At 39.8% G+C, this 72,089-nt stretch overlaps 2 protein-coding genes across 10 annotated transcripts; both read left to right on the forward strand.

Annotated features, from left to right (window-relative positions):
• Nucleotides 1-29,520: 29,520 nt before the first annotated feature.
• On the forward strand, nt 29,521-42,070 carry LOC104215099 (2-oxoglutarate-Fe(II) type oxidoreductase hxnY). 7 transcript variants are annotated; one of them, XM_070174447.1, is made up of 13 exons: nt 29,601-29,943; nt 31,368-31,563; nt 31,909-32,007; nt 32,119-32,170; nt 32,325-32,446; nt 32,529-32,629; nt 32,706-32,764; nt 33,026-33,082; nt 33,495-33,540; nt 34,174-34,253; nt 36,268-36,779; nt 36,867-37,282; nt 37,374-37,557. In XM_070174447.1, the coding sequence occupies exons 1-13, from the start codon at nt 29,836-29,838 to the stop codon at nt 37,443-37,445; spliced, it is 1,920 nt and encodes a 639-aa protein (XP_070030548.1). In that variant the 5' UTR covers nt 29,601-29,835; the 3' UTR covers nt 37,446-37,557. The 7 variants fall into 7 exon arrangements, with proteins under 7 accessions (XP_009763150.1, XP_070030544.1, XP_070030548.1 ...); XM_070174443.1 differs by having other exon boundaries at nt 29,553-29,943; nt 36,867-38,440; XM_070174448.1 differs by lacking the exons at nt 36,867-37,282; nt 37,374-37,557 and adding an exon at nt 41,801-42,070 and having other exon boundaries at nt 29,642-29,943.
• A 4,072-nt stretch (nt 42,071-46,142) lies between these two features.
• Nucleotides 46,143-60,626, forward strand: LOC104215117 (protein phosphatase 1 regulatory inhibitor subunit PPP1R7 homolog). 3 transcript variants are annotated; one of them, XM_070174450.1, is made up of 7 exons: nt 46,143-46,540; nt 53,139-53,369; nt 53,676-53,822; nt 53,907-54,049; nt 54,136-54,250; nt 60,080-60,150; nt 60,245-60,626. In XM_070174450.1, the coding sequence occupies exons 1-7, from the start codon at nt 46,298-46,300 to the stop codon at nt 60,252-60,254; spliced, it is 960 nt and encodes a 319-aa protein (XP_070030551.1). In that variant the 5' UTR covers nt 46,143-46,297; the 3' UTR covers nt 60,255-60,626. The 3 variants fall into 3 exon arrangements, with proteins under 3 accessions (XP_070030551.1, XP_070030550.1, XP_009763167.1); XM_070174449.1 differs by having other exon boundaries at nt 46,144-46,540; nt 60,080-60,160; XM_009764865.2 differs by having other exon boundaries at nt 46,144-46,540; nt 60,080-60,626.
• The last annotated feature ends 11,463 nt before the right edge of the window (nt 60,627-72,089 follow it).

The following is a 72,089-nucleotide window of genomic DNA, read 5'->3' on the forward strand; positions in this document are numbered from 1 at the left end:
CATCTCAAATAGATATTTTCCTGAAGTAGATTCTTGCAAATGAGTATCTTAGAGATCTCTGCCAATTACATTATTAATAGTTTGGTTTAAAACTGTTTCTGAAAAAAAATTGTTTTTCCTTTCTTGTCGTTTTGGTTGATAAGCAGTTCTTACTACACTCTAAAAGAAGTTTTGCAAAAGCTTTTTCAAAATTTTGAACCAAACACCACCTTTTACATTTTAATTACTACATACAAGATTATCTTACTTGTTTGAGAAACAAAAAAGTTACCACAACGCTCCATATTTTTCACATATAGATTCTCATATTAATATGCCAAGTCAAAATGGAGATTCAATAAGGAGCAAAGGAGTAATTAGTTTGTTCTTCTGCCGAGTGTTTCCTTTTACTTGATTGTCTCTATACTGTGTTTGTCCGTCTGTTGCTGTTCCCTTTTTATTCTGAAGTGGGCTGCTCGAAAAACGGAACTTGGTGCTTCCCCTAATGATGTGTCGCAACACTAATAGAAGTGCACTTTGTTACATCTTATTAAGCTTTCATGTTACCAATATATCTAGTTTGTATCCCTCGAAGTACCTTCGATAGGAGATGAGGACGACGGCAGAACACCTGTATCCCTCGAAGTACCTTCGACGAAAAAAGAAGACGGCATCAAAGGAGGAGCCATTCTTCCGAGGCTAGAAGCCCGGGTGCTGCAAGCTCGGCCGATACATCTCCTTTGAGCCTCCGAGCAGGGCTTGCCTCGCTATGAGCATCTTCGTCATTCGAAGATTCCTTCCATTCGTTATCATTCCTCGGCCCCGAGGTCGATGATCCTTCCTCCTCTCCGAGAGGGCACGGTCTCATCTCAGAAAATTTTCCAATACCTATGGTGACGGAGTTAATACACATAAAAGAAAGTACCTTTCGAAGAAAATGGTCCACACATCACGTACCGTGGTGTTTGGCCTCCCATCTACCTTTGGACAGATTTCGCCACTTACGCTCATCGTAAGTTGAGCAAGCTGCCAGTTTGCGAGTCCAATCCGCCAGGTCGGGGACCTCGTATGGCAACCATGGGATCGCTGCAGAGAAGGAAAGGAAGACATCTTTTATGGAGTCTGCCTCCACCATGAACAAAATAATAAAAACACAAGTGTACCACTTACGTGTGAAATTCCATTTCTCAGGAAATGGCAGGAACTCTGTGGGGATAATATCGACGGTCCGCACTCGGACAAATCGACTCATCCACCTTCGGTCCCCGTCTTCTTCATTACTGGAAATAAAGGGCCGGGTGGATCGACGTCGTAGAGTAATCAAGCCTCGGTAATGCAAGGGCCGATACAATCTAATAAGATAGTCGAGGGTGAACTCGAGCCCGACTTTGTCCGCAAAGTACCTTATCATCAACACCATCCTCCAAAATGACGGGTGAACCTGTGCCAGGGTAACCTGATATCTCCTATGAAATTCGAGCACGACCTTATCGAGAGGGCCCAATGTAAAGGGGTACGTGTATACATTCAAAAACCCCTCGACATGGGCCATGATGCTCTCTTCTAGGGAAGGCACCTACAGTACCGCCTTTTCTCCCCATCTGCAGTCTTTCCTGACTGCCTCGAGGTGGTCCTTCCCTATTGATGAGACGAACCTCGATGCATGCTCCCAATGGCCCTGAACATTGGGAGCCTCTCCAATGTAAAGTACTTCCTCGAGACAAAGCACCTCGAAGTTAACTTACCGAACATTGGCGGTGTACCACCGACGGAGCGCGAAGTAGAGGCGAAACTCTCCTCCCCTTAGTGAACAGATTTGGATGTAGCATCTATGGCTATGGTAAAATAAGAAAAGGAAGATGAAGACTTGGGCGAAAGATTTGAGTTGAAATGGTAAAAGAACTGGCGCAAGGAAGAAAGGCTCTATAAAAGGGATAGTTACTCAAAAGTAGCGGAATCCTCAGATAAGAAGAAAGAAAATACATATATAGAGCAAGCGACGACTGTTCGCCTATTCTGAAGGCCAATTAATTCTGACCATGTTAGTGCCACTTTTGGGGAAGTGTACCGGTGGGACCATCCCGGTCACTTCGCAACCGTGCCAGACAAATGACACCGTCATATGACGCTCAAGGGGTCAAGATTCCCGTATCAATCTAGCCTCGAGATGGTGCCCGATCTTGAGGATCTCTGTTGTTATAACTATTGGCTCTAAGGAGCCATCAATATCAACCTAAGCTTTGAGATGGTGCCCGATCTCGAGGATCTTTGTCAAAATGAAAATAAGCTCCAAGGGGCTATCAACATCGGTCTAGCCTCGAGATGGTGCCCGATCTCGAGGATCTCTACCACTACAAAATAGGCCCTGGAAGAGCTAACAGTCTAGCCTCGAGATGGTGCCTAATCTCGAGGATCTCGGTTACTCCGAGTATGGACTCTAAAATAGCCAACATCAAGATTCAACAGACTAGCTTTACATAGGCACTGAAAAATAAATTTGAAGACAGAATAAAAGGATCTCTTTGCATTCTCAAAAATTAATTTACAGAATATGTCTTTACAAAACTCCCTCGAGGAACCCATACACAAAAGGAAGAAAAGAAGAAGCAGAAAGGACGGTGTGAGACTATTCCTCACTCCCACTACCATTTGAATCACTTCCATAGTCCTCATCTGAAGTAGTTGAAGGCGCTGATCTCTCCTCCAAGATTCTGGCTTTCTCGATCTCAACAGAGAGATCGAAACCTTTGGATTTTGCTTCCTCGAGGGTCTGCCTCCGAGCTCGCAGACGAGCGTAAGAAATGGCTCGAGCCAACTACTGCTCGGCCTTCTCGGATATCTCTTTGGCTCGAGCGTTTGCAGTGGCGACATCTCTCTTGTATGAGCACGCATCTTCATCGGCTCCTGCATTGGCTGCAGATAGTGCAGTGACCTCCTTCTGAGCACTTCGAAGAAGACCCTAAGTCGAGGCCAACTCTCCCCGTAAAAGGTCTCTCTACGAGGTCACAATCTCATCCTGCCTCTTTAGCTCGAGGATCTCCGCATCTTTAGCTGCAACCTCTCCCTGAAGTTTCCCCACCAGGGCATCCTTTTGCCCAATCTGCAAAGGCAAGACAAGATCATAGGCATCAAGTTATAAGAATAAAAGGATGAGCGCATGAGTGTCGTGTTACCTGCTCAGCAAAACTAGTCATTTCCTTGTGCACCCCCTCCAGGCTTGCCCGAAGCTCACCCAACTCCTCTTTTTTTCGGGCGGAGGAAGCCTATGACTTGTTTAGCTTCGAGATGAGCTTCTCGAGTTCCTTCTCCCGACATGAAAGCTCATCTTGGATCTTAGATAAGGCATGGTCATACAACTTCTTGACCTACAACAAAGGCAGAAAAGTTGAGAAGACAAGGAAAAAACTTGAAGGGCAAATGATATGTCGAGAATATTACCTGCTGTTGAAGCTTCTCGTCCTCCTCAAGAGCGACGGGGGCGTCGAAGTCTGTGTCCACATCAATGCCGATGAAGTAGTCCTCGAGCATATCTTCTTCTCCATAAGAGGCCCTCACACCAACGGTACCCGTATCCTGGGCATCCCTAATTTCTCCCGATAAAAATGAAGGGCCCAATTTAAAGCCACCCAAGGCATCAATTTCTGTAAGGGTTTCGTCTCGACCCCGAGGAACTTCGGGTTCAAGCCCTCTAGAATCACCAGCCAAGGTTTCATCAGTACGAACTATACCATGTCCAACTTAAGGCTTGGGGACTACGCCCAAACCCTCCTCGAGGGTTTCTCCAATACAAGTTTGGTCTGCCTCGACCACTCCCAACCCAGCGACCTTCTGACCAACAAATTGCGGAGCATCAACACTCTGTCTTGTCCTTTGTACTAAAAGGCGATCATCATCATCATCACCTTCGTCTTCAATATGGGGACTTGCCATAGCAGCCAAAGTCGAGACTGTGGCGTCGGTCCGAGGCCTGCAAACTTTGGGTTTTTCTGATTTGGGAGACTCGACCGATGCCTCCTTCTTCCTTTTCTTACCGTTGCTGGGTTTCGAGGTTCCTTTTTCACTAGCGGGAGCCGGCCTCGTTGACACACCTTCCCCGAGGCCTACACGAGCATGACATATCAAACTCACCGCCACAAAGAATACTCATATAAAATTTGGCAATGACAGTAAGAAGTGCTTACCATGGTTCTTAGCCTGCCACCGCGTCTTGGACAAATCGCGCTAGGCACGTCCACTGTAAGGAAAGGCAAAGTCTAGCTGTCTGATCCACCCCGAAAGGTTCTGAACCGTGGCGGTGTACCAAACGGTGGTTGCATAGTCAAAAGAAGATCATTTCAGAAGGGGGAAAAGGGCAATAAAACGAACTCGAAGTAGGGACACTTATGTTGCATATTCCATTCCTCCGGGAATGGCATCCTATCAGCCGGGATAATATCTGATCTCCTCACTCTGACAAACCGGCTCATCCACCCCCAGTCTTTATCCTCATCGATGCTCCAAAAGAACGTCTTCGCAAATCAAGGATGAAGCTTGATCAAACCTCGGTAGAGACGAGGGTTGTACAACCTGACCAAGTGATCGAGGGTAAAGGTCATTCCCTCGACCTTATTGGAGAAAAATCAGAGCATGGAAATGATTCTCCAAAAATAAGGATAGATTTGACCGAGTGTCACTCGGTACTCACGGCAAAAATCAAGAATCACTGGATCTATCTTCGGGGAAGAATGATCTACGGGACCTAGAGTGAATGGATATGTATATACATTGAGGAAGCCAGCTTTGTAGTCTACTATACTTTCCTCAGGCTTGGGGATCTCTACTTGAACTGCGGCCCACCATTGGCAGTCTTTCTTTACTCTCTGCGTATCGGTTACCATGCTAATATACCAAGACACGGGCTCGCATCGGCCCGGGGTAGAAGGGGGATTTTCGATGGCAAAGTCAGAAACTGTATCGAAGTGGTCGGGGGTACATTGCTCAACGGTCAGAGGTATTTTTGGTTTGCCCTTGGACGGGCGTGATGAGGAAGCGGTGCCCTCTTTCTGAGGTACCGTTCTAGATGTTCTAGCCATAATTATAAAAAAGGTTTCTAAGGAAGAGGATGAAGAAGTAAGCACAGGAAGAAGATGGATGCAGGAAGCTGTGAGCTTAGCCCTAAAAACTTGATGTTGTAAAAGTGTAAATGGCAAAACAAATTGAAGTATTTACAAAAGCCATTTGGGTGATGTTTGAGGAGCGAAAAGGTCGAACCAATGACGGTTCGTGGGCTTCTCGATAATCATGTTGATAGCGACCTCTGCACAACCTTTGAGTCATGGCATTTAATGCTCTAATGAACTGACGTCATAATGGGAGTATCGAAAAAGCAAGAATTCAAGACCGTTTCTTATCATTTTACTCTATGAAATGTGGGGACTATCTGTATACGGCTAATATCGGAGAGCCCGACTTTATGATCATTATTACATCCCATAGCCCGTCTTCGGAAGGCCTGATGCCCAGTTTGAGGCCTGATGCCCAGTTCGAGACTCGACCCCGAGGGTTCCCTGTGCTCGACCTCGGGGCAGAGCAAATCGGCAGCTATGATGAACGAGTGGGAGTTTCCCAAGGCATGTGATTAAAGCTGACCAAGTCTATTGGGCTAGCACAAGCCCGTACCGTGGCATTAAATGGTTGTACCAGCCGCATACCTTTGTAATAAATGCATATGTACTATGTTGGGATTCCCCCTCCTATATAAAGGGGACCCTTGTCATTTTGTAATGGGGATGATATTGAATACAACACAATAACATTCTCTACTCTCTAACTCAAACATATTCTCCCTTGATTTTATTGCCTATATTTATTACATTGCTTATATTTATTGTGTTTCATTGATTGTTCTTCATTTATTACTCATCATTGATCATAAAGAGCCATCATTAAACTTTTAGAACTGTTAGTCCTTCATCGGCTATCCATAGCCTACGCTTAGCCCGACCCCGAGGACCCGTACAGTCTAGCTCGAGACCCCGACTCTCGGTTACTCGGTTTGCATAGCATACTATTTTTCAAGCTCTTATTTTATTTTCTAGTCTCACACTTAGCATCTACTGCCTAACAATTAGCATAAAAATAAATGACGTATTTTTAGAACCACAAAATTAAATTTATTTGTAATTACCATTTTCGAGGTAAACACACCCATACTCGCAAGTGTCAAATTATGATACGAATTTACGAGAAATCTCAAACAAGAAACCGGAGTGCTGAAACTCAAAAAGTTCTATTGGATCGCTATAAATGAAAAAGACATTTTAGCAAAAGTGAAGCGATAAGGAGGAATATGTTAGGTAGATCAAACTCAACTCAACAGTGTGATGGCGTTTTCTTTTAGCAATCACTAAGACAAGAGGAGTTGCTCTGATGGTAAGCAACCTTCACTTCCAATCAAGAGGTTGTGAGTTCGAGTCTCCCCAAGAGTAAGGTGGGAAATTCTTGGAGGGAAGGATGCCGGGGGTCTATTTGGAAACAGCCTCTCTACCCCAGGGTAGGGGTAAGGTCTGCGTACACACTACCCTCCCCAGATCCCACTAAGTGAGATTATACTGGGTTGTTGTTGTTGTACTTTCTTCATACATGTGGTCATTACAATTGATGCACAATGCCCACTTGTTCAAAGAAGATATCGTACATTCATCACTCTAACCTAATTGAACCAATTTATTTTTACATTCAAACAAAATTCTCAGCTTTTGAAATACACAAGAAAACAGTAAGCGCTTCACTGATAAGATATTTATGCTTCATGTAAAACATACTAGAAATAAATAAAGGGGAAGTTTAGAAACTACCAATCCCATGGAAAATAATTACCCGCCCCTACTCATGCCTTTTTCCCCCTACCAATTCTTTTTAACCCAGCCAAATAACTAAGCTACTAATTTATCGCTTCAAGCCAAGCCAAACCAAATGAAGCTAAGCTAAGCCAAATAGGTAAAAAAGTTGGGATGGGTGGGTAGGTAGGTTAGGTAATTAGTTTTCATTAGGTAGGTATATATTGTAAATAGCTTTCAAATGAATACAGAAGGGTAATTATTTTAAGCTTAATGGGTATTTTGCATAAATTACTCATAAATAAATAAACCCGCTGCCTAAGAATTGCATCCGCTACCGTTAATAAGATCATTTTCACTTGGAGGGGATAAATAAAGGCAAAGATTTTAGGCTATATAAAGGTGGGCTAAACACTATCTAGCTCTTTCATATGTCGTTTGACCATTTATTAAAAGTGCATACAATTTTTTCGTCTTGCATCAACTGTGAATTAGAACAAGGTTAAAAGCAAATTATATGACAGTTTGAGCAAATAAATGCAAAAATTTTAACGGGTTAAAGAGATATTTTCCTCAATAAATTATTTATAAACGATATCACTAGCGATTCTCCTTCGTGGTAGGGGTAAGACCGGCGTACACACTACTCTTCCCAGACCCCACTTGTAAAATTTTACTGCGTCGTTGTTGTTGTTGTTGTTGTTGTTGTTGTTGTTGTTGTTGATATCACTAGTAATTAGGGGCGGTAAACGGGCGGTCGGGTCGAATATGGGCGGGCTAAAAGCAGGGTTAGAGATAACGAAGCTTTGGTGAGATAATTCTGAGTTGCATAAATTGTTAGTTAGAGTAGTTCGAGAGAATATTTCTAGTAAATTATCGTAATTGATCGAGAGATAATTACGGTAACCCAGAAGTCATATTCTTATAGAGTGTTACAGTGAGATTATAGCTAACGTGTCAGGAATTAATCTGACAATTGGGAAAATCAATAACCCTAAACCATTTTACCATTGAATTCAACTCTATTCTAGATTATTGCTAGTTTTATTGCTATTTTTCCTTAGTTAACTAAATTCTACTCATTATCCATTAAAAATCTTGCATCCGGAAATTATTTGAGTTTATCATTAGCAGTAGTAAAAGTTGTAATAAATAGGTTAGTTCCCTATGAGATTTGACTCCGAACTAAACCGGATTATATATTTGCAGCGACCATTGAATCCTTTTTATAAGCCATAGTTGAGTGTGATCAATAACCAAAAGATATATTCGTCTTAACTTTTTGAAGGAACCAGCTAGTTAAATAATCACTTCATAAATATGGCATTACCTTCAAGAATCGTTCAGGAATCAGATTAGCTAATATTGGGCTTTTAAAAGGTTGATTCCCAACGGGATAAATTCAAAAATAGTCAGATTTACAACTGATCGTTCAAAAATAGTCCAGTTTCAAAAGTAATCGAAATTTAGTCATTTTTCATGTAAAGATAAATCTGAGCAAAAATACTGTTCAAAACCCGAAAAATACGCCAGTATATTATACTGGAGTTCCAGCATAAGTATGCTTGAACTCCAGCATAATATGATGGAGTTCCAACATAATATGATGGAGTTCCAGCATAATATACTGGAGTTCCAGCAAGTATAATTGTCCAGTATAATATACTGGAGTTTGGAGCACTTGTGCTCCAGTCTCCAGTATATTATACTGGAGTCAGTAAAGTATATCGGTCCAGCATAATATGCTAGAGTTCATACACAGGTGCACCGAACTCCAGTATATTATGTTGGACCGATCTTTGTTGCAGCAAAATAGTGGTTATTTTTCATTGATTTCGTAAACGCTGGTTATTTTTGAATGACCAGTCCGAAAACTGGCTATACCATGCTATTCTTACATTCCCAACTGATCTCAAAAGTCCAATATTGGGTGTTAAAATTGATTCGTTGCTGAAATGGTACTCGACATATCCACATACTCGTGATTAAAAATGAACTAAAACAACGATAGAGAAGCAAAAAAGGAATCCCCACGATATGATGTGTCAAATGAGTTTGGTAGTTATTAAGTCGATTGTTTGTCAAGATGTTGAACTTCAATATGACAAAAACTCTGCTTGGATAGTTTGCATGTGGAAATTACTTAGGGTATGCTTGGAAAGCAATGTGTAATTATTTGGTTATGTAAGTATTAGGGTAGTAATTACACACCTTGATAACTACATAGAATTATAATTATAATAGCATGTTTGTTTGTCATGATATAATTACAGTGTAATTATATGTATCACGTTTGATTGTACAAGTGTAATTATATCGATAGATAAATATTTTTTCAGATTAACATGTAAATAATTTTCACTGTAGGATAAATATTTATATATATATAATAGATATTAAATATTAAATATTATTATATATTAAATAAATACATATTTTTTTTATAAGAAAATATATTAAATAATTATAAAGTTGTATACGGATAAAATCGTCTCATAGTACTTTCCGGTCCACGATATGATAAGTCAAGCTCGAGATATGGTAACAGGGGGGCCCGGATCGGGGTAGAAATCTCACCAATACGGAGCACGGGCCATGATGCCCGCCCTCAAGGGTGTCGGGGCCGCGATTCGAGATCGTCCCTGGACTTGATTAACTTCGAGGAACGTTGTCAGGAGGTTCGAGCACGGCCAACAGAAGACCGTGATATCTGTGACCGGCCGAATATCACGGCAGAGATGTCGGCACGTACCGAGAAGAAATTGGCAATTAGTTAATTAGGAGGTTTTTACCTTTTATAGAATTGTACCTAATATAGGACTCCCCTAATATATAAAAATGGGTCTAATTACTTGTAAAATACATGGTAACACGCATTCCAAAGCAATACATTATTATTTTTCTCTTTAAGCTCTTATTCTTCTGTACCTTGATACCGATCGACGTGCATCCAGTTCGAGTGTAACTGACCTCCCAAGACGGTAACTGTTCAATTCCTGTGGTTTGAATTTACTTTATCATTATTTATTTTAATTGCAACTTAATTTATCGTTTTGTGTCAAGTTAATCTGCATATTCTTAAAACCACTTACAAATTTAATTGTTATCCGATTTTGAGGGTAAACAGTTTGGCGCCCACCGTGGGGCTAAGGATAAGAGTGGTTATTTGATACAAATTCCATAACACACACTACTTCACACTTGTTCTTTGAAGTACCTCTAATTTCAGGTTAAATCTCAAAATGTCAAACTCACAATCAACACCCCTACATGTTGACAACGAGTCCGGCCATCACGGTGAGAATAACAACATAGTGCCTAGTGATGGGGTACCACCGGTCAATCCCATCGGAATTCCGATCGCGGACCTGATTGACGCTAACTCGCATGTGGCTATCAACACAAATCTACCTGCCAACCCTGAGAATAGCATCTGTGGTGGAGCCCGATCGGCAGCTCAAAATACATAGAACAATGGAGGAGACGGGATAAATTTACGGATGATCTTCAAAATGTTGCAGGCTCAAATGCGGTGATAGCCCAGCTACAGAACCAAACCGCGCACCGACCAAAATTTAACCCGACCCATCCCAGGAAATCACCCGCAGGGATGAACCGGTCGTAGATAGGTCAAATGAAAATGAATCGGGGACTAAACCCGAAATCATAAAGATGCTTGAGGAACTGACTAAACGAGTAGAATCGGGGGAGAAGAAAATCGAAGCTAATGACAAAAAGGTGGAAACCTACAATTCCAGGGTCGACCGAATCCCAGGAGCGCCGCCGATATTGAAAGGCCTGGATTCCAAGAAGTTCGTGCAAAAATATTTTCCTCCGAGCGCAGCTCCAAAGCCGATCCCTAAGAAGTTCCGCATGCCCGAGATTCCTAAGTACAAATGGAACGACTAACCCAAACGAGCATGTTACCTCCTACACATGTGCCATCAAAGGGAATGACTTGGAGGATGATAAGATTGAGACTGTCTTGTTGAAGAAATTCGGAGAGTCCCTGCTAGAAGGAGCTATGATACGGTATCACAACTTACTTCCTAATTCTATTGACTCATTTGCTATGCTTGCAGATTCTTTTATGAAAGCACACGCTGGGGCTATCAAGGTTGAGACCAGGAAATCGGACCTTTTCAAAGTAAAATAGAAGGATAATGAGATGCTCAGAGAGTTCGTGTCCCGGTTTCAAATGGAACGGATTGATCTGCCACTGGTCGCTGATGATTGGCTTGTTCAGGCTTTCACCTAAGGACAAAAACATTTGGAGCTCGTTGGCTTCACAACAATTGAAACAAAACCTGGTAGAATATTCGGCTATCACTTTGGCCGATGTCTATAACCGATATCAATCAAAACTAAAGGTCGAATATGATCAGCTTAGGGCCCCTTCCAGATCCGTGTACCCCATCAGAACCATTGATAGAATCAAGAGAGACATCGATTGTGAACCAAAATCAAATATGGATCGGTATCAGTCGTACAATGGAGACCGCAGAAATAGTAGGTCCGGGCAAAACTCTATGCGAAATGAAAGGAGAAGTGATCGAGGTCAGAGCAACCGGGGACTCATGAGCAAAAACAGCTTCGACAGGCCCATCGGGCCTAAAGAAGCGCCACGATTATCGGAGTACAACTTCAACGTCGATGTCGCCACTATCGTATCTTCCATCAAACGCATCAAAGATACCAAATGGCCTAGATCTTTACAGTCCGATCTAGCCCAAAGGGATCCCAACCTAATGTGCAAATATAATGGCATTCATGGCCACAGAACAGAAGACTGCCAACAATTAAGAGAAGAGGTGGCCCGACTATTCAACAATGTATATCTCTGAGAAATCCTGAGTGATCGGGCCAAGATCCACTTCAGGAACAGGGACTCTAATAAGAAGACCGAGTAGGAAGAGCCTCAGCACGTCATCAACATGATCATTGGTGGAATCGATATTCCCTAGGATCCGATGTTGAAATGCACCGAAGTATCCATCACAAGGGAAAAATGGACTCGGGATTACGTACCAGAAAGAACCTTATCTTTCAAGACGAAGACAATGAGGGAATCATGCAACCCCACAATGATGCACTGGTAATATCGGTACTCGTAAATAAATCTTGAATTAAGCGTGTGTTAATTGATCTAGGTAGCTCAGCCAACATTATCAAATCAAGGGTCGTGGAACAACTCTGCCTACAAAATCAGATCATACCTGCGGTCCGAGTCCTAAATGGGTTCAACATGGCATGCGATACCACTAAAGGGGAGATAACATTATCGGTGAACGTTACTGGAACCGTACAAGAAGCCAGGTTCTACGTAACCGAAGGGGATATGAGATACAACGCTCTGTCCGAGAGGCCATGGATTCACAACATGAGAGCAATACCCTCGACGCTGCACCAGGTGCTGAAATTCCCAACACCCGGAGAAGTCAAAACAGTTTATGGGAAACAACCGACTGCCAAGGAGATATTTGCGGTCGATGAACTGATCCCAGCATACAAACTCTCAATAGCGGAGGATCCAAATTGGATGGTCAAAGATGTTACACAATCTTTTCGTACGTGGAAGTATGCCATAAGTAAATTGATAAAAGCTCGAAAATGATATGTAACATCCCGTATTTTTGTACATTAAAGTTTCGTCGTAAGCTAATCGATGTGAGATTGGGAATGAGGTTATTTTGAGATTATAAGCATTATGTTATTTCGAACACGTGATGAGTAAGTTCGTGAAGGAGAGAGGGTAAGCAAATCGAAGGAAATGAGTTTCATCGAAATTTGGCAATTTGAAATAAAATATGGTCCAAGCTATAATACCCCATATTTATGAACTAGTGTCATGCAAGGTACCACATGACCATGATTATAAAGTGTATAAAGTATTTTAAAAGTGAGTAGTATTTTAAGTAATTTGAGATAATTCTTAATTATGTGGATAATTGGGTTACTATTTTGGGAAATTAAAGTCTTTGGGACAAAAATTAAGGCATTAATGTGGCAACCTTACCTTATGGGAATGGTGACTCTTAAAGTTCATAAATAGGTGGCAAATTAAGATGAATATTGTTGGCTAAGTCATCCCAATAGTGGGGGCCCACAAATCTAAAAATATGAGAGATTGTTACATATCTTTAAAAGGAAAATCATGGGCTGCAACTAACGCATATCACTTTCAAAGAATTCTTATGAACTCTTATAAGAGAGCTAGGCTTGCTAACGGATGGCTTGCTACAATAGCTAAAATGCGATTCTAAGAGAGCATGGTGCAATCTTCCTCAAGAATATCATACGGATTTTTTCCTAATTTGATCCGCCGTTACATGTTTTGTCGCAATCAATGTATGTTAGAGGGATTTTCAAAAAAATCGGCTCAGGTATGTTAAAGCTATCCTTTCTTTCCTTTTGGGATGATCTATACGATACAAACAAAATGAGCAAATGCACAACTTCCATAAATGACTCTATTCATAGAAGTATTAGAGGTGCCTATGTTCTTGAATTTCCATGTGTCTTATTATTACATCTTTTGTTCATGGGTCTCAGAAAATACGTAAGTTGAAAAAGTTTACTTCATGATATTAATCAAAGGCATAATGCTCTTATGACATTCCGAAAGATTTTATTGACGTACTTCTCATGCATTGCATTCATTTATACATGTATATTGACCCATAATAACTTGGCGTTATATACACGTATATATGTATATTATGTGTATATGGGATATGGGAAAAGGTTACGATGTTATATATGCATCACCACCTGATCAGCTGATATACGTTGATAATTTTGCCCACAGCAGCCGAGATAATATAATGGGATGCCCTTAGAGGTTTGATGATGTTATGAACACATGTGCCTATGCACGACATAACATTCATACGCATATGCATGACACTATAAGTATTTCATGATTTACAGAGCTCTCCAAACTTACATCTTGAGTCTTCTACTCCATGTTTCTCTCATGTCTATTGTTTACTGATTTTGATTCCTTACATACTCTGTACATTATTTGTACTGATGCCCCTTTGCATGGGGACGCTGTGTTTCATTCCCGCAGGTTCCGATAGATAGGTTGAGAGTCCACTAAGTCGTCTATCAGCTTAGCGGAAGTAGTTGGTGGGATCCATTTGCTCCGGAGTTGCTTATTTGGTCAGTATAATTATGACATGTATTGATTGGTATGGTGGGGCCTAGTTCCGACCTTTGTGATACTTATATACTCTTAGAGGCTTGTATACAAATACTTGTATGGCCTTGTCAGCCTATGTTTTGAGTGTATAAATGATCATGTTGGCCTTATAGGCCCGTATGTCACGTATGTAAGTTTTTATATCAGGTTGGGTCGTACTATGTCAATTATTCTCTCATGTTTACTATACTTATCTCATGACAACCTCTCCGTCTCATTTACCTATAATAGAATGATATGAGAGATATGTTATGTTGGTACACGGTTGAGTAAGGTAGCGGGTGTCCGTCGCGATCCATCGGTTTGGGTCGTAACAGAAGTGGTATTAGAGCAGTTCTGTACTAGGGAGTCTACAAGTCATGTCTAGTAGAGTCTTGTTTATGGGTGTGTTGTGCACCACACTTATAAGCAGGAGGCTACAGGGTATTTAGGATTGTCACTCTTTCTTCTTACTCTAGATCGTGTGGTAGAGCTCAGTTGTATAATTCAAACTCCTAAATTATACTTTATTCCTAATACGACGATACCTACATCCAAAAAGACAATTTGTAAGAGGTTGCATGTGGTTGTGGAAGAGTTGAGTCAGAGGAACTGGATTTTCATGATGTTTATGATGAGTAAATGTAAGGTCTTCAGTAGACCATATGCGTACTAAGACATATAAGTCTTTTGATAAGGAGCCTTAAGGCAGGAATATCTATCAACCCCTATGGTGAAAGACAATGAAAGATTCAGAAAATAGATACAAGTTTCAATAAGTAAAAGAAGCAAGAAGAAGAAGAAGAAGGGTACGAGGCGCCCAGTTAATGAAGATTATCAGTATTTACAATTCAAGCAGAGGAATATAAGCCTTTTGAGTTACCTTCAACAACAATAGGGGTATGTACAATTGGCCGCACCCATCTCATTTATGCCCTATGGGGTCTAACAAAAGTAGTATAAGAGAAGTACAGATATCAGGATCCGACTAGGGTTAGAGTGACCCAAAATGGTGGATGGATTGTTTGCATTAGCTGACATTTCTGAAGGATATTGCAAATGTGCTAATAGATCTCCTTATGAGACACCCAAATGGTGCACTCTAAAATAGTACAACTAGCATGATTACTACAAAGATAGGCATTGGAAGCCTGGAAGGGATAAATATTACCTTAGTATGGCTCCCGTCCCTAGTAGGGAGAGAATGTTAGGCAACCCGAAGAGACAGTGTATGGAGCAAAGGGGAGCTAAAAGCAAAAGAATGTCTTGTTGAAGTTTTCAGAATAAGGTAATAGATAGAAATATTAGCAGGGAGATAAGAAGAGAGATAATGAAGCATTATGTGTAAGATATGATACATGGATGATAATGGTAGATCAAAAAAATGACAGTATTACAGAGTCTATAAGTCAAGTGAAGGAAAAGACGAGAGGTGACAAGATTTGAGACAATAAAAGAGTATAGGCCATAAAGTTATATCCTCATTTTGAGAAATAAGTTCGTAACTCCAATGCGACTACCAGAAGGAAAAGTTAAACCCCAAAGTAATAGAAACCAGTATGGGCTGGTGAACAAGATAAACTAAACATGAATTAGGGACTGTGTGATTTGATAATAGTCGGCATCATGAGAATTTTAGAGATTGCATTTCGGCGATAGTAGAATGGACGATAGAAGAATAACCTTTAAAGGTCATTCAGGAGGACGCTTTCCTAAAGCAATAAATGCTAACAAAGTTAAGCTTAAGGAACTATGTGTGCCAGTTGCACTAGGTGTCTCCCTCGTAAGCAAGGAATTTTGTTATCCTTGGTACAGAAGGATTACCGCAAGGCGAGTAAGGGTCATCGATGATGTGAAAATACGTCAAAAATGAAGAGGTAAAACTTCTATAGGTAGATCGTCGTAGCACTAAACCTTAGTACTCCCCTAAAGGGGGGAATATGGAATGATGTGGCATTAAGTTAGAATTAAGTGGTTCTAGTAATTATGCAATGGTAAAGGAAGAATGCGATAAAAAAATGAAAAAGGGATGAGATTGCACTTATTCAAAGCCTACAGATACGCTACAATTCCAGAACATTATGCAAACACGATGTCAAGGAAAGGAAGTAAGAGTCCCTGCATGAGATGTTATTGATAGATAAGGAGCCAGTGCGAGACGTAAGTTAAGACAAAGAAAATAATCCAAGAAAGATTATGTGAAATATTGATATGAGAATGGGCGAACGATTAGTTAGTAGTTGATTCAGGAAGAGCCTAGTTATGGCTAGAAAAGAGGATACAAATAAATCAATAGATCATGCAAGATAAACAGAGTGAACCCCAACATGGGGAATTTAGTAGTTAAAGATACCGCATGAGTGTTATGGGAAGACATTCAAAACTTTAGTTTAGGAGCGACCATACAAGCACATAAGTGTGGAGGTAAGTAACTAAGGAATTTATAGGTGAGTACGAACATCAAGAATTCCATAGAGTATACGATGTAATAAGATCGCAACTTTACTAGGGCCAGAAGGTATCCCTATGTACTACAACAAAAGATTTGCTAATAAAATAAGGAAGAAGGCTCCAACCTAAGCTCAATGAAGTAAAGATGGAATGGACTTATAACAACAGTCTCATAACGACATTGTATGTACTCCATAAGAAAGTGGCACCTACCGTGGCTAATAAATGGGAAGTAAAATCAGAAGTGATATTCAAGATCATATGAGTGGTATGGAATTCCAACATGCGTGGGAACTAAGATAAGCTAAGTATGCACACAACAAGGGGGCATAAAGACCAGGAAAAGTAATTGCTTACATAAAAAAAAGAAAAAGCTAAGAATGAATGAAAAGAATTATTCGATTGATGACCCAGAGTACGTTATGAATGCACTTAAGAGTTCGAAGTTTTATACATGCAGCATATATGTTGACAATCATACAGACATAGAACACTCCGGTAAAAGTTAAAAGAAAGAATTGAGCCCAGGGCATAGACAAAGGATTGAGTTATTAAAAGATTGTATCATGGATATTCCATAATGCCCATAAAAGGCTAAAGTAATAACTGATACCATGGGCTGCAGATCGGAAGATAGCTTAAGCCTACATAAAGGCTGATCAGAAGGAAGAGGAAACTAAGAGTTACATCAACTAAATAAATCGGGAGTCTGATTATTGGACACAGAAAATTATAGACATCGTGATTGAGAATATAGTAGAATAACTCTTAATATCAGAGGTACAAGAGGGATAGTACAATAGCCATATTCTATAACGGCTCTATGATAAAGCTAGTTAGAAGAGTACCAGCCTCATAATAAGTTAGTATGAAGCTCCCACCGGATTATATATGCACCGGAGATGCAAGGATTATAATAGAGCCTCAAGTAGTGGATGTGAATTATACCTATGTGGAAGGAAGGTCATAAAAGAGATAGAAGATGTGATGCGAGATTTTAAGGTAAGTAAGGTAAAGGTGAACAACATACGAGATACTTAGGTGCAGAAGATTGTGAATAATCCATACTTCAGATAGAAGGTTAGAAGCACTGGGATTCAGTATCCAGGAATGATAACGGCATTGTCAGTAGCATATCTTCCAACCTATGGTTTCTAAATATCGAGAGGTCTAGTTAAGAAAGTAAAGGAGAGTTAGAGACGATGTGATGTCTCGCTTGATGTTCCAAAATAACACAAGGAAATCTATGGTGCAAGCAAGTTGAAGAAAGGTTGCGAGTAATATAAATAGATATGTGTAGGTCACAAGCTAAAGTATGGTAAAGCGATAAGGTTTTAGGAAGACATGAGTAAGGATAAGAAAAGGCAAGTGAGAAGGTGATGAGAAGGGATAAGTCCTCGGGATTAAGCCCATGAGAACATGAATTATAGAAAGCTCAGTATAGCCTGAATATACTCAAAGGAGTCTAAGACTAGTAGAATTTAAAAGAGATGGAATGTTGCCCTGGTAACAGAATAAGGGTGTAATTGTGATAGATAAAGGATGACGTTTGGGCCTTCGATTGAGTAATGATTTGATGAATTGTACAGGATTAAATTACCCTCGTAAGGAGAATCACATTGGGATGCTATGAAATATGGTTATTGAAGTATAGTATCGCCCCTGATGAGACGTAAGCCCTAGTGACAATTTATTACATAAGAAGTTTCAAGTTACTAGTGGTGGATTGTAGATCAACATTGAGGTGAATCAACAATGGATAGATAAAAGTTACAAAGTATGAGATAAGATTGGGTCATTAGTCTTAAGATGAACAGTAATGAAGAAGCATTAAAGGACTTAGATTTATACATATAGGATAAGAAACGAGAATAACCTGGAGTTTGGTAGTAGGACTCAGTAACGATAAATAGAAGCAAGAGTTATGGAATAGTATGACCTACCTAGATACAGTAAAGTCAAGCGGATGGTTAACCGGGGCTATGAAACACGATATAACAATAGTCGTAAGTTTGACAAAGTACCGAGCAAAGAACTTCAGTATACCTATAAATTCCTAGAGGGACATCTTATCAAGCTCTTATATGTTTAAAAACTAAGGCCTAGAGATGGGCGAAAAGCTGGAGGAAAAAGGAGAGAAGAGTCGCATAGGCGCACTTACAAGGTCAGAGTCGTACATGCTGCATGATAGAAGGTAGCAACAGTTACGAGATTGGAAGGATTCCAACCATAAGTCGTGGGGTGAGAAAGAGGACTAAAGGGGGGAATCCCCTGGCCTTTGGAATTATTCACAGAAGAGTTGCCTAGATGGCAAGGAGAGTACTAAAGTATTCGGAAGACATAAGTCATGAAAATGATAAGTGCATCAGTCAACATTCGAGGACGAATGTTCCAAAGGGGGGAATGATGTTACACCCCATGTTTTCGTATGTGGAAGTACGCCATAAGTAAATTGATATAAGCTCGGAAATGAGATGTTACATCTCGCATTTTTGTACATTAAAGTTTCGTCGTAAGCTAATCGACGTGATATCTAGAATGAGGTTATTTTGAGATTATAAGCATTATATTATTTCAAACATGTGATGAGTAAGTTCGTGAAGGAGAGAGGGTAGGCAAATCGAAGGAAATGAGTTTCGTTGATGTTTGGCAATTTGGAATAAAATACGGTCCAAGCTATAATACCTCGTATTTATGGACTAGTGCCATACAAGGTACCACATAACCATGATTATAAGATGTATAAAGTATGTTAAAAGTGAGTAGTACTTTAAGTAATTTGAGATAATTCTTAATTATGTGGATAATTGGGTTACTTAACGATTTTGGTGGTAAGATTAACTAAGAAATTAAAGTCTTTGGGATAAAGATTAAGGCACTAATATGGCAGACTTACCTTATGGGAATGGTGACTCTTAAAGTTCATAAATAGGTGGCAAATTAAGATGAATATTGTTGGCTAAGTCATCCCAAAAGTGGGGGCCCACAAATCTAAAAATATGAGAGATTGTTACATATCTTTAAGAGGAAAATCATGGGCCGCAACTAACGGATATCACTTTCAAAGAATTCTTATGAACTCTTATAAGAGAGCTGGGCTTGCTAATGGATGGCTTGCAACAATAGCGTAAAATGCGATTCTAAGAGAGCACGGTGCAATCTTCCTCAAGAATATCATACGAATTTTTCCCTACTTCGATCCGCTGCTACATGTTTTGTTGCAATAAACGTGTGTAAGAGGGATTTTCAAGAGAATTGGCTTAGGTATGCTAAAGTTTTCCCTTCTTTCCTTTTGGCATGATCTATACGATACAAACGAAACGAGCAAATGCACAAATTTCATAAATGACTCTATTTATAGAAGTACTAGAGATGCCTATGTTCTTGAATTCCTATGTGTCTTATTATTACATCTTCTGTTCATGGGTCTCAGAAAATACGTAAGTTGAAAAAGTTTACTTCATTATATTAATCAAAGGCATAATGGTCTTATGACATTCCAAAAGATTTTATTGACGCACTTCTCATGCATTGCATTCATTTATACATGTACATTGACCCATGACCAGATGGCATTATATATGCGTATATATGTATATTATATGTATATGGGATATGAAAAAATTTTACGGCGTTATATACGCACCACCACCTGATCAGCTGGTATACGTTAATGATTTTGCCTAAAGTGGCCGAGATGATATGATGGGATGCCCTCAGAGGCTTGATGATATAATGAACATATGTACATATGCACGGCATGACATTCATACGCATATACATGACACTATAAGTACTGCATAATTTACAGAGTTATCCAGACTTACATGTTGAGTCTTTTACTCCATATTTCTCTCATGTCTATTGTTTACTGATTCTCATTCCTTACATACTCGGTACATTATTTGTACTGACGCCCCTTTTCATGGGGACATTGCGTTTCATGTATGCAGATTCCGATAGATAGGTTGAGTGCCTTCCAAGTAGCTATCAGCTCAGCAGAAGGTGTTGGTGCACTTCATTTGCTCCGGAGTTGCTTATTTAGTCAGTATAATTAGGACATGTATTTATTGGTATGGCGGGGCCAGGTCCCGACCTTTGTGATACTTATGTACTCTTAGAGGCTTGTAGACAAATGTCATGTATACGGATACTTGTATGGCCTTGTCGGCCTATGTTTTGAGTTTACAAATGACCATGTTGGCCTTATAGGCCCGTATGTCACGTATGTATGTTTTTATATCAGGTGTCGTTTTATGTCAAGTATTCTCTCAAGTTTATTATACTTATCTCACGACAACCTCTCCGACTCATTTACCTATAATAGTATGATACGAGAGATACATTATGTTGGTACTTGGTTGAGTAAGGTATCGGGTGCCCATCGCCGCCCATCGGTTTGGGTCATGACAAAATACGGGGCCAAATAGCAGGTACCGATACCAGCTCGACAGAGTCGGATGAACGAGTGGTAGAAAAGGACAACCACTACGGAGTCCCTAGATATTTTGTAGACCCCAACGATAATGATGCTACAAAATCAACGGTCGAGGAACTAGAACAAGTTGTACTAACCAAACACTTGCCCGATCGAAAGGTATACATGGGCATGAGGTTAAGCCCCGAGCTCAAGAAAAAACTCGATTCAATTTCTTATAGCTAACGAAGATTGCTTCTCATGGTCCCACCTTGATATGACAGAGATCCCACCGGAGATAACCACTCCCAAGCTAAGCCTAGACCCGGGGTTCCACCCGATCAAGCAGAAAAGAAGACCCCAGTCCGAGGTCAAACATGCTTTCATCAAGAATGAGGCATCTAAAATCCTTAAAATAGGATCCATTCGGGAGGTTAAATACCCGGATTTGTTAGCAAATGTAGTGGTAGTCTCTAAAAAAGGGAATAAATTAAGAATGTGTGTAGACTATAAGGATTTGAATAAGGCATGTCCCAAGGACTCCTTCCCTTTGCCCAACATCGATTGCATGATCGATGCCACGATCGGCCACGAGATCCTCTGTTTTCTCGACACCTGCTCCAGGTACAACCAAATACGGATGAACCCCGGTGATCAGGAAAAACCTTTTTCATCACTAAGTACAGCACATACTGCTATAACGTGATGCCATTCAGATTAAAAAACATTGGTGCCACTTATCAACGCCTAGTAAACCGAATGTTCGAGGGACAAATAGGAAAATCAATGAAGGTTTGATTGACGATATGTTGGTTAAGTCCCTGGGAACAGAGGACCATTTAAAACATTTGCAGGAAACTTTCAGCATATTAAAGAAGTACAATATGAAGCTGAACTAGGAAAAATGTGTGTTTGGAGTCCGATTAGGTAAATTACTCGGATTCATGGTATCCAACTGGGGAATCGAGATCAACCCCGACAAGATCAAAGCCATCGAAGATATCATGGTTGTGGACAACGTGAAGGTCGTGCAAAGATTAACCGGACGCATAGCCACCCTTGGATGATTCATCTCGAGGTCCTCTGCTAAGAGCCACCGATTCTACTCACTACTAAAGAAGAAGAATAACCTCTCATGGACCCCGGAGTGCCAACGGGCCTTGGAGGAACTCAAGCGGTATCTATCAAGCCCACCGCTACTTCCAGATTTTCTAAGCGCCTCTAGGAAGCTGAAACCATATTTTCAATGTCATCCTATATGTGATAATTGGCCAAATGGGTCGTGGAGATCAGCGGGTACGATATTAAATATCGTCACCGGACTGCAATTAAATCTCAAATTTTGGCAGCCTTCATGGCTGACTTTACACCGGCCCTAATACCTGAGGTCGAAAGAGAGTTGTTGGTGAACTCAAGGTCATCTTTGGGGATATGGACCCTCTTTACGTACGACACCTCGAACACAAAAGGGTCCGGACTTGGCATCGTATTGAAGCCACCAACAGGCAATATAGTTAGGCAATCTATTAGGACTATGAAATTGACTAACAACGAGGCTTAATATAAGGCCATGATTGCAGGTCGTGAACTAGCTAAAAGTTTAGGGGGCAGAGGTGATCGAAGCTAAGTGTGACTCCCACCTCGTGCTAAACCAAGTTAATGGGACGTTCGAGGCAAGAGAAGAACAAATGCGAAGGTACCTGGATAAGTTGCAGGTAACATTACATCGGTTCAAGGAGTAGACTTTGCAACACGTACCTTGAGATCAAAACAGTGAGGCCGATGCCCTTGCTATATTAGGATCGTTGGTCGAGGACGACATCAACTCAGGGCAGTTGTACAACTCATGAGATCGGTAGTATAAGAAGGCCATGCCGAGATAAACTCAACAAGCCTAACTTGGGACTGGATAACAATATATATATAATATCTGAAGACCAGAAAATGACCCTATGATCCAAAAGGATCAAGGTCCATGCGTATGAAGGCAACTCGATTTAGTTTGTACGAAGACGGAACCCTGTTCGGAAGAACATTCGGTGGCCGGCTTGCGATATGTCTAGGGCCAGGAGATACTGAGTACGTTCTTAGGGAAATCCACAAAGGCACCTGCGAAAATCATTCCGATGTCGAATCATTGGTTTGAAAAGTAATCAAGGTCGGCTACTACTAGATCGATATGGAAAAGGACACAAAGGAGTTCATACAATAATGTGATGAATGTCAAAGACATGCTCTGATTATTCATCAACTGGGGGAGCTGTTGCATTCGGTTTTGTCACCATGGCCGTTCATGAAGTAGGGAATAGACATCGTTGGCCCTTTTCCGTGGGCACCCGATAAGGCTCAATTTATATTATTTAATACTGACTATTTCTCTAAGTAGGTGGAAGCCCAGGCATATGAGAAGGTCAGAGAAAAAGAAGTCATCGATTTCATTTCAGACCACATCATATGTCGGTTCAGAATACCGGCCGAGATCGTGTGCGACAACGGGAAGCAGTTCATCGGCAGCAAAGTAAGCAACTTTCTCGAAGACCATAAAATCAAAAGGATCCTATCAACACCCTACCACCCTAGTGGGAATTGACAAGCAGAATCGAAAATCATACTCCAAAACCTCAAAAAGAGGTTAACTGACGCCAAAGGAAAATGGAAGGATATCCTGCCCGAAGTCCTATGGGCATATCGTATGACCTTGAAGTTCAGTACCAGGGCCACCCTGTTCTCACTGATTTACGGCGTTGAAGCTCTAACACCGATCGAAGTTGGAGAACCAAGTCTCAAGTTCCAATATGCAACCAAGGAACCGAACGACGAGGCCATGAATACAAGCCTGAAGCTAATAGAGAAAGGCGCGAACCCGCCCTTATCTGATTGGCCGCCCAAAAGCAGCGAATCGAGAGGTATTACAATTGAAGAGCCAACCTTCGACATTTCAATGTCAGGGACTTAGTTTTAAGGAAGGTCACGCTAAGTACCCAAAACCTAAACGAAGAGAAGTTGGGACCAAACTAGGAAGGTCATTATCAAATTATTGAAATCACTGGTAAGGGATCGTACAAAGACAGAACAATGAACGACGAGCAACTACCGAACAACTGGAACATAATTCACTTGAAGCGATATTACTGCTAAGGTATGACCCCATTAATTCCTTTTACTTATTTGCATTTTGAACTAAAACTTGCAGGAGATCGTCAAAGAACGACATAACTTTTAGGCCTGAAAGCACGCGTTGCACTCTTTTTTCTTTAAACCGATTTTGTCCCAAATAGGGTTTTCGGCAAGGTTTTTAATGAGGCAACAGTAAATCATGCTAACTTAGAATTAAAGGTCGGTTACGAACCAGCATCGAAGATCACGATAGCATTATATTTGAGGCCTCTCTACAATTAGCTCCGAACACTAGGGGCATTACCTTCAGATAATGACTTTAGCAAGGAAAGAAACTTTATGATTGAAAGGTCTCGGTTTGATCGATAGGATTTACTGTAAGGGCCAAACGGTCAAATGAACCGTGCCCGCATATATTGCTCGAGCCCTGGCACGAAGCTTGTACACATGTGTAACTATTACGCACAAGAATAAAAAGAAGTGTCGACCTTGCGGATATATATCTTGTCCCTTAAAAAACTTTCATTTTTCTTAAGGAATTTCCTACATCTGATCCCCTAAAGGTGTCAAGCCTAAGGACTGCCTTAATCCAAGTTCAAACGATCACTCCCAGTCGGGGACTGCCATCCAAAGACAAACTCGAACGGCCCGGGCTATCAGAGATCGGGGGCACAAGACCTATTAGGCAGTGCCCCAACCTTAAAGGCTACGGACATCCCCATTCGAGGGCTATTATCTTAGGCAAACCCAGATAACTCGGGGTAACAAGCCCACTGGGCAACATCCGAACTAAAAGGCTACGGCCATATTAAAACGGATCAGAGACGTCTGAGACCCGTAACAAAAAATAAGGCATTCAAAATTTCTTAACCGATTCTAAAAGCTACCCTCAGCAAACTATAATCTAAAAAATTATAAATACTTTGGGGAAAAGTTTCTGGTTATACCGAGCCCACACGATGCCTTTGAAGGCAAGGCCTATTCGAAACTCCGAGCATGACCTAACTATTTCATGCTAAGGCATTTCGATCTTTGCAAATATAAATAATAAAGCAAAGGAAAACAAAACTCAGAGATTGTCGAAGGGAAAAAGAAGCCTTGTATTATATATACATATAATCTTTACAAAGGCCAAACGGCCTTGACAAAAAGTACACAAGTACAAAAATACAAAAAAATGTACAAGGCACTTAAACGGCCTTGTCTTCACCGGAGCCCGCCTCATCACCGGGACCATCACCCTCGGAGTCTTCTTCTTCGTCCTCGGGGTAAGCCAACTTCTTGGCCTTGGCCTCGAGCCTCTTGGCGTTTTTGATCTCGGACGACAAATTAAAGCCCCGAGCATGAACTTCCTCGAGGGCCTCCCTTCGGGACTACCGCTTCTCATACTCAACAATGTCTTTCAAGCAAACCTGGGCTGCCTCGGCATCAGCTCTGTACTGGGCCCCAATCTCGTTGGCATCGGCCTTGGTTATTTTAGCTATCAACTTGGCCACTGTAAGCTCTTTTGAGAAGGCCTCTCGATCGGCAATAACCAAGCTCAGTTGAGATTGAAGCTCCTCGACTTTCTGAGATTGTGCCTCAGCTTTCTCTCTCATCATTCGGGGTTGAGCCTCCGCCGAGGCCAATTGTGCCCGGATAGTTTCTTTTTTCGAGGCCAAGCAGTCCGTTTTGCTTTTCCATTCTTTGGCCTCAACCTTTATAACATCCATCTTTGCCCAGTGCTGGTCGATCCGATCAAGCTTCTGTTGGACCTGCGGGTTCGGACCGTTAGTCATCGTATCTAACTTATCGTCACTTACTTCAAAAACTTTTACCTACTCAACCTAGACGGCATGTTTTTTCTCGACCGCGTCCAACTTGGATCGAAGGCTCTTAGCCTTTTATTCACGTTGCTCACTAAGAAGTTTGTACATGTCTTTCTTCTCGGTAAGCTCTCTGGCTTCGGCCTCGAGTTGGCTCAGCTCTTCTCTATACCAGAGGAAGGTCTTATGGTGAAGCACTGAAGCCTGCAAATATGGGAAGGAATGTTAAGATCACCAATAACCAGAATTGAAAAATGAAAAGGTTCGATGACACCTTACCCGATTTAGTGCCTGTTGTGATTCGTTGAACAGGCATAGAGAATCCACCTTGTTCATTTTTTCTTGGTCGTCTTCGGTCACTAGGTATCGAAGGTAACTAGCTACCCCAACCGGTACGGAGAGAACCCGGGCATCCTCCGAAATGGAGATAACAATCGACCACTTCCGACCAGGATCAACACTTGGGGCAGGGAATCGTTTGACTAGTCTCGGGCTCGAATTAGGGTCATCTGCTCTCGAGGACAGGCTTTTCCCCGGTACTTCCAAGTCACCCAATTCGGTGACATCCTCCGTGGCAGTGGAGTCCATGCCATTAAAAAAGCTTTGGATGGGATCGTTCGCTCCCTGGACCCCCTCATTTGACCGCTCCTTCGCCGTTTTGAGCTTTGCCGAACATCAAGTCCGTGAACAAAGGTGATCCCGTTATGTCAATGACACCAGGTGGAGCAGATCCAACATCTTGATGGTTCTTGACCCTCACTGTTGCATCGACCTCTTGAGTTTGAGAGGGGGTGGATTCTATTGTTCCCCCCTCGGCTGATGCTCGTTCTTCAGGGACCGATGGCTCTCGGGCCAATAAAATTTCATCCTCTTCGGACTCGTCCCTGAGCCGGTGAAGGGAGTCTAAGTCAAGTATTCGGGAGCTGGAGGTTTCTTTTGGCTTGCGGACCAGCCTCCTCCTCAGTTTCTTTTTCTCCGAACTCGGGGAGCTCGGAGCCCTCCTCCTTTTCTTCTCTATGGCCTGCCCCGGAGCAGGAGACTCGACGGGCAAGTCCTCGTCACCAACCGAAGGCCTAAGCTCGACATCCTTAGGCAATAAGAACTTGATAGTAAAAGGAGAGGCCTAACGCAACCTGATCGAAAAAGTGATCTTACCATGGTAAGGGGCCTCCCAACGGCCCTTTGAGAGTTTGCGCCACGAACGCTCGGAGTAGGGCATCTGAGAAACGATACCCTCGACCCACTCCTTGAGTCGTGGGACAACATTTGTAACCGAGCAATGGTTGCACCACCACAAACATCAATAAGAAAAAGAAAAGTAAACGTAAAATCAACATTCAAAGGAGAGTTCCACTTACATTTTGTATTCCACTTCTTGGGGAATGGCATGCATTTCGCCGGAATCAGGTCCGAAGTCCTCACTCGGACAAAACAGCCTTACTAGCCTCGATCTCAGTCCTCATCGATGCTCGAGAACGGGGCTTTACTGGGCCGATGCACAAGCTTTATCAGCCCCGCTTGAAATAGTCGGGGAATGTACACCCGAAGTAGGTGATCCATGGTGAACCGGCATCCATCAATTTTGCTCACGAAGAACCGGAGGAGGATCATGGTCCTCCACATTGAAAGATGGATCTGACCGAGGAAGACTTCATACCTCTTGCAGAAATCTATGATGACCGGGTCCATCATCCCAATGTGAAGGAATAAGTGTAAACACTCAGGTATCCCTCGACATGGGTTGTAATGGCCTCCTCGGGGTTGGGGACCACTACAGTTTCATTGGCCCAGTTGCAATCTATCCGAACCATAGGGAGGATCTCCTCAGTGATCGAACAGATGTATCAAGAGAAGTCTTCGCACCGACCTGGTACGGATGAAGTTTTTCCAACTTTGAAGTCATTATTTACCGAGCAACCCCCGGGGACGAACATTTTCAAGGGAGGTTCGACCACTGGGTTGTAAACTGTTGCGTTCGAAACAGTCGCCTCGGCCCCAAAAACCGGACGTGAAGTAGAGGGATTCTCTTTCTGGGGGACGGTCTTGGAAGTCTTTGCCATTTCTTTGGAAAGCTAAAGTGGAGGAAAAACTGAGAAAGATGAAGAGAGAAGGGAAGTTGAAGAATTAGACTTGTTGGCTTGGGAAGAAGATGGGTGAATTTTTTTGCAAAGGACCCTGAATAACGGAGGTAAAAATGCTAGAGTAATGCAAAAAATCTTGAAAACTCTAAGGCAGAAGGTTTGATGTAAAGTAAAAATGAACAAAGGAGGTGGTATTTATAGGAACTCGGCGACGCTTTGCATTCAGGGGTAGCCGACCGACGGTTGACAAGAATTTAATGCCATTATGACACGACGTACCGAAGAAGGAACGGAGAATCTCATGTCGTTTCTCATCAACTCATTCTCCGAGAAATGAGGGGACTATCTGTATACGGATAAAATCGTTCTCGTAGTACTTCCCGGTCCATGACATGATAAGCCAAGCTTTAGATATAGTAATAGGAGGGCCCAAACCGAGGTAGAGATCTCACCAATACGGAGCCCGGGCTGTGACGCCCGCCCTCGAGGGTGTCAGGGTCGCGATTCGGGATCGTCCCTAGACTTGATTAACTTCGAGGAACGTTGTTAGGAGGTCGAGCACGGCCAACAGAAGACCGTGATATCGACCGACCGAATATCACGGTGGAGATGTCGGCACGTACCAAGAAGAAATTGGCAATTAGTTAATTAGGAGAGTTTTACCTTTTATAGAGTTGTACCTAATACATGACTCCCCTACTATATAAATATGGTCTAATTACTTATAAAAGACATGGTAACATGCATTCCAAAGCAATACATTATTATTTCTCTCTTTAAGCTCTTATTCTTCTGTACCTTGATACCGATCGAAGTGCATCCAGTTCGAGTGTGACTGGCCTCCCAAGACTGTAACTGTTCAATTCGTGTGGTTTGAATTTATTTTATCGTTGTTTATTTCAATTACAACTTAATTTATCGCTTTGTGTCAAGTTAATCTCATATCCTTAAAATCACTTACAAATTCAATTATTATCCGATTTTAAGGGTAAACAAAAGTAATACATAATATCATAAAAAGTACGACTTTTTTTTATTAATTAGATACATTTTTTCACTTTCCAATATAATAAACTATCACAATATGAAAACTGAATATGACAAGAAAAGGTATTTGTATGCATTATTAGTTATGAAGTAGAAATGATGTGCCCAAATTTATTCTTCTACCCAAATTTCACCCTTCTAAAATTGAATGGTCAAAAATTTCAATACTATAGCTCAAGGCAAGGTGAAGTTAAGGAAATAAAATAGTTCAATAAGGAATCAACTATCAAGAAAATACGAAAGAGAAAAAAATTTACCTAGAGTGAATTTGCCGAGACGATGCTGGGAAGAAGTAAAGTAAGAAATGATCTGCCTTTTTTTTTTATCTTTTTTTGTTTCCTATGAATAATATAATATTGAAAGAAGAAGAAGAATAAATTGAAAAGGTCGATTTATAATTATATGATGTAATTACATCCAATTCTTTATCTTCTGTTGGGAGTTGGAGAGTGTAATTACTCCCTTCCAATTACACTCAATTCCTCACCAACCAAGTAATTGCTTGGTCAAACAAATATACCAAAGCGTGTAATTATACTCAATTACAATTAATTTCAATTCCCATGTGACTTTACAAACAGGCTCATAGTAAATATAGTAGAATGATTCGGGTATTTCCTCTGATTAGAGGCCTCGAATTTAAAATTTTGAATCATGTTAGTGAAGAACTATTCGATCTATTTGAGAATAATAGAGCTTTCGGGAGTGTCATATAATTTGTACGCATATATAAATCAGTGGGCGAAGTGGGTTTGAAATATCAAATGGTTAAAACCAAAAAAAAATAAAAAAAAAAATGACACAAATGAAATTCCCTATACGTCGGTGTGACGTTGTTTCACTGCTTGCACTAGAACTGTCTCTCCACGCACTCTCTCGAGGAAACAAGAGAGGAACGTCAATTTCATCGAGTAACGAATAACGCAGGAACGAATATATGGCGAATTCGAACAAGAATGGAATTGCTTCCACCAACATTTCTGCTTTACACTGCATCGATCTCTCCAGTCCTGACATCCATACCTCTGTTTCTCTCCTCAAAAAGGTACCCCTCTCTCTCTCTCATATGTGCATCTTATGTGTTCGTATATATGTTAGTGAGAAGGAAATTCGTGAGATGTGTCATGCGTATGTGTGTGTGTAGGAAGAAAAGTTGTGATCTTTATCAGCAAGTTATCTGTCTATTGATAATTGTCTATTTATTGAGGCTGATGATAGCAGCTGTAAAGGAATAACATGAGATATAGGTTTGTTGCAAAATTCACCTGAATTAAATACATAGAGTTTACGTTTGCTTCTTTTTTATCTAAACAGGAAATATTACCGAGGGTTCGGAAAGCTGCTTTGTTTCTAAATCCTTTTTGGTTATTTAAGCTTTTGCCATTCACAAGAATTATTATCGCATGTTTACTTTCTGGAGAGTAATGCCAACGCAGCTAATTATAAGGCAAATTCATATACTAGTTATTGTTGTTACCTTTACTTTATGCCCCCTGTTTACTAGAGGCAGAGGCGGATCCAGGATTTAAAGTTAATGGGTTCCTATAACGACCTTAAGTAAATATACAATAAATAACTGGGTTCACAATCAAATATTTATGGATATTTAGTGGATTTTTTAATACATATACACGGTATATGCAAAAGCTACTGGGTTCACGAGAACCCACATTCAATAGGCTGGATCCGCCCCTGACTAGACGTCCTTTTCAGTCTGGTTAGAGACTTGTATGTTGGTGAAATGATAACTTTGAGGATTAGCGAATATATAGTTTTTTAGAACCCCTAATATGCCTTAAAACAGAGCTAAATAAAAACGAATGGATTAGAGGATTCATATATAACCCAGACTCAAGCTGGTTGGCAATGAGGCATCGCTGATTGAGTTGATGGAAAGGGTATCTGCATGGATCCTTCAAATATTCATCAAGTATCATGTCTATGGACTATACTTTGGAGGAGATTCATAGATCCCATCTGTTAGAAGAATTTATATTTCTATTAAAAGATAAAACCAACGTTTAGTATGCATAAAGCCACCGTCCCAAAGCTACTTTTTTTGTCCTTTAGTTCTTTAAACTAAGATTATCCACTGATCTTCACTATGTAAGTTCTCTAATCATCTCACTGCTCTCCGATCGAACAGTCAAAGGTTTCAATAGGTACATTATTTTCTTTCCACCTACCAGAAAATATGTATTACCTAACTTTATATGATCAAAACTGTCTCTCTAGTTCTATCAGACAATTTTTTAACAAGTTCCCTTTCCCCACAAGTACTGGTACCTCTATTAGGAGTACATATTATGTGGTAATGTTCATTTTTGATAAATCCAACAATCTGCTCTAGAGAAACCACTATATCTGCTTTCTTTTGTTACTTTTCCTTTCTTTCCTCTTCAATGTTTGTATTCCATTGGAAGATCTTATTGCTCCATTAGCTCATATATATTCGTTCTTGGTCACTAGGCTTGCTTAGATTCAGGATTTTTCTATGTTGTCAATCATAAAATCAGCCAGGAGTTTACGGATGAAGTTTTCGCTCAAAGCAAAAAGCTTTTTGACCTTCCTTTGGAAGAGAAAATGAAGCTTCTTAGGAATGAGAAACATCGGGGTTACACTCCTGTTCTAGATGAGCATTTGGATGCTGTCAATCAAATAAACGGTATGTATCTAGCATATCTCTTATTGCTATTATTATTAGATTAGAGTTAGAGGGGATATTTGCCTTGTTCCTACTCAATGTTGTTCACTCACTCCAGTACCAGTAAGATTCAATTAATTAAGTTGAACCACAACAATACCATAATGAGTATACTTTACAAAGAAGAGATGGCAAGTATCACCTACCCAAGAGAGAATTCTCGTAGATGTAGAATGGTTAGACTAAGATATAGCTTTACTCTCACAGTATCAAGAAATCTAGATATTTTATCAGAAAACAATTAGAAAAGCTACTTCAGCTGAGGCTACTTTCCTTTTAGTTGGCTGCTTTTGTGATGCGCCTTAGGTGACTATAAGGAGGGATATTACATTGGTGTTGAAGCACTTGAAGATGATCCTGATGCTCAGAGACCATTTTATGGGTCAAATGTGTGGCCTACTGCAGGTAACTCTCAGTGGGGTTCTAGTCATTTATCTGAGGAATACACAATGATCTTACCAAATATCATTATTTTGTTAATCACTTAAAAGGTTAAATTGGTTAGTATTCTTCAAGGTATCTTGCCTGGATGGAGGGAAACTATGGAGAAGTATCATCAAGAGGCACTGTGGGTCACTATCTTCCTATCATATTCTTACATTCTTAAGCTTTAATTCTTGTTGGTCAATGACAATATTGCTGTATATCTCCAAGATTGTTTTTTACCTGCATTTATCTCTTCTTTTTTTGTGTATCATTTGCTGCCTGTCTACTTGCATCAGTGAGGTGACAAAAGCAGTATCGAGGCTCATAGCCCTTGCACTTGACCTTGATGCTGACTTTTTTGGTCAGCCAGAGTTTCTCGGCAAACCAATTGGTACTTTGCGTCTGCTGCATTATGAAGGTGAAGATAGTTAAACTTCAATAGAGAGTCATCATGCTTCTCTATTTGATGTAACTGATATTCTGATTTCATGTCAAACTAGGCAAACTTTCTGATCCATCAACTGGAATTTTTGGAGCTGGTGCACATACTGACTATGGTCTGATTACTCTTTTGGCCACAGATGATGTCTGTGGCCTTCAGGTAAATTATCAGAAAACTTGGAATTTTCTAGATAGATATTAATCATGTTTAAGTCAAACTTTTAAATCTAATCCAGATATGCAAGGATAAGGATGCTAAGCCTCAGATTTGGGAGTATGTGCCACCATTAAAAGGGTGAGACATGATAAGTTTCTTGGTTTTGTCCTCTGTTTTGTAAGTAAAGCACAAGTTATAACGTGTAAGGTTTGATACTGCTTAAAATCATGTCTTCTCCTGCAGTATCAAACGATACAGCTTGCCTTTTGTTAACAATGTAAAAGTTAAGTTGAAATCACCTATGTAGCATAATAGAAGATTTCACTCTCTATAATGTAATGGACCAATTAGTTTGCAGCAGCAGTTATGGGCATAATATTCTTGACATTCTACTTACAGTGCTTTTGTAGTGAATCTTGGTGATATGCTTGAGCGCTGGAGCAACGGTATATTCAGGTAATGTGATTGTTGTGCAAGTTGCGAATTAATGGCATCAGAAGCCAGGATATTGATTCGTTACCTCTTCTAAACTACCATATAATACCCGCAATTCTTATTTTTTAATTTGACCTTGAGAAAATAATCTTACCCTTCTGACTTTATTGGGGATACATTCTGATAACTGAGCTCCTCCCTCCAGCAAGTTGTGAAAAAGTTGCTGCAATTGTTTAATGGAGAATAGTTTTTCTCAAATAGAGCTATACAATTAACCAAGGAAATGCAAACTTCATATTCCAGGATTTGGTAGCTTCTCTTCGTGATTATTAATTGTGTACACTCAATGTGTATGAAATTGACACATTTTTTTCTAAGTCACCGTAATTGTATCATGTTTCTTGTCAGTTTACTTTTTTGCTCCTGTGTTCAGGTCAACATTGCATCGGGTCCTTGGAAATGGTCAAGAAAGATATTCTGTAAGCCCTTTGATGGTTTTGGATGCTTGCATATCTTATGCATATCAACATAATCATTTAAAAAGAGAATTGTTCAATTTTATATAACTTCTTAGACGAGTGTTATTGCCTCCAGAAAGGAATCCCTTTAAGACTGTAATGATATATTTTCTTAACTGGAAAGGTTAAAAGGAAATTTCAGTAATTTTTTATCACTATATATCATATAACTTTTTCCGACTAAAAAAGATTGATATGAAATTTTGTTTTCATTATTGTATGTTTTCTTTCAAAGTACATCTATTAAGTTTTGGTCTGTCACTTGCCATAAAGATGATTTGGGTTCTGAAACATATATATGAAAGCATATGATAAGAAGCTAGCCAATAAGACTAAACAACAGTTATGAGTTTCTTAAAATTGTAAGCATTTTTGCTAAATCTATCTTCTAGAAAAAGTGTGTAATTTTGTGGAGAAATGTCCACATGCTGACTTATACCTGGATGGCTGGATTACCTCACCCCAGAACTGAAATTTTGAAGAGAGCTGCTTTTTGCTTGTTCTAACGGGAGACAGCAATGAATACTCATAGCAAATTAGCTCTTATGGAAATGGGAGAACCAATCATTTGATCCTCTTCTTCATGTTGTGTAGATTGCATATTTTGTGGAGCCCAGTCACGACTGTCTTGTTGAATGCTTGGCGACCTGCCAATCAAAAGATAACCCACCGAGGCAAGTAAACTTATTCTACCAGAGGCACACAAACTAAATTTATCCAACGTGCAGTACAAATTACCTAATGACCAAAGCTGTTTCCAACATATTTTAAAAAATATTTTGGAGAAAAGATTTTGTGCATTTGTGTGTGTTGTATCATGCATGACTGGAAGAAGATTTTTTATGGAAGTTCCAAGGCCCTTCTCCATTCAAAATTTCTTTCTGTAAAAGTGCTTTTGATAAATTTTTACAAAAACAACTTTCTCCAAAGACTTCTTCGTTTTCCAAATGTTCCCACACTCAATATAGACTTAGGTGCTTCAAGTTGTGATCCTATGAAAAAAGACTGAAATGCTTCAATGACGATGTTTAATTGAGGTCCTGTAATGCCAAATAAACGAGTTTTGCCATGCAAGTAAACCTGCATGGTCATTGCGCCACTATGATAATAGAGATCTTATTTTAGACGATGCGGCTTGTTAGAAATCTTTTATGTCCCCAGTGTTTTTGCCTACTATAAATGGTTGACTGATTGCTGTTCTCTCAGGTATCCTCCAATTAAATGTGAGACCTACTTGCTTCAGCGTTACAAGGACACTCATGTTGATCTGTGTTCTTACAAATAAGATAGGAGATGGTGGTAACTAGTAAAGCTATAAATGGTACCCCCGACTTTTCTTACACAGTTTATAAGGGTCCAGTCTTTGAATTAAGTTCGACTGGGTTGTAGAACACACTCTGTTCGAGTCTTTGAATTAAGTTCGACTGGGTTGTAAAACACTATCTGTTAAGCTCTATATGATGTTACTGTTGGACTGTAAGCATTGGGCTTTAAAGACTTTAAGCATTGGGCTTTAAAGTCTAAGAGTGTGAATTGGGAATTGGTGGGAAATAAAATGGAGGGAAATGAAAATTTGAATCAAATGAGCTTTTGTCATGAACTTTGTACCACATTGGTGAAAGACAACTACACTTGTGTGTATAAATATGGGATCACTTCTTAGAGCTCTTAAAAGGAGTTGAAGAGAATGAACCCTCGCGTCGTCGTCGCTCGCTCGGCTCGGCTTCGGCTTTGGATTTGTCAAATGATCGATAAAATTATTTTTTGGACAAAATTTATTTAATTAATTATTTAATAATTAATTAAATGCCAGATCACTGCTGAAGATTCAGAAAGTATAGTCTGGCCGCAATCTTGGCGTCACCGCGGTAGGACCGCGCCAGAACCCTTCTGCAGATTCAGAGAGCCACTCTGGCCGCGGTCCTGGCGTAATCGTGGTAGGATCGCGGCAGGCCGCGTAAACTTCTGAAAAGGCACTTTTTCCAGAACAAACATCACACCTCTTCCAATAATTGCCTATAAATTCTGAGGCATGGCTTCGGTTTTGAGATACCAAAAACATTACAGAACTTTCTTCTTTCTGAAATACTGCATTCTAATTCATAGTCTCTCTCTCTCAAATTCGTAAGTGTGATTTTGCTCCGTTCTTTGAATTCGTTGGTATCCTGCAGTTTGTATTGCCACTGTTGCAGGAAGGTTTATTCCGTTTCATCCTGGGACGATTTAATCCATTACCTTGGCAACGTGTGAGGGGGTTAAAATTCCTTAAGGACGCACAAACAAATTGTGGACTCGGAATATTTCTTATAGTTTACTGTTTTTTTTTTCCAGTTTTTTCTTCTAACAGTTTTTCTTTATTTTCCTCCTAATTTTGTGTTTCCACACAGGACTATTAACAAGCTTAAGGAATTTTATAATGTAACGGTTCTGTGTTGAAATATATATATTAAACTGTTATCTATATTTTGTATACTGGTTTGGAGACTAAAGCCTTCGTGCTTTCTACTCCAATAATTATCTGTCCGGTTTAAAGTATAACAAAACTTTACCGGAATAAGAAACGTACGGGTTTGAAGTATATAAAAACCTCACCATTGTTACGTGTTGTGTGTTTGGTTTGGTATTCAGTTTGAAGATATCAAAACTTCACTGATTTAACAAAGTTCTGTTTTGTTTCCAACTCTACAGAAACATGTCGAATGAAAACCAAACTAATGGAAATGTTGCGGGAACGGGTGCTACTGTTACGAGTGTTGCTGCCTCGTCAAGCCGTTCAACTCCTGCTCATGCTATGGCCGGAAAGTTTTCTAGTATTGACTTCAAACGTTGGCAAATGAAGATGCTTTTCTATCTGACTACGTTGAGTTTGCAGCGATTCATCAAGGAGGATCCTCTGGTCCTGGCTGAAGGCACTCCGGATGACGAACGATTTGTGGTAACTGAAGCATGGAAACATTCTGATTTCTTGTGCAAAAACTACATTTTGAGTTGCTTGGAAGATAGCTTGTACAATGTCTATAGTGTCATGGAAACTTCAAAAGCATTATGGAATGCGCTTGAGAAGAAGTACAAGACTGAGGATGCCGGACTTAAGAAGTTTGTGGCTGCAAGATTTTTGGATTTCAAGATGATTGACACTAGGTCGGTCATAACTCAAGTCCATGAATTACAAGTCATTGTGCATGATCTCCTTGCTGAAGGTATGACCCGAATCAATAATTTTATTAATAAGATTTTTCGTGTTATTAATTGTGAATTTATTATTGAATGTATGGTCATAAATGAAGCCTTTCAAGTTGCCGCTTTCATTGAGAAGTTACCTCCATGTTGGAAGGACTTTAAGAACTATCTTAAACACAAGCGGAAGGAGATGACACTTGAAGACTTGATTGTTCGTTTGAGGATAGAAGAAGACAACAAAAATGCTGAAAAGAAGTCACGTGGAAACTCGACAATAATAAGGGCTAACATTGTTGAGGAGGCGCCACAAAATAAGAAAAGAAAGAAGGCTTCTGGGCCAAAGAATTACCCGAGCAAGAAAAAGTTCAAGGGTAATTGCCACAACTGTGGAAAATCTGGGCATAAGGCCGTGGATTGTCGTGCACCAAAGAATGATAAGAAGAAGAAGAAGAATCAAGCTAACATGGTTGAAAATGCTGAAGAAATGGAGGACTTGTGTGCAATGTTGTCTGAATGCAACTTGGTAGGAAATCCTAAAGAATGGTGGATTGATTCTGGAGCCACCCGCCATGTTTGTGCTAACAAGGAGTTATTTTCTTCCTATGCCCCCGCAGGACCCGATGAGAAAATTTTTATGGGAAATTCGTCTACAGCCAAAATTGAAGGAGTTGGCAAGATTGCGTTGAAGATGACGTCGGGAAAAATTGTGACTCTAAACCAAGTTCTCCACGTTCCAGAAATTCGCAAGAATCTTGTGTCTACCTCACTTCTTGTCAAGAATGGATTCAAATGTATTTTTGTTTCTAATAGTGTTATACTAAGTAAGAATGATGTGTATGTAGGAAAAGGTTACCTGAATGAGGGCCTTTTTAAGCTAAATGTAATAGCAGTTCCTATAAATAAAGTTAATGCTTCTTCTTACTTACTTGAGTCAAACGCTTTATGGCATGCACGCTTAGGTCACGTCAACTTCAAAACATTGCGAAAAATGATAAATTTAGAAGTCTTGCCAAAATTTGATTGCATTAATTCTAAATGTCAAATATGTGTGGAATCAAAGTATGCTAAGCATCCTTATAAGTCCGTTGAAAGGACCTCAAGTCCTTTAGACTTAATTCACACAGATATTTGCGACATGAAGTCAACACCATCTCGCGGTGGGAAAAAGTATTTTATTACTTTTATTGACGATAGCACGAGATATTGCTACGTTTATTTACTTAATAGTAAAGATGAGGCAATTGATGCTTTCAAGCAATACAAGAGTGAAGTTGAAATACAACTAAACAAAAAGATCAAAATGATAAGAAGTGATAGGGGTGACGAATATGAATCTCCTTTTGAAGAAATATGTTTGGAAAATAGCATTATTCACCAAACAACTGCCCCTTACTCTCCACAATCCAATAGAATTGCAGAGAGAAAGAATCGAACGTTGAAAGAGATGATGAATGCGTTGTTGATAAGCTCTGGTTTACCACAGAACTTGTGGGGGGAAGCAATACTTACAGCTAACCGAATAATCAACCGTGTACCTCATAGTAAAACACAGTCCATTCCTTATGAAAAATGGAAATGAAGGAAGCCCAGCTTGAAATACTTCAAAGTGTGGGGGTGTTTAGCTAAGGTACAAGTTCCTAAACCTAAAAGGGTTAAGATAGGTCCAAAAACGGTTGATTGTGTATTTATTGGATATGTAACCAATAGCAAGGCATATCGTTTTCTGGTTCATAAATCAGAAAATCCTGAGATTCACGTTAATACGATAATAGAATCAGATAATGCTGAATTCTTTGAAACTATTTATCCGTATAAAAAGGAAAGTGAATTGACCTATAAAAAGTCAAAACGACCTCGGGAGGAAATAATAAATAATATGCCCAATGAGGAAAATCCGAGAAGAAGTAAACGTCAACGGACATCTACTTCATTCGGTCCAGATTTTCTGACTTTCCTGCTAGAAAATGAGCCTCGTACCTTCAAGGAAGCAATGTCTTCCTCAGAAGCACAATATTGGAAAGAAGCTGTCAATAGTGAAATAGAATCCATATTGAGCAACCATACCTGAGAATTGGTTGATCTTCCTCCAGGTAACAAAACATTGGGTTCTAAATGGATTTTCAAGAAGAAAATGAAAGATGATGGTACTATTGACAAATACAAGGCAAGACTTGTTGTCAAAGGATTTAGACAGCGAGAAGGTCTTGACTATTTTGACACATACTCGCCGGTAACAAGAATTACATCCATTCGGATGCTAATAGCATTAGCCGCCTTGTATGGTCTTCAAATCCATCAAATGGATGTAAAAACATTCTTCTTAAATGGTGATCTAGAGGAAGAAATTTACATGAACCAACCTGAAGGGTTTGTGGTTCCGGAAAAAGAAAAGAAGGTGTGTCGACTTGTTAAGTCCCTTTATAGACTAAAACAAGCACCTAAGCAATGGCATTCGAAATTTGACCAAACAATGTTGTCAAATGGCTTTAAGATTAATGAATGTGATAAGTGTGTTTACATTAAGAACATTCCAAATCATATAGTAATTGTTTGCTTATATGTTGATGATATGCTAATAATGAGCAAAGACATTGCCGACATTCAAGCTACTAAGTGTATGCTTGCTAGTAAGTTTGATATGAAAGACTTAGGAGTTGCCGATGTAATTCTAGGAATTAAAATCCAGAGGACTCCTCAAGGTCTAGCTTTGTCTCAATCACATTACGTGAAAATGGTACTTGAAAAATTCAAACACTTGAAATTTAGAAGTGCAAGAACTCCAATTGACTTAAACCATCATCTTATAAAGAATAAAGGTGAAAACACGTCTCAATTGGAGTATGCTCGTGTATTGGGAAGCTTAATGTATATCATGAACTGTACACGTCCTGATATAGCTTGTGCAATAAGTAAACTTAGTCGATTCACAAGTAATCCCAACAAATATCACTGGGTGGCAATGAAACGAGTTCTGGGATATTTGGAATATACCCAAGACTACGCTTTACATTACAATAAATATCCTGCGGTTATCGAAGGATATAGTGATTCGAATTGGATAACCGGCTCAACAGAAACAAAGTCCACAAGTGGATATGTTTTTACTGTTGGTGGAGGAGCAGTATCTTGGAAGTCTTCCAAACAGACGTGCATCGCTCGCTCTACAATGGAATCAGAGTTTATAGCTTTGGATAAGGCCGGCGAAGAAGCTGAATGGCTTCGAAATTTCTTAGAAGACATTCCGTTCTGGCCAAAACCTTTGGCTCCTATATGCATACATTGCGATAGTGAGGCTGCAATAGGACGGGCAGGGAACGTTATGTATAACGGAAAGTCACGTCATATACGACGAAGACATAACACCGTTAGACAACTACTTTCTAGTGAAATTATCACTATTGATTATGTAAGATCAAAGGATAATGTGGCGGATCCGCTTACAAAAGGCTTAACTAGAGAGGGAGTTGAGAAATCATCTAAAGGAATGGGACTATGGCCGAGGACAAGTCAACATGGCGGTAACTCTACCTAGAATTTTGGATTTTCCGAGATCTAGGTTCAAGGAGCTCAAACAAAGTTGTGATTGACCGGTTCAACATTGTCAAAGTAAAGTCTTTGGTCCCTTCTCGTGATGAAGACAATGTTCAGTAACAAGGATAGAACTTTACACGTTCTTTAATGATTACCTAAGTTTGATGTGGTATTTATCAAATTGTGTCAATCTAGAGGATTACATGTTTAGGAATCACCTATGTAAGTGTAAAGTGGAAGCCGCTTCAATGAGAATTCTGTAAGGCCAATTCTCTACGCACTTATGAAACCGGGAGGTGTTCATGGCTGAAACGAACACAACAATGAGAACCAAAAGACGGTTAAGGGTTGATTGTGTGACATATGGTTGTCTAGGTATACACTAAAGTTCGACGGTTCAAAAATATCAAATCTACCGATTGACCGAGTATATCCGACATATGCTCACTACGGAAAGTTCAAAGGGAAACCTACTTATCCAGATGCAATTAATCCTTACTTGCAAATCACACAACTTTCATCGATGATCATTCTTGTTACAGCCATTCCCATTCATGTGGGGGATTGTTGGACTTTAAGCATTGGGCTTTAAAGACTTTAAGCGTTGAGCTTTAAAGTCTAAGAGTGTGAATTGGGAATTTGTGGGAAATAAAATGGAGGGAAATGAAAATTTGAATCAAGTGAGCTTTTGTCATGAACTTTGTACCACATTGGTGAAAGACAACTACACTTGTGTGTATAAATACGGGATCACTTCTTAGAGCTCTTAAAAGGAGTTGAAGAGAATGAACCCTCGCGCCGTCGTCGCTCGCTCGGCTCGGCTTCGGCTTTGGCTTTGGCTTTGGATTTGGATTTGGATTTGGAAAACGATCGATAAGATTTTTTTTGGACAAAATTTATTTAATTAATTATTTAATAATTAATTAAATGTCAGATCACTGCTGAAGATTCAGAAAGTATAGTCTGGCCGCGATCCTGGCGTAACCGCGGTAGGACCGCGCCAGAACCCTTCTGCAGATTCAGAGGGCCACTCTGGCCGCGGTCCTGGCGTAACCGCTGTAGGACCGCGGCAGACGGCGTAAACTTCTGAAAAGGCACTTTTTCCAAAACAAACATCACACCTCTTCCAATAATTGCCTATAAATTCTGAGGCATGGCTTCGGTTTTGAGATGCCAAAAACATTAGAGAACTTTCTTCTTTCTGAAAATACTGCATTCTAATTCGCAGTCTCTCTCTCTCAAATTTGGAAGCGTGATTTTGCTCCGTTCTTTGAGTTCGTTGGTATCCTGCAGTTTGTATTGCCACTGTTGTAGGAAGGTTTATTCAGTTTCATCCTGGGAGGATTTAATCCATTACCTTGGCAACGTGTGAGGGGGTTAAAATTCCTTAAGGACGCACAAGCAAATTGTGGACTCGGAATATTTCTTATAGTTTACTGTTTTTTTTTTCCCAATTTTTTCTTCTAACAGTTTTTCTTTATTTTCCTCCTAATTTTGTGTTTCCACACAGGACTATTAATAGTTACTTAGAGGATTTATGGTGCCAACATGTGCATGTATGATATTTACTTGTTTCAAGCTCGGCAAAGATTTCACTGAGGCCATTAGGCCGGGAATTGGTGGTAGCTAGTGGTCTTTTCCATAAGCAAGACCAAGATTAAAACCTCCATAAATGCTGTTCTTCATAGTAATAAAGAGTATAGACTTTGTTGATGCACTAGTTATAGCTCAAATACTGTTCGTTGTTTTCTTCATATATTCACGTTATTATTATGGCACAATAGATGGATTTTTGGGAACTGTGTACATTTTGCGGCCGCAGGTTAATAGTCAAGACTATCTGGTCCTAACTTGATGAAATTGTCGCTAGTTGTCTCCTTTTGCCTCAATTGTTTTGTAAATGACCCTCTTTTTAACTTCTCTTGCAAGAATAGATCTCTTATACCACAATCAAAAGATCCCTTTAAAGAAAACTGAAAATCTTATGACAAAACGTAGGATTACGGTCTAAACTTTTGTATGTTATTGTAGATGTTAGAACACAGTGTCACAATCCAAATCGGAGGGTCGCGACAGGTACCCGGTGCCTTACTCAACTGAGTACTAACGTAACATATCTTTCTTATCACGCCATCATGGGTAAATGAGCCAGAAGGGCCGTCATGAGATAACCAGAATAAAACATAAGGGAATACTAGACATAGGACGACCCAACATGATATAGAAACTTATACATGTGACATACGAGCCTACAAGGCCGACATGATCATTTGTACACTCAAAACATATGCCGACAAGGCCATACAAGTATCCATATATATGACATACGTCTACAAGCCTCTAAGATTCCATAAATGTTATAAAGGTCGGGATAGGGCCCCGCCATACCAATCAATACATGTCCAAATCATACTGACCAAATAGGCAACTCCGGAGCAAGTGGAGTGCACCAACACCTTCCGCTAAACTAATAGCCTACTAGGAGGTACTGTCAGACTGTCTATTGGGACCTGCGGGCATGAAGCGCAGCCTCCCCAGGCAAAAGGGACGTTAGTACAAATAAAGTACCGAGTATGTAAGGAACGAAAAGTAGTATATAAAAGACATGAAAGAAAGATGGAGTAAAGGACTCAACCTGTAAGTCTGAATAGTTCCGTGAATCATGAAACATTTATAATGGCATGCATGTGCGTATAAATGTCATATCATGCATAAGTATATGCATACATAACGTCATCAAGCCTCTGAGGGCATCCCATCATATCTTCTCAACCCCTGTGGGCAAAATCATCAATGTATACCAACTGATCAGGTGGTGGTACGCCTATAACACCATAATCTTTTTCCATACCCCATATACATATATTATATGCGTATATAACGCCATCTGGTCATGGGTCAATATACATGTATAATGAATGAAATGCATAATGAAGTAAGTCAATAAGATCTCTCGGAATGTCATGAGACCCATGAACATACGATATGATAGTAGGACACATGGGGAATCAAGAACATAGGCAACCTTAGTACTCCTAAGAATAGAATCATTTGTGAAAGTTGCGCGCTTGCTCGTTTCGTTGTATCATATGGATCATGCCAAAAAGAAAGAAAAGATAGCATTAACATACCTAAAGTTGTCAATGCAACTCAACAACAAGCTTACGACAACTAGCGTACCAACCCTATAACAAAGAAATACATGTACAACTTAGATGGCACTAGTATATTATCTCAAACGATAACTCGATTCTAAAATAAAACAGACAGCATTTCACCTGATTTTACTGCTCCCTCAAGCCTACTATAGGTGAGACAATAACACAATACAACCAGCAACTCAAAAATAACCTAACTACAATTCGGGACCTTTAATACAACAAAACACCCAAACATACCATAACACACCCATTCAACAAGTTATCAATTAGTCTGAAATTGTAACGACGAGCAATTAGGCCACTACCCTACCACATGTGGCGTTTCTCCATGCCCTTTATCCTTCCAAACTCCATCAATCATCAGTACAATTGGCCAACACGAAGGGACTACAAAACAGAAGAATATTAGTCCTCATAAATAAGATAATAACCAGTCCATATACAATTAGTTGAGTCTTGATTTATTACCATTTACAAAATAAAAATAATTTCTAATCTCCTTGAATGATAATGCCCTCAATTTACTAATATATATAGAAATCCAGTACCACCATGTGTCGAGCTTTAATTTTCAATATTATGGTTTTGGAGTGCCTATCTTCAGATCGAGCCCAATGTCCATTCCATTGTATGCAACAGAAGTATACATCCATAGATCATCAGAATTCAAGAGCTATGGGTTATGATTTAATAGGGTTTTAAAAAAAAGAAAACGGGTCGTTTTTTAATATGCTGGATGTCCGTTAGGTGGAGGGTACTTTTAAAAAGTTTGGTTAACGATTAGGGTAAATTTGACATGATAGTATAATTAAGGGTAGATGCGAATAATATATCAAAGTAGAGGAATATATTTGACCCTTTTTCGCTATCAAAATCAAATTAGGAACACTTACCCTCATGTTTTGGATGAAATACATTACCAAAATTACCTTGATCCGTTCTACAAACCTCAAAATTTATGAAATGAGCTCAAAATCCCTAAATTAGGCATTAAATACCCCTGCCAGGCCTCCTTTTTCGTGATCGCGATCACCTACCTTATGATCGCAGTTCACAAAATATACAACATAATTTTACCCTTCATGACCGCGGCCAAGAAGCTCTGCGATCGCTATGAACAAACTTGCTCAATTTTTTCTAGACATCCTATAGTATAATGATTATAACTTCTTGTACAAAGTTTCAAATGACAAACAATTTAATTTTCTAAAAGCTAGATACAAAGGACTATAATTTTTATTTATATATATTATCTCCAAATTCCTTATATATTGCAAGATATAAGCTCCCAAAATCAGTCAAGTGACATCAGAAATATCTTCTGTGCGATCGCAAACAAGCTCTCTGCGATCACGATCCACAAGACCAAAATTGCACTTCACTCTTCGGGAACGCGACTTAGAGCTCCGTAATCGCGATTTATACTCATGTAGCCAAAAATCAACAACTGAAAAGGGCCTAAAAATAGTTTAAATCCACCCAAATTATACCCGAGGCCCCTCGGGACCATGTCCATCATACCAACAAGTCCAAATGCCTAATCCAAACTTATCCAAAGACTCAAAATACAATAATTAATATCAAAACTATGAATCGAAGATCAAAATCATTCTCTTGATGTTTAAACATTCCAACTTCGTCATACGCATCCGAACCACACTTAGACTTTCCCGATTACAAGCAAACTTTGCACGCAAGTTCCAATAACCTAAATGAGCCTATTCGAGGTCTCAAAGCCATAATAGGAGTCCAATAACACAACATTTAACTCCCCGTCATACCTATGAACTCTTCAATTTTTCAAATGGTCAACTTCAATTAAAAAAGCCAAAACCTTTTAGGAACATCCAAATTCATAAACAAACATACACCCAAGTCCAAAATCACCATACGAGCTTATTAAAATGATCAAATCATCAATCTGATGTCGTTTAATCAAAAGTTAAACCTTGGTCAACTCTTCCAATTTAAAGCTTCCAAATTAAAAATTATTCTATCAAACCCATCTCGAACCACCCGAAAATCAAAATCAACCATGCATGTAAGTCATAATATTACCGTATGAATCCACTCGTAATCTTAAATTACAAAACAAAATGCTATAAATCAAAACGATCGGCCGAGTCGTTATATCATTTATGAAATTACTTCCTAGGTCAAGATTCTGAAATTTTATGCTCATACTTATTTCATTTAAGTCCCAAAATTAATATTTTCTCGCTTAAATTATTATTTTTTTGTTGTTGTTGTGGTAGTGTAAATTCTCCAATTTGCAGAATCTAATTAAAAGAGGAAGAAGAAGAACTTACATTGTCTTTTAAGAATAAAAGATTCTGATTAATTTGATTTAAACTCAGGGCAGGTCAATCAAAAATCTAGGTTATGATGGTCTTTTATATTTTTAGTAAGGATTTATATTTAGATCAATGGTACATCACGTGGATATTAATTAATTTTTTTTCCAGATAAATCCGTTATTAATAAGGGCATAATTGAGTCATTAAGATAACAATAGGGAATTTAGGCTCAATAGGTGGATAGAGTATAATTTTGTACCAAATAGAATAGTCTAGGGACAATTTGGCCTTTTTTTGTATAATATATAAATTATACATGTATTATACAGATTAATTTTAATTTAAACAATTGGGATCTTGAAAAGAAAATTGAAAGGGGGTGAGTTGTAATTTACTGAAAGTGAACTCAGAAGGAAAGGCATAATATCGTGCTGTATTTTCCCAGGTATGCCATAGCAGCATTCCTTCGTTTCCTACGTTTTTGACAAAAGAAGACAGCGGAGAAAATCAGTAACTGACAACTCCAATCACAAACCCAGAACCGATCCAATGTCAGAGGATGAGGCAGCCCCAACGGTTCTTGATCTAACGAGTTACCAGCTTCACGATCTCAACTCAGTGGAGCTTCCTCCGAGTCTCACCGAGTTAGACTTAACAACGAACCGTTTGTCCGCTTTAGACCCCCGTATTGCCCAACTCCCTAACCTCAAGAAGCTCTCTCTTCGTCAGAACCTTCTTACCGATGCCGCCGTTGAGCCTCTTTCCTCTTCCCACGTCATTTCTGACATTGAGGTATTCATCTATATCCCATTACTCTAAATATGATTATGTTATTTGATGTTAGAGTCTTTAGTTTAGCAATACGGCCCATGTTCTTTTTTTTGTTGTCAAAATAGAAAAAATGATGAAATTCAAAATAAATACCCAATAGTATATCGATTGGTTCTGAATATTAAAAGGAATTAATGAACTTGTATAGAGCTATTAATTTGCATTGATGCTAAGCTTAGTGATATTGATTAATTGAATTTGTTGGCGCATTTAGTTGCTGAAGAATTACCTTTAAATCACAAATGGATTTGAATTTGGATAATTTTGTTTCTTCAGTAGCCATGATAAGAGAGAAATCAGTCAAAATCACATGAAGGGAAATATTTTCAGAAGGCCTATAGTCTCTCTGATTTTAACGAAATTTAGTTAGAATACAATACCGTGGAAGCAAATGTTCCTTATAAGCAATTTGCTTGTTAAATTTAAGTCATAATAATTGTTATTTCACTTATATTAAGGCTGGTGTTTTCCTGGAGTCCATTTGGTTGTGACTTGAGTGCCTATGTAGGGATAAGAGTAGGTTTTGGAGAGCCATTACTTAGTATAAGAATAAAATAGACCTGACAGTGGACCTCAACTAATCCGGAATTGGGACGTATTTGATTGAATTATTGGTTTATGCAGAAATAGATAGAGTTTACAAGCATATTCACATGAGCTATAGCTGCTTAGATAAAAAAATGGTGAATTTTTGTCTACCTGTATTGTGTTAGTAGTAACCTAGGCTGCATCTTTGATTCGTGAATTCAGTGAGACTGTAACTTGCTATCTAACCTGAAATGTACTTAAAGCTGGTGTATGCTTCTATTGGATCAAAAACTTTATGTACCAAGAAATTGGTGTAGACATTTGGTTAACCTCTCCCTCCCCTTCATAATCTCCTTCCTCATGTGTAACTAGCCTTCATTTGAAACTCATATTAGCTACTATAGCCTTTCTCCATAAAGTATTTTCTTTTGAGCAAATCTCCACAACCATTTCCCTAATAGCACCATATTAGAAATGGACAGGCTTCAGGGGGTATATTTCGTATTAATTCTACAATAAGAAAACATTTCAACTTTTAACCTATAAACAATATCAGAATTGATTAGGATTGCTTCTTTTTTTTCCTTGATTGAAATCTTGTTGCTACAAGACTATTTTTATCATTGTATCACAAAGGACTGCTCAATTTAGTGGTTCATATTATTTATATGTTTCCAAAATTATTCTTTGAGTTCATGGTTTTCATTACATAGTAACCGTACGGTTTATTCATGCAAAGGTTCTCTCTGATTTAGATATAATACCTTGCTGACTGCTAGGTGTTGGGATTTTCAAATTGAATAAACTTGTAACTATTGTGTGCTGTTGTTGATTTGTTTTTCAAAAAAATGGTGTATCTATTTTCTCAGCAACCATTGGCTAGAATCTGTTATTGAATAAATTTTCCAAGTTCACTTCGGAATCTGAATAAAGAATAAACTTTTAGTTCTCACTGTTTCTTGATGTTCATAGGAATTATCTTTGCTTTACGGTTTGTGAAAGAGAAGCTGTATGTTAATTTAGCGTTGAAATCCATGCCATTACGAGTTTCGTGTAGTTCAATTTCTTGCGCTTTGACCAATTGTTTAAATCGTGCTGAGGGAAAGTTGATCTAGGGAAACAAAAAGTTTTGGTACCAGGTATTGAGTATATGAAGAAAGATAGCACTTCTCCTACAGAATTTATTATGGCTAACATTCCTTTCTGATGGGGTGGTTTCCGTATCTCAAATTTAATTTCAGGGCTTTCATTTACCTTCTGCTTCAGGTTTTCATATCTTTTTGACTTTTCAATTTCTTTCAGTAACGGGGTTGGAGGGGCTTTGCCGGGTGCGTCTTGAACTATTAAACTATTTGAGTCATTCCTCTTGGACGGCATGGTTTCATTTGTTAAAATTTAAGACAAGGCTTTCATTTACCTTTCGCTTCATGTTTGTTTTTCTTGCACAGGTACCTTTCGGTTCATGTTTTCATCTCTGACTTTTCAATTTATTTCAGTATTGTGGTTGGAGAGGCTTTGCTGGGGGCGCCTTGAAATTTTAAGTATGCTTGAGTCATGTTCTTTTTCACCTTATCTCACACTCTCTTTCAGAGGATGGGAGAGTGTGGGGCGGAGACTTGAATCTCTTATATTTAGGTCTTCTTCTTCTCTTCTCCAGTCTAATAAGTTTCTTTTTTTAGGAAACAATAACAACAACAAAATCAGTGTATTCCCACAAGTGGAGTATAGGGAGGGTAATGTGTACGCAGATTTTATCCCTACCTTTAAGAAGGCAGAGAGACTGTTTCCGGTAGACCCCTGGCTCGGGAAAGATAAACGGAAGGGGCAATGACAAGCAAACCAATCAGAAAACCAAGCGAAAACACAACTAAAACTAGGTAGTGCAATTAGAAATCGAAGCTTAGGCAATAACAAGTAATAACAGAAGTCCAGAAATACGAAAATACACGAAAGCCACTAAGTAATGTACTAAAGCTACTGTAACAAATAATGACAACGCTCGGCTACCTAACCCTCTACCCTAATTCTCAACCTCCACACCTTCCTTTTTTTTTGATAACGTAAATTGTATTAATCATTGAGAAACTCCCGTATACAAGAAGTATACCAAAATGTAGAGAATATACATCAGAACATGATTCTCTACAAAAGACACCCAATCTTCTATACAAATAGGGGCTATATGAGTGCACCAAAAAGCGATCAAAGATAAAAGACTATTCTTAAGATGTGAAAAAGGAGACTCAATCCCCTCAAAAGCTCTCATATTTCTCTCCCCCAAACTATCCACATGAGAGCTAACGGGGCAAACTTCCACGCCTTTTGCTTTCTTCTTCTACGGAAACCGGCCCAGCTATATAGCATTTCCTTTACAGTGCTTGACATCACCTATTGAACACCAAAAAGGTTCAGGATCGCCCTCCACAAAGCCGAGGACACAGGGCAATGCAACAAAAGATGATCAACTCTTCCCCTGAGCTTTTACACATATAGCACCAACTAACAAGTGTAATTCCCCTCTTTCGAAGATTCTCAGCAGTCAAAATCACTCCCCTCGCTGCTAGCCATGCAAAAAAGTACACCTTCGTGGGCACCTTAGGAATCCAGATCAAAGAGTATGGAAAAGAGGCCCCTCTCTCACCAACATACTCTGGTAAGAGGACTTTACGGTGAACAGACCATCGCCACGCAAACCCCATCTCCAAGAATCACAAGATGGCTGAGGCCTGTCTTGCCCATATAGCAGTGTCATTAAATCTTGGAGCTCCGCAATCTCCCAATCTTGCATGTTCCTTTTAAATGAGAGGTCCCATACTACTCCCCCTTCATGCTCCTTACGAATCTGTTGGACCATCAATTCCTTCTGGTTTGAAACTCTGAAGAGGTAGGGGAAGGAGACCCTCAGAGTATCCTCACCACACTACCTATGACTCCATCTCCCACCCTATAAGAGATGTTGCCACTGAAGGATTCCCAATTCTTCATGATGCTCCTCCACATGCCACACCTGAAAGGTGTTGTGATTGCCTTGGTCTTCCAACCCCCTCCCGTGAAATCGTACTTTTCTACTATGACCTTCGTCCATAGAGCATGCTCTTTTACCCCGAATCTCCACAGCTATTTCCCCAACAAAGCTCTGTTGAATACCCTAAGATCTTTCCCTCCAAGTCCACCCCACTTTTTTGGGGAAGTGACTGTCTGCCAATTCACTAAATGATACTTTCTTGTTCCATCCGCTGCATCCCAAAGAAAATTCCTTTAAAGCCGCTCCAATTTTTCTGTGATGCTTACAGGAGCTTGCAACAGGGACAAGTAATAGGTGGGCATACTCGATAAAGTGCTTTTAATGAGCACTTCCTTTCCGCCTTTTGACAAGTACCGTTTCTGCCAGCCTGCTAATCTTTTTTCAACCCTTTCGATCACTGGATTCCAAACCGTAGTATCCTTATGCGAAGCGCCCAATGGGAGACCCAGGTAAGTAGTGGGAAGGGAGCCCACCTTACATCTGAGAACATAAGACAAAGCATCAATGTTAGCAATCTCACCCACCGAGAAAATCTCACACTTCCCGAGGTTGATTTTGAGACTTGATACTATCTGAAACCATTGCAGGACCTGCTTCATGTAGGTCAACTAATCCATGGTCATGTCCTTAGTAAGCCGGAGTAACGTCATATCTTACCTAATCATCTCTCTCCAAATACTTTTTTGGCCTGTCTCTACCTCTCCGTTGACCCTCAAGGCCAACCCCTCACACCTCCTCACTGGTGCATCTGTGCCTCTCCTATTCACACTCCCGCATCTTGTCCTCCACAGAGGTCATGCCTACCTTGTCCCGAATAACTTCATTTTTATTCTATCTAACCTGGTATGCCCGCACATCCATCTCAACATCCTCATTTCAGTCACCTTCATCTTCTGGACATGGGAGTTCTTGACTGGCCAACACACTGCCCCATACAAAATAGTCCGACCACTGCTCCATAGAACTTCTCTTTAAGTCTTGGTGGCACATTCTTATCATACAAAACACTAGAAACGAGCATCTATTTCATCCATCCCGCCCCAATACGATGTGTGCCATCCTCGTTGATCTCCCCGTTCCCTTAAATAACTAACCCAAGGTATTTGAAACTCTCTCTCCTAGGGATGACTTGTGAATCAAGCCTCACGTCTTCGTCCACTACCTGAGTCGCACCACTCAACTTGCACTACAAATATTCTGTTTGGTATTGCTCAACCTGAAACCTTTAGACTCCATCGTCAGCCTCCAAACCTCTAACCTCTCGTTAACACCACTTCATGTCTCATCAATTAGTACAATGTCATCCGGAAATAACATGCACCACAACACCTACCCTTGAATGTGATGCGTCAGTGCGTCGATCGCCAGGGCAAATAGAAATGGGCTGAGGGCTAACCCCTGGTGCAACACAATGTGAAGTATTACGGTCCTCACTCGAGTCTTAGCTCCATCATACATGTCCTTAATAGCCCTAATATATGCAATAGGGGCACCTCTAGCCTCCAAACATCTCCACAAAACCTCCCTCGGCACTTTATCGTAAGCCTTCTCTATGTCACCATGTGTAAATCCCTCTTCCTCTCCCTATATTGCTCCATCAACCTCTTAAAAAGGTGGATTCCGTGGTCGAACGTCCCAACATAAATTCGAATTGGTTCTCAGAGATAGACATAATCCTCCTCACCCTTAGCTCCACCACCCTCTCCCAGAGTTTCATGGTGTGGCTTAGTAACTTGATACCCCTATAGTTTGTTGCAATTTTGGATATCACCCTTGTTCTTACACAACGGGATCATCGTGCTCCATCTCCATTCTTCGGGCATCTTCGTCGTCCTAAAAATGACATTAAGTAACCCAGTGAGTCACTCCAAGCCTGCCCTACCCACGCTCTTCCAAAATTCCACCGAGATTTCATTTAGACCGGTCGCTCTCCCCTTGCTCATGTTACACATAGCCCCCCTCTACCTCCGCAACTTATATACGTCTATAATACCCAAAGTCCCGACGACTGTCGGAATGTTCTAAGTCACCCAATACAATGTTCCTATACCCATCTTCGCTCAAGAGTTTATGGAAGTAAGTCTGCCATCTCCGTCGAATAAGTACCTCATCCAACAAAACTCTACCTTCCTCGTCCTTGATGCACTTCACTTGGTCCAGGTCACGGGCCTTCCTTTCACGCACCTTGGCTAGCCTTTATAGCTTTTTATCCCCTTCTTTGCCTCCAAGTTCTTCATGTAAGCGTTCAAATGCGACAGTCTTAGCCGCAGTAACTGCTAACTTCGCTTCCTTCTTAGCCTCCTTATACTGCTCCTTGTTCGCCCTCTTCTCCTCCTCATCCACGCTCTCCAAAAGCTCCAAATATGCCGCTTTCTTGGCTCACTTTACCTTGGTTAGGAATGGCTGTGAGGAATTTGAAATTACACAATAAAAGTTTGTTTTTTAAATGGTTTTGGAGGTATAGTAGGAGGGGTGAGGAGGTCCGGCAAAAAATGCTAGATGCTATCTATGGTGACAAAGAGGGATGGAGACAGGTATGCTTAACAGATTTCACCTCTGCAAGTGGAAGACTAGTGTGTAAAGGGATCGAACATGGCAGTTATTTCGTCCTTATACTTTTAGGGTTCGTTTGGTTACTGGGATAAGAATACTAATCCTGGGATAGAATATGGGATTGTATTTATCCCATGTTTGGATATGGGTATTAGCTAATGGTGGGATAAATTTTATACCAAAATGGCGGGATTAGCTATCCCGTATAGAAGGTGGGATAGCTAATCCATGGAATATCCTCGTCTATCCCACCTGGTAACCAAGCGACCCCCTAGTTTTTAAAGCCTTGAAAGCACCCAAGATTACTTAAAGAATATGTTTAGTAACTACAGCTTATTGCCATAGTTGACCTTCTCCCTGTTTTGGTTCCTGTATGATTGTCTGGTTATAGACATGACAGAAACAGATCTGTTGGAATTATCTGAAATCATGCATGTGGAACTCTCTTTCCAGGAGATAGTGCTTAGGGACAATCAGCTGAAGAAAATTCCTGATGTTGAGATATTCAAGAAGCTTCTGGTATTTGATGTTTCTTTCAATGAGATATCATCACTTAATGGATTGTCCAAGGTCTCCAGTACACTCAGAGAACTATACGTGTCTAAAAATGAAATCACCAAGATGGAGGAGATTGAGCATTTCCATGAGCTGCAAATACTCGAACTTGGGTCCAATAGATTACGGGTTAGTTTCTCTTGAAGATGACATCAAAAGAAATTTAATATTTTTCAACAGCTTACACTTGTAAATTTGTAATCATAAAAGCTTTATCATAAACTTATATCTTACTTTGTCAAAAAAAAAAAAAAAAGAATAATCAGAAAAGCTTTACAGTAGAGGCAGAACAATTCCCTCCCACTCCCCACCCCCACACACATAAAAAGGAAAGATTGTCAAAGCTCAGATATATATATTTGTAAATGTAAGTATACCACATATCTTTCCCTGGCTCATTGTATACCCTTGAAGTGCTTTGGTTCTTTGAAACAGGTTATGGAACTTCTGGAAAATTTGAAAAATCTACAAGAGCTATGGCTTGGTCGCAATCGTATACGAACTGTTAATTTGTGCGGTTTGAAATGCATTAAAAAGATTAGCCTGCAGAGCAACCGTTTAACTTCAATGATTGGGTTTCAGGTCCTGATAGCTAACAGTTGTGCTTTGTCATTGTAGACGACTTCCATTTTAAGAGTGAGTGATTTTGCTGTTTTCAATTTGCAGGAATGTGTTGCCCTTGAAGAGTTATACTTGAGCCATAATGGTATTGCAAAAATGGAAGGTTTGTCTACCTTGGTAAACCTGCGGGTCTTGGATGTATCGGCAAATAAGCTTACAGAAATTAATGACATTGAGAACTTGACAAAGTATGAAAGCTGTCCTAGCAATTCTAAAGTGTGAGTTACTTTATAATGCTAGGACTTGTCATCATCTTCATGTTCACTTTATGCAGATTAGAAGACTTATGGCTTAATGACAACAATATAGCATCATTGGTAGGTCTGGCAGAAGCTGTTGCTGGTGCTAAAGAGAAGCTAACAACCATCTACCTTGAGCGAAATCCCTGTGTAAGTGTTTTTAAACCTTAGCACATCCTTATTGTATAAACTGGCAGCAACTAGTTTTTTGTTCTTTTTTGGGATGTACATTTTCTTGTACTTGAGCTGGTAGTTTCTTCTGGGTATCCTTCGATCTCTCTTTTCTATCTAAAACTGCTTTGAAGGGTTTTCTAGTGACAGTTGTTCTTAAACTAGATCTTCTCCACTCCACCTCGCTAACCCCTGGTGTCATGAAGGGGAGAGACTAGTCCCAATGTGATAGGGGAAATGACTCTTACAATGCCTATACATCACCGCGAAAGCCAATACATTGAATCTTAAACTTGCTTCATCAAAATTCATCATTGAATTATCAGTATCCTCTGTTGGTTAATATCCAGATCTTCGTCTTCTGCCTTATACAATGTCATGGTGAGTGAATTATGAATTATCTATATATTTCCTTTGAGGCTTCTGATAATTTATCTATTGGGCTCCACCTCCCTAAAAGTGATGCCAACTTCTAGATTTATCGCATAAACAAGATATTGAAAGATATACAAAGGTTTACGTAATTAATATCAGCTCATGAACACATCAGGCGTTGGTGATTACTCTGTGAACTAGAGACGTCCTGGTCGAACAATATAACTACTTTTTTTTTTGATAAGTAAAAGATTTTATTAAAAGTGTACCTAGATGGTACAAGTACGAGTACAAGATGCTACTATGCTACTTCAGCATTCCAGTCAAAACATATTACATGTTTTCCCCTAGAAAATTCAGAAAATCTAAGTATTGTTCCATCCTATCTTGGGTATTGCTAGAGCACCAGTAAAATAGGTTCTTGATACACATTTGTTCTTGACTCTAGCAATGTGTACCCTCTTATTTCAAAGCATGCTTTGTTTCTCTCCAGCTAGACAGTCCACAATATGCATACAGGAATAGTCTTCCATATTTCCTTTAGGTTTCTTTTCATTTTCTGAGCTTGCCAAACTTCCAACAAATTGCTGATCTTCTGTGGTATGACCAGAGACACACCCATGATAGTAAGAAAGAGCTCCCAGCATTGTCTTCAGAAATTACAGTGAAGGAATTGATGCTCAACAGTTTCCTTCTCAATTTTGCAAAAATAACATCTGCTAGCCTACACAGTGGAAAACCCCTCTGTAGTTTATTCTGTGTAAGACAGGCATCTCTAGCTGCTAACCAACCAAAACAAGCTGCTTTTACAGGGGCCTTGGTTTTCCAGATCATCTTCCAAGGCCAGTTAGGAACCCCCTGACTATTCTGATGTAGTAACATTTTATAGCAATTGTTTGGAGCCATCTGCTCCGGAGTGTGGGTAGCGGGAGTTTGTGCTCCTTCCCCAGCCTAAGAGACGGCTGGTAATCATTTAAGTTTCTCCTAAACGTCATATGCCAACCTAAAGATGGCTTAAAATCTGCAATGTGAGCATCTTTATCCAAAGCACAACTAAACAAAGTTGGGAATTTGTTTTTAAAACTCTCATCTCCATTCCAAATATCTATCCAAAACTTTATTCTAGCCTCATTGCCAACCTCCAGATATGTATACTGTAAGAATTCATCCCACCCTTCACTGATTTTCTTCCAAATTTCCCCACATTGTCTCAGTTGAGCAGGATTCTGTCTCCATCCCTCTTTGTCACCATAGATAGCATCTAGCATTTTTTGCCAGGCCTCGTCACCCCTCCTACTATACCTCCACAACCATTTAAAAAACAAACTTTTATTGTGTAATTTCAAATTCCTCACAGCCATTCCTAACCAAGGTAAAGTGGAAGCCAAGAAAGCGGCATATTTGAAGCTTTTGGAGAGCGTGGATGAGGAGGAGAAGAGGGCGAACAAGGAGCAGGGAGCAGTATAAGGTGGCTAAGAAGGAAGCGAAGTTAGCGGTTACTGCGGCTAAGACTGTCGCGTTTGAATGCTTACTTGAAGAACTTGGAGGCCAAGAAGGGGATAAAAAGCTGTACAGGCTAGCCAAGGTGCGTGAAAGGAAGGCCCGTGACCTGGACCAAGTGAAGTGCATCAAGGATGAGGAAGGTAGAGTTTTGTTGGATGGTGCACTTATTCGAAGACATCAACATTACTAAGAGCATAGACATTTGTATCCCTGGAAGATGCTTCCAGAGAGAATAGTTTTACCTGATTCATCCTCAATTATCCACTCATATTTTCTAAAAGGAACCTCATAGTTGCTATCACATAGTTGACTAATACTGAGCAGATTGTATCCAAGTTCATCTACAAGGTATACTTCATCTACATAGCATGATGGGATGAGAGGAACTTTTCCAATTTCAATTACATTTCCTTTTGATTTGTCTCCAAAGGTAACTCCATTGAGTTTAGTAACTGATTTGAAAAGTTATTTGTCACTTGTCATGTGTCTGAAACATGCGCTATCAAGATGCCATTTTATTTTTCGATTCCTCTTGCGGTGTTCCTGCAAAAATAACAAATTACTTTGTCTTAGGTAACCAAGCCTCCCTTTTGATTAGATTTTGGGTTGTTTGCCCGATTGGTTGCTTTGGGCTGTCAGACCCAGCCCCTTATATTTCCAAACATGCAATGAATAGATACATGACCAGATTTACCACAATAAAAACAAGAAGAAGGACTAGATTCTTCGATAGGTCTGTAATTCACTGATCCCCTTTTAGAGTTTTTACATATAGTCGATTGGTTTGACTTAATGGAGCTGTGGCTGATGGACTTCTGTAAACCATTCAGCTGCAACTGAAGTTAATGAACTTCTTCTTGAAGCATATCTCTTTCGATCTCACATACTTCTAGTTTCAATTCGCAGTCTTTCTTCCTTCGTTGAATCCTTTGAAGTTCATGTAGAAATTTTTCAAGATCGACATTTTTGAAGCTCATTACATTTATGACGAATAAGTGAACGTATCTCAGTGGTCCTTCGGCTGCCATGAGACTCAAGTTATTTGTTCCTTCGTGATCGGATTCTTCTTCATCACTATTTTCTCCAATCACCATGAATCACATGTTTGCTATTTCTTTATGGTTAGATTCTTCTTCATCGCTCCATGCACCAAAGGATTTCTTATTCCGATAGTTTCCGGTGACTTTCCTTTTCAGATTAGGACATTCGACTTGAATATGACCAATCTTCCCATATTCATAACATCTTCCATCATTTACAACTTTTCCTTTCCTGAAATTTGGCTTGCCTCTTTTACCATTTCTGGTTCTTCTCATCATGTTTGATATTACTTTTGAGAGCATGACTATGTTTTCATCATGTTCTCCACCTCCTTCTTCTTCTCCTTCTTTTTTTGATTCAGCAATAGTGGTTTTGAATGCAACGGTCTTCTTTTTTCTTTTTGCACACGTCTGTTCAAATGAGTCTTTTTAAAGGCAATAAGATCACCTAGAAGTTCATCATAGAAAATTTTATCAAGATCTTGGCATTCCAGTGCAATGGCTTTAGGTTGCCAGGCTCTAGGTAAGCTTCTCAGAATTTTCCCGACCTGTTTTCCATTTTTCACTGGTCTCCCAAAAGATTTGTGATCCCCAACAATTTTACTAAATCGAGAAAAATTCTTCCACTGATTCTCCTTCTTTCATTTGAAATTACTCGTAGTCATAAAAGGTTTATTCTGGTTTTCTTAACCTTATTTGTTCCTTCATAAGTCACTTCCAACTTATCCCACATTTCTTTTGCGATTTCACAGCTTGAGATCTTTTCATATTCTTCACCGTTTATTGCATTGTATATGAGATTTTTTGCCTTAGCATTGACCTGCACCGCAACAGCTTGTTCGTCAGTATAATCATCTAAATCTAGTGGATCAGATGATACCTGGCTTTCAGTTGCTTTGTCCTTTTTTGCTTGTGGAATAGGTAGATCTCCTTTCTTGATAACGCGCCAAACTTTGATGTCATAGAATTTTGCATATGTTTCCATACGCACTTTCCAACGAGAGAAATGATGTCCATTGAAGTAAGGTGGCCTTATTTGTGATGTCCCTTCCTAAAATAATGCTCCAACAACAGTGTTTGTTCCCTTGACCTTTTCTCACTTTGCGGTTAAGCAAACGTCTTTCGCAACGTGTGAGACCTGCTCTGATACCAATTGAAAGTAAAAGAGGAGGGGGAGGGGTGAATTGTAAAAATTCTTTTAATCGACTAGGTTACTTCTTAGTCAACTGCAATTATCCTACAAGCAATAGTTAGCACAATAGATATATATATTATAAGATAGGAAATAAAAGGCAGATGAGACAGAGTTTTTTATATTGGTTCGTGTACAAATGTGACACCTACATCCAGTTCCCTTGGGTCACAAGGGTTCTCTTAGATCTTCGGTCGAAATGAGTTGCAGATGAGTGTGTGGTTTTCTTTCGTTCACCAACGAGTTACAATAGTTGTTCTTGACACAACCTTTCACTTGCTTTCTTTTTCTCTCTATCTTTCGAGACATTAGTAGACTTAGGAATACAGTGTTTTTGCTAAGAAGTAGAAAGACTGAAAACTATATGAAAGCTGCGTGGTGATCTTCAAGTCTTCCTGCTCTTTATATACTCGCCAATGTATGTGATGTATTCTATCTTCCTTGTGCTGAACTCAAATCCCTTTGATTGTGTTTTTTCTTTTGAGGCAGTTGTATTCTAAGAGTAGGGCCCAAGACCCTACTCTTGAATCCAGTATAGGGATTGTGACTGGATTCGTTAAGTCAGTTTGCTCGTCAAATCCTCTTTGATAGCGACAGTCTTGATCTTCTCCATTTCCTTTTCTTGGCAATCTTCCTCTATGCATATAAAGGCTGATTTGAAGCTCTTGATTGGTCTTCTAATGGATGGCTTCCGTAGATCTTGCAATGTTGATTGATTCTCTTTTCTTCTCTGCTACCCTGATCTGCACCTTGATAGATGGTCTTTATTTAGCCGTTATCAAGTAACAAGTTGTCTTCTTGCGTAGTTCTTCTTCATTCTGGTTTAGCTGACCTGCACATGTATTTCTTGCTTTAGTAGTATGCACTTGACTCTTGTTTTGGTCATCATTAAAATGAGAAACCTCACAAAGGGTTCTCACAGAGATGTGAAAGCTCGCGAAGAAAATAATATAAAAGGCCATGAAAATCAGTACAGGTGTAGTAGGCCGTTAGATAAATGTGCAGCACTGGAATTGCGCGGTTGAACATTTTGAGGCGCAACATTCAGAAAGAAATATTTAGGGAAGGCAGAGTCAAACAAGGTGAGACTGGACTCTGACGGCTGGAAGGGATGTCAGTCTTTAGCTGCAGGGTGAACAACGGGACTGGGAAGGTCGATCCTTCCCAAAACATTGTCTATGACGTTGGCATTATGCTTGACTTGTGTGCTAAATCTGTACTCGTTCCTTTTCTCTTTTGAAAAACTTAGGCTCCTAGTGCTTTTGCATTCCGGAAGATGGCCAAACTTAGGTGAATGTGAGGACTCGGGTCCATGAATTTATATACAATCATGGACTCCACAAGATGACTAGTGGGCCTTACCTTGTAAAAGCGTCCTAGACAAGATGGGTTGACTGATAGTGGTGACTTGAACTCATGAACTTCTTGGTTAGAAGTGAAATGCTCTGACCACTGGAGCAACCTTGTCTAACAATAGACTAAATCGTAAAATCCTTCTTTTTTTTCACACTCGAGTTCTGTTTGGAATGTCCTTTGTATATATTATTTGGCACTTCAATATAGATTGAACTAACATTTCATGCTTGCAGGAGATTCCTCAATATCTGCTTTGATCAGTTGTAGGAGATTTCTTAACATCATAAATGTAGATGTTTAGTTCTATGATAGCCATGCTAATGCACTGTATTATGGTTGCAGGCACAATCTCCGAACTATACAAGTTCTTTGAGACAAATATTCCCAAATATCGAGCAAATTGATTCTGAAGTGTATGCATAGGTGTTTTGATGTGGATCTTATGCATAATTGATGCCGATCCCCAAGAATAATAACCTTTCTGAGTTCTATCTTATTATCTGATAGGTCCAGCTGATAAGATGCTGCAAAAAAACAACTTGCTATGCCATGATTTCCAGCCCCTCCATCATTTTCAGGATTTTGGGAGTCCTGTAAAGATGAAATTACTGGGAGCTGCTGACTAATTACTGATCTGGCGATGACATTTGCTTATCGGTTTTGTCTTTGAAAATATTTACTTTTCTTTGGGTCCGGACCACAAAAGGGTTCAAAATATTCTACTTTTTTCTCCAAATTGGAAATGTGATCCTTCTCTCCACTTTTTGGTGTTTGTGTTTTGAACTTAAAGCACTAAACTGGTAGTATCAACTGAAGAAAAAACGAGCAAAACAAGTGTAAATTCGGATATCCAAGTATAAAGTTCTTATGAGACCCTGCAGACCAGCTACATTTCTTTTTCTTTAACAGTATTTGAAGGATAAATTCTACCTTTCAGTGTTAATTAGGACCGGGAGATAAAAGTTCTTATTAATCTTGTTTGGTCGAAACCAAGAGGAGACACAGTAGTAAAAGACGATATAGTTATTATGCATCGTGATTGAACCCAGAATGGACGTCAATATAACCTCTAAATTAAGAATAATCAAGTAGGTAAGTGTCACGACCCAAATCTCCCTCCTCAAAGCCCGGTAATAACAAGTCATAAGCTCTAAGAATCTATTCTAATTGTCTCTATACATCAGTAACTAGGTAAAATAAAGGAGAAACAACATAAGGTATAGAGGGGGACTCCGAGGTCTGCGGATACTAGCAGATATACCTTGAAGTCTACGGAGCAGCAACAAGTACGCAACTAATAGCGGGACAGGTAGGAGGTACCTGGATCTGCACACAAAATATGTCCAAAAGAGTATCATGAGTACACCACAACGATACCCAGTAAGTGCCAAGCCTAACCTCAGTAGAATCGTGACGAGGTCAGGTCAGGGCCCTACTGGTATATAATAAATAAGGCAGGAGCTATAGCAATATAATGAAAGACTGAGAATTTAACAACGAGGAATACAGGAAGATAACAACATAACACATAGGGATAAACAACAAGGGGCGCTCCCGAGATACCGTTTCGTATCCCAAAAGTAAATGCTCAATAGGGGATCTCTCGAGGTACCGCCTCATAGTCCCAAAAGTAAATATGCAGTGGGGGATCTCTCGAGATACCATCTGGTAGTCCCAAAAGTAAAAATGCAGTAGGGATCTCCCAAGGTACCGCCTCGTAGTCCCAAAAGTAAATATGCGGCAGGGGATTGCCCGAGGTACCGCCTCGTAGTCCCAAAAGTAAATACACAGCTCGAAATCGATGGAAATAACAATTATAGCAACAAATCCTATAGTTTAAGACTGAGTACAAGTAAAGGAAAAAGAAGGAATTCAACTAAGCATGCTGCACATAGTTCAAATACGCATTAAAGGCACGTAGACATATGATATTAGGCTAAACAAGATAATTACACATGCCAGAATAACTCATTTGAGATAAAACATGATAGTGTTCGGTAAAAATCAAATTTTACAACAATTAGCCCGTGTACGCACTCGTCACCTCGCGTACACGACACTTACGTATCACAGAAGTATCACAGAACCAAGCTCAATCAATCACTAAGAATGCCTTTCTTCGATTTTCCTAGTCCGAATGGCCAAAATCTAGCCACAAGCAATTACATACTATAAATATAACTAGAAAAAACTAATCTAATTAATGAAATCAAGACTTTAACAAGAAATTCAAAAATCGCCTCAAAAAGTCGACCCGGGCCCACGTCTCGGAATCCGGTAAAAGTCACAAAATACGAACACCCAATCAACCACGAGTTCGCTCCTACCAAAATTACTCAAATCCGATACCAAAATCTCAATCAAAATGCAAAAATTTCGGTTGAAGAACTTTCCCACTCCCCCCTCCCCCTAAAATTTTTCAACCTAAAACCTTAATTAAAAGATGAAATTTCTAAAAGTACATGACCAAGCTTGTGGAGGGCTATGTGCTCCACGCTCCGCCACATGTCAATTTCTAATTAATTTTATCTTTTTCAGTTTTTATTTTTATTTTTTAGTTATTTTTCAATCCCGCTCCACCCATGTCATCTTTATTTTGAAAAACATATTGGTTTCCATGAAGTTATCACTATAATTTCTCTTTCAACCATAACCAAATCAAACCATCAAATCAGACCACCATGGTAGTTGTTGCTAGCCTAAAGGAAGAAGTTCAAGCAGAACAAAGATGGAGAAGAAAGACCCACCAAAGCTCTTTGACTGAATATTGGTCGGAAAATTTATCCGGCAAACTCACCGGCAGAGACAATAAAGACGTCTAGAAAAAAAACTCTCTAATGGTAATTTTATTTGATCTTTTGGGACGAGTTAATGAAAATGAGGTTGGAAAAATATTGGAGGCATGGGTCAAGTGGGAAAGAAAATGATGGGGTGAAGGAGGAGGGGAAATTAGGTGGTTCAACAATGGTGGGGATATAGCACGGGTTGTGTATTTTGGGTTGGCTAAGAGGAGATAAAAGAAGGATTGAGAGAGAAACGATAAATTAAAAAGTAAAAATAAGATAAAGAAAGACAAAAAGAAAGTGGGACCTTACAAATAACTAAGTTAAGTTAAATATGTAATGTCAAATAAAAATATAATATGTGTATGATTTAGTATATAATTAGTATTCTTTTCATGGTTCTACTCGACTTTGGGAGAGTGAAACCACCATCTCTGCTATGTCATCATTCGGGGGGATTTTAAATTCAGTCTGGACAAGTATAGGGTAGAAAAAGAATGCCCGTAAAGGTTGAGTTGGAAACTGATTTGTTGGGACAAGTTCGGGATGCATCTTATGTATTTTCCCATGTTTATATCTGCCGAGGTAATTACTTCTTCGCGAACGCGGAAACATCCTCGCGTTCGCGAAGCATAATAATGCTTCAGTCCAAAATCTCCTTCGCGAACGCGATGTCCCAATTGTGAACGCAGTAGCTTACTCTGCCTGACCCTACGCGAACGCGGGACCCTCATCGCGAATGCGTAGGCTAAATGCCTGATGACTCCACAGACCATCTTCTCTACGCAAACGCGTAGACCTAATACCTCAGAGCTTCGTGAATGCATGACCTACATCGCTAACGCGAAGGCCAAATTCCAGCAACACTCAAACTTCCTCTACACGAACGCGGGAGAACCATCGCGAACGCGTAGAAGGAAACCAGATACCAGCAAAATATGATGTTTCAGCTATAACACTAAGTCCAATTCTAGCCCGTTAACCATCCGGAATCCACCCGAGGCCCCCGGGACCTCAATCAAACATAACAACAAGTCCGATTGACCTCAAATTTTGCACACGAGTCATATTTGACATTACGGATCTACTCCAACTTCCGAAAATCGGAATCCAACCCCGATATCAAAAAGTGCACTCTCGATCTAACTTTTCAAAATTTTAACTTTTGCCATTTCAAGCCTAATTCAGCTACAGACCTCCAAATCACAATCCGGACACACTCCTAAGTCCAAAATCACCCAACGGAGCTAACAGAATCAACGAAACTCCATTCCGAAGTCGCATTCATATAGTTCCAACTACAGTCAAATTCCTAGAGCTTACGCTTTCATTTTAGTGACTAAGTGTCCCAAACCACCCGAAACCAAAAACAAAACCTCCCGGGAAGTCACATAAGCATAAAATGATACGGGGAAAGCAATAAATAGGGGATCGGGGCTAATACTCTCAAAATGACCGGCTGGGTCGTTACATCCTCACCCTCTTAAAACAATCGTTCGTCCTCGAACAAGCATAGAGACATACATGAAGTGGTGAAAAGATGAGGATAACAACTACACACATCATGCTCGGTCTCCCAAGTAGCCTCCTCGACCGGCTGACCCCTCTACTGAACCTTCACTGAAACAATGTTCTTTGACCTTAGCTTTTGAACTTGCCTATCCAAAATAGCCCCCGGCTTCTCAACATAAGATAAATCAATTGGGATGAGTTGAAATCCAACATATGAGATGGATCGCCGTGATACATCCGGAGCATAGAAACATAGAATAATGGATGAACTCCTGCTAGACTAGGAGTCAAGACAAGCTCATAAGCAACCTCCCCAATTCGCCACAACACCTCGAATGGGCCAATAAACCTTGGGCTCAGCTTGCCCTTCTTCCCGAACCTCATAACACCCTTCATGGGTGAAACCCGAAGCAAGACCCATTCTCCAACCATGAATGCAACATCGCGGACCTTCCGATCCGCATAACTCTTTTGTCTGGACTGGGCTGTGCGAAGTCGATCCCGAATCAACTTATGAACATTTCGAACCTTCAAAATTTTTGACTTTCGCCAATTAGTGTTGAAACCTTCTAGGAATATCCAAATGCAAATCCAGGTATACGCCCAAGTCTAAAATAATCATACAAAACTATTGGAATTATCAAACACTATTCCCGAGTCGTCTAACAAAAGTCAAACTCCGGTTAACTCTCTTCACTAAGTTTCTAAAACAAGAATTGTTCTTCCAAATTGATCTCGAATCATCCGAAAACCGAACTCGACCACACACGCAAATAATAATACATAATACGAAGCTTCTCGAGACCTTAAGCCACTGAACGAAACACTCATTCTCAAAATGACTGGTCGGGTCACTATATTCTCCCCCTCTTAAACAAATGTTCATCCTCGAACGTGCTAGGTACAATTCTGAGGTCATAAATCACTGAATGTGCTCACCATACATATAATCGCGGGTGATCCCACGTCACCCCAATGGACATAATCCCGACAACACCATCTCAATTGAAGATTATTTCTCCTATCCACACTAATAAACCTTAGAACCAAAATTTTCACCATTTGATCATTTCCAAAAGACTCGATTCTCACATCAACACACGGTATCAAACTTAACCAGCTGTAACAACTCGTGTCTACACCCACTAGGTACAAACACACGACGCAACACACTACACATATCCCTATAACATCTTTGATCACTATAGTTTCCCATAATCAAATACAACACCCCCAATTAACCTCATCTCAGCTAAAACCTCATTCTAGACCTTTATAACACTAACAACGATGTAAGAAATATAAAGACCTCATAACTATTCACCCGAATCAACAAGTCACATCTAACGCCACTTGTGCACTCACCTCGTAAACTAAAACCCATTAAGTACAAGCACAACTCTCTATCAGTACCATACTATGAATCAATTTCACAATGGAGAATTAAAACACATGAACTAATCAGAAGGATCTCATCCTAATATAACTTCCACCGCGACACATAGCCCGGTTCAAACATATCAAACCACATGAAAATGCGAGAATCTCATCCTCAACTCTGAATCACAAGTAGAATATGCATCGTACTAACCGAAACTTTCCACTATTTCAATTCCGCTAAACAAAATCATAAATTGTAACCAAACCTTCCAAAAATCACATCAGAACCTACCGTAATGAGTAACAAAAAGATACTTCTAGCCCCATAACTCTCAATAATGAACAAAACAAAATGATAGACATGGGCTACCACCATAGAATCTCCCAACAGGGGTAAACACATAAGCAAAGCAAAAAATAACAAAACTACCCCATATGTGAAGCATGATAGGAGGACTTACCTCGATAAGCAAAACCGAATCAAAATAAGGATAGTGCTCCTCTATAACAAATCGAAACCATACCTGTAACGACACCATCTGGTGTAGCGGCTTCAGCTAAACCATAGCAAATATATAAACGAGTCGGGCCTCCCACTTTAGGGCACCCCTACCCACCTGTTCTCCACCCCTAATTGGTTGTGCAGGTGGAGTAACAAATGGAAGGGAGCCCGTGGCTTGAGTAACCTGATGAAATCTGCCTCTCCTAAGTCTGGACAATCTCTCATGATATGCCTAGTATCACCACACTCATAACAATCCCTCTGCAGGCACGACTGCTTGTACTGAGTTTGTGCTGGATAACTGGAATAACCGTCGTAGGAACCCCGTGCCGGTGGTGAACTAAAAGATGAATGCCTCACATGAGTACGCTAGCTAACTGGAGCACCACGAGTAGTCTAAAGTGCAAACTGGGCTGGCTGACTACCCGAGCTTCTGCCATGATGAGCCATAGCTGAAGAGTAGAATCCACCGAACCCTCCAGAACTTCAAGACTCTTGGTCTCCTTAGCCTCTGTTTCCTCATCCCAAACATGTTCTAACATCCTGGTAATCTCCACCACCTGCTAAAATAGAGTATCAGTCTGCAACTCTTGAGCCATGCAGAATCTAAGATCATAACTGAGCCCCTCAATGAATCTGCAGACTCGCTCTCTGACTGTAGGAACCAAAGCAGGTGCATGACGGGATAACTCATTAAACCTGATGGCATACTCTGACACCATCAAGGTGGCCTGACGTAGCTGCTCAAACTCTACACGCCACACATTTCGAAGGGTCTAGGGAACAAACTCCCTCAAAAATACCTCTAAAAAATGAGCCCAAGTGGGTGGTGCTGCATCGACTATTCTACCCTCTTCATAAACTTTCCACCGCTAATACGCTGCTCCCAATAGCTGAAAAGTAGTAAAAATAATCCCCGCTCACTTCCACGATACCCATGGTGTGGAGAATATGGTGACACTTCTCTAGAAATCCCTGTACATCTTCGGTAGCTATGCCACTAAAAGTAGGTGGACTATACCTCTTGAACTTTTCAAGCCTCTTCTGCTCCTCCTCTAATGCCCCTGGCCTGACCTCAGGCTGAACTAGAATGCCAGGCTATACCAGCACCACACCCGAAACCTAACCAATGTGACCCCACTACTTCGGAGTACGTGCGGTGAGAGTCTGAGCTCCACCCCCAATCTGCGAAGTAGCTGGTGAAACAGAGATCAAACCCCCCTAAGCCAACATACCAAATATGCTCAGGAATTGTGCGAAAGTCTCCCGAAGTTCGGGAGTAACAACAGGTGCCTCCGGTGCTTGTCCCTCAACTGGAGCTACTAGCAGCTCCTCAACTGCTATTATGATAGGTGCTCTAGCTGCGGTGCGTGCCCTTCCTTGGTCTCTACCCCAGCCCCGTCCTCTCGCATCTCTAGCAGGGGGCATAGGTATCTGCTTAGCTGACCCTGTAGCACATGTCCTCACCATCTGTGAGAGAATAGAGATACAAAGGCTCAAACTCGGAAATCAACAAATCCGCACGACAGGAATTAAAGAAGTGGAATTTTCCTAGTAGTTCTGTAGCCTCTCAAAGATAAGTACAGACATCTCCATATCGATCCGCAAGACTCTAATAAATATGCTCGTGACTGGAAAACCTATGAACCTAGTGCTCCGATACCAAATTGTCACGACCCAAAATCCTACCACAAGCGTCGTGGTGACACTTAGTCTCTAAGATTAGGTAAGCCGATTACTTTAACAGTTCAAGCCAATTTTTTAATAATATTTGAAATACTGTCTAATACAAGTACAAAAACAAAAGCAGAAGTAAGCCTACATTACAATAATCATAACAACCTCCCAAGACTGGTAATACAGAGTCACAAGCTCTAGCTGAATACATGGAATGATCCAAGGATCAAAATATAATATTGTTCAAATGATAACTGACAGTACAATGTAAGGAAAAGACTCCAAGGGACTGCGACAACCAAGCAACTCTACCTCAAATGCTTGCGATGAAGCAAGCTAACTTCACCCAAGTTCGATATCTCCATTACCCGGCTCTACACAAAAATATGCAAATGTGTAGTATGAGTACACCATGGTCGGTACCTAGTAAGTATCAAGACTAACCTCGGTGGAGTAGTGATGAGGTACAGTCAAGACACTCACTAAGCAAAATAACCTATGCAGTATAGCAGTATACAACTAATAATGGAAAGAAGGAATCAGGAAATGGCAACAAAATCAACATGTGCATATAGGTAGTAAAATAATGAGAATACCGGGAAAACATTATTAAAACCAAATAGGGAACACAAAGGACAACCAATTAGTCAAGCTTTCTAACACAAATTTCACAACGAAATCACTCCATGATACCTCATATCATAGTCACAAGTCCTGGGTCTCAACCCTCCATATACTTACGGCATCTCATGCCCATATCTCAAAATCACAATTGCATGGACAACTCATGTGCTGAATTCAAAATAAGCCCGACAATAGTCACAAGCTCACAGTCACAATCCGCCCAATATGTTCACAAGCTCACAATCACAATTCGCCCGGCATGATCACAAGCTCACAATCACAAACTACCCGACATAATCACAAGCTCACATTCACAGTCTGCCCAGTATAATCACAGGCTTACTATCACAATCCGCCCGGCATAATCACAGGCTCAATAGCAACATGAAAATGAATAATACCATAATACATTGGCATGATCAATAAATGTCAAGTTTCTCACTCATGAGCTAGTATAAGTGGCATGCTACAGTGTATGCTTGTGCAAGTGTATTACTACAACCCAAATCAATAAGTAATAACAAGTACATCGGATAGCTCATTGAAACAACAAGACAAGGCACGCAAAGTGTATAACAAACACAATGAAAGTCACACCATCTCATGAAATTCACCAACACAATATCTCCACACCATCACACAACATCCCTGATATTTGCCACCCTTATCTCTCCTATAGCCATCTGTATCACTCCGTATAATAGCCACCTATATCATTCTGCCCTGACAATATCATTAGCCACCCTTATCTCTCCTGTAGCCACCCGTATCACTCTGTATAATATCTACCCGTATCACTCCGCCTGAACAATAACACAATAGCCACCTATAACAGTGAGATGCCACCCTTATGCCTCGATAACAACAATGGTAGAATGCCACCCTTATACCCCGCATAATAGCAACCCAATCACACAACAATTCACTTGTACTATCATCACAAGAACACAACAATAAACTCATATCAAAAGTGCCCATAGGCCACAACCTTTCCAAAGATTCAACGGTATCAATAAATTCACAACAGATATCCCACATCTCAACATAACATGTATAGAATCTCAGTAACAACAACATGAATGGAAAAGTAATTCAGTAAGGAACAACATGTTACATCCTGTGTGTCACAAGGTGACATATAATGAATATGAGACTTTTTAATAATAATTTAAATGAGTTTAAAGTCACAATATGACTATATATGATGTTTGGATAGAAAATATAAAGTTTGGGAAAAATCGGATTTATGTTGCGGAAAAACTGACTAAGGATTTGCCTTGTACGAAGCTTTTTGAGAAATACATTTCGTGTGCTATATGAGATATTTTTGGGACATATTATATACTAAATTGAAGTTATTGGAATGTAGTTTCTAATTCACTTAACCGTTTGGTCATACGACATCAGGATAAAAAGATATAAGCGTTGGAAGATGGGCCAATGCGAGGGTGCCAAGCTAGCACCTCTTTGACTTTTCAAAAGTTTATATATAGGTTTTAGCTCGTCTCTCTTTTTAATTTTACATAGATACCGACCAGATAAAACCATAAAACCCTATACTTAATCTCTCTAAAGGGTTTCAAAGAATACTAATATCCAGGGTACAAAATCGAGAAGCGATAACATCAGAACGATCCCTACGACGTAAGTATCATTATACCGTCTCTCTTTTTTCTTTGTAGTTCGATTTTTGCAAGATACGTCATAGTTAATAAATGTTTAAATTCTGTAATTAAGTGTTTAAATATCAAGGAAGGTTGATAAATTATTTTCCTAATAGTTAGAACTCACGTGATGGTGATTGGAAGCCATGAGTTTGTTTTCCCACTTTTAGTGGACTGTTTTGTAGTGCATTTATGCTGGCCTATTTTGCTACTGATTTATGGAGTTTGGAAGGATAAAAAGGCATGGAGAAATTCCACATGTGGTAGGGTAGTAGGTTGGTCGCTCGTCATTGTTTTTTCAGGCTAATTGATAAGTTGTTGATTGGGTGTGTTATGGTATATTTGGGGTTTTTGCTGTATTGAAGGTTCCAAATTGTAATCAGGTTGGTTTTGAGTTTCTGATTGTATTGTGTTTGTATCTCGCCTATAGTAGGCTTGAGGGAGCAGTAAAATCAGGGGAAATGCTGCCTGTTTTATTTTAGAATCTAGTTATCGTTTGAGATACGTATACACTAGTGCCATCTAAGTCATACATGTATTTCTTTATTATAGGGTTGGCGTGCTGGTTATCATAAGCTTGTTCTGGATTTGCATTGACGACTTGAGGTATGTTAAGTCTATCCCTCCTTTCCTTTTGGCATGATCCATATGATACAACGAAACGAGCAAGCACACAACTTTCACAAATGATTCTATTCTTAGAAGTACTAAGGTTGCCTATGATCTGGATTCCCCATATGTCCTAGTATTATATCGTCTGTTCATGGGTCTCATGACATTTTGAGAGATCTTATTGACTTACTTCATTATGTATTGCATCCATTTATACATGTATATTGACCCATGACCATATGGCATTATATACGCGTATAATATATGTATATGGGGTATGGGGAAAGGTTATGGCGTTATATACGCATCACTACCTGATTAGCTGGTATATGTTTATGATTTTGCCCATAGAGGCTGAGATGATATGATAGGATGCCCTCAGAGGCTTGGTGATCTTATTTACGCATATACCTAAGCATGGCATGACATTTATACGTATATGCATGACATTATAAATATTTCATGATTCATAGAGCTATTCAGACTTACAGGTTGAGTCTTTTACTCCATATTTCTTTCGTGTCTTTTATATACTGATTTTAATGCCTTACATACTCGGTACATTATTCGTACTGATGCCCCTTTTGCCTAGGGGCCTGCGTTTCATGCTCGCAGGTGCAGGTAAACAGGCTGATAGTCCCCCTTCTTAGGATCCTTGCTCAGCGAGAGTTGGTGTACTCCATTTGATCCGGAGCTGCTATTTAGTTTTGGTATGATAATTTTGTATACATATGGGTATGACGGGGCCCATTCCCGTCCTTTATATAGTGTACACTCTGTTAGAGGTCTATAGACAGTCATGTGTAGTTAGATAGTATGTGTCCTTGTCGGCTCGCCCTGCCGTATTCAGTATATATATGTATATATGTCTTTTGGGCATGTTTTTCCACGTATGTTATTCACATGAATCAGTATTTTATTGCCAGGTGTTATGCATGACCTACACTTATTTCATGTTTATATCTTAGATGTATGCTTAGGGGTGTTCGATAGGTAGAACTCGGGCACTCGTCACGCCCCATCAGTTTGGGTCATGACAAAAGAGGTCATAGGTGCAGGTAGATAGGCTGATGGTCCCCCTTTTAGGATCCTTGCTCAGTGAGAGTTGGTGTGCTCCATTTGATCCAGAGTTGCCATTGAGTTTTGATACAATACTTTTGCATACATATGGGTATAACGGGTCCCAGTCCCGCCCTTTATACAGTGTACACTCCATTAGAGGTCTGTAGACAGTCATGTGTAGTTAGATAGTATGTGTCCTTATCGGCTAGCCCTGCCGTATTCAGTATATATATGTATATATGTCTTTTAGGCATGTTTTTCTGCATATGTTATTCACATGAATCAGTATTTTATTGCCAGGTGTTATGCATGGCCTACACTTATTTCATGTTTACATCTTAGATATATGCTTAGGAGTGTTCAATAGGTAGAACTTGGGTACTTGTCACGCCCCATCGATTTGGGTCGTGACAAAAGTGGTATCAGAGCAGTTCCATCCTAGGGTTGTCTATAGATCCTGTCTAGTAGAGTCTTGTTTATGAGTGTGTTGTGCACCACACTTATAAACAAGAGGCTGCACAATATATATGATGTTA

This window comes from Nicotiana sylvestris, chromosome 5 (genome assembly GCF_000393655.2).
Source record: "Nicotiana sylvestris chromosome 5, ASM39365v2, whole genome shotgun sequence".
Taxonomy (NCBI): domain Eukaryota; kingdom Viridiplantae; phylum Streptophyta; class Magnoliopsida; order Solanales; family Solanaceae; genus Nicotiana; species Nicotiana sylvestris.

Excerpts from the sequence above, each read along its gene's own strand:
- LOC104215117 (XM_070174450.1), top strand. The coding sequence starts at position 46,298 with ATGTCAGAGGATGAGGCAGCCCCAACGGTTCTTGATCTAACGAGTTAC. Across the intron at positions 46,541-53,138 it reads ACGTCATTTCTGACATTGAG|GAGATAGTGCTTAGGGACAA; the intron begins GTATTCATCTAT and ends CTCTCTTTCCAG. Across the intron at positions 53,370-53,675 it reads TTGGGTCCAATAGATTACGG|GTTATGGAACTTCTGGAAAA; the intron begins GTTAGTTTCTCT and ends TCTTTGAAACAG.
- LOC104215099 (XM_070174443.1), top strand. The coding sequence starts at position 29,836 with ATGGCGAATTCGAACAAGAATGGAATTGCTTCCACCAACATTTCTGCT. Across the intron at positions 32,171-32,324 it reads AAGTATCATCAAGAGGCACT|TGAGGTGACAAAAGCAGTAT; the intron begins GTGGGTCACTAT and ends TACTTGCATCAG. Across the intron at positions 32,765-33,025 it reads TATGTGCCACCATTAAAAGG|TGCTTTTGTAGTGAATCTTG; the intron begins GTGAGACATGAT and ends TTCTACTTACAG.